The 69,157-nt window shown below is 52.0% G+C and overlaps 2 protein-coding genes and 1 long non-coding RNA gene across 7 annotated transcripts; 1 reads left to right on the top strand and 2 right to left on the bottom strand.

The window, feature by feature from the left end:
• Nucleotides 1-12,320: 12,320 nt before the first annotated feature.
• On the bottom strand, nucleotides 12,321-15,264 carry HES1 (hes family bHLH transcription factor 1). The gene is made up of 4 exons (XM_081863936.1): nucleotides 14,900-15,264; nucleotides 14,680-14,775; nucleotides 13,973-14,060; nucleotides 12,321-13,319 (listed from the first exon to the last, which is right to left on the bottom strand). Exons 1-4 carry the CDS (start codon nucleotides 15,005-15,007, stop codon nucleotides 12,760-12,762), a joined length of 852 nt encoding a protein of 283 aa, XP_081720062.1. The 5' UTR covers nucleotides 15,008-15,264; the 3' UTR covers nucleotides 12,321-12,759.
• Nucleotides 15,265-39,392: 24,128 nt separating this feature from the next.
• Nucleotides 39,393-45,521, top strand: LOC309342338 (uncharacterized protein). Of its 5 annotated transcripts, XM_081862884.1 has the most exons (8): nucleotides 39,393-39,641; nucleotides 39,838-39,916; nucleotides 40,084-40,183; nucleotides 40,278-40,361; nucleotides 40,478-40,582; nucleotides 40,892-40,943; nucleotides 41,124-41,196; nucleotides 42,578-43,271. In XM_081862884.1, the coding sequence occupies exons 3-8, from the start codon at nucleotides 40,088-40,090 to the stop codon at nucleotides 42,609-42,611; spliced, it is 444 nt and encodes a 147-aa protein (XP_081719010.1). In that variant the 5' UTR covers nucleotides 39,393-39,641; nucleotides 39,838-39,916; nucleotides 40,084-40,087; the 3' UTR covers nucleotides 42,612-43,271. The 5 variants fall into 5 exon arrangements, 4 of the variants coding, with proteins under 4 accessions (XP_081719010.1, XP_081719008.1, XP_081719007.1 ...); XM_081862882.1 differs by lacking the exons at nucleotides 39,393-39,641; nucleotides 39,838-39,916 and adding an exon at nucleotides 44,178-45,521 and having other exon boundaries at nucleotides 40,047-40,361; nucleotides 42,578-42,648; XM_081862881.1 differs by lacking the exons at nucleotides 39,393-39,641; nucleotides 39,838-39,916 and having other exon boundaries at nucleotides 40,047-40,361.
• On the bottom strand, nucleotides 41,279-43,386 carry LOC309342449. The gene is made up of 2 exons (XR_014156826.1): nucleotides 43,265-43,386; nucleotides 41,279-42,301 (listed from the first exon to the last, which is right to left on the bottom strand). It is a non-coding gene; the product is annotated as an uncharacterized lncRNA (long non-coding RNA).
• Nucleotides 45,522-69,157: the final 23,636 nt, after the last annotated feature.

The raw sequence follows: 69,157 nt of genomic DNA, 5'->3' as shown, positions 1-69,157 counted from the left end.
GGCTCCTAGAAGATGTCCCCAGGGGAGATGATGGGTCTCAAACCCTCGGTGAGTTAAGGGCTTCCCCTACATGTGAAAACAGGCTCTGGCAGGTGGGGTGGCTGAGTCCAAGGGGGGGTCCAGCAGTCAAGAAGGCGGTTTCTGCCCATGCCGTAGAGGGAAGTGAGGGGCAGGTTGGGCTGGGAACAGAGCCCACCTAGGAGAAGGAAAACTCTGACCCTAAACCTCCATTGCCTTGACTGTAAAACAACAACCTCAAAGTGGTTTTTTAAAAATGGGAAAACAATAAAATTATCAAAAGCTTAAGTACACTCATTTCAAAAAGTTTTTAAAAACCGAATATGAAAACAGATTAAAACTTGCACCAACTTTCTAAACATCTGGGGAGGCTTTTCTAAACAAGAATGCTTTTAGTAGGCACTGAAAAGAATACAGTGAAGCAGGCATCAAGAGGCAGGGAGTTCCAAAGGGTAGGTGCTGCCACACTAAGGGATCAAATGCTTACAAATGCGGAACAGCGCACATGATGTGGTGCCATTTCTGCCATTGAAGCAATGAGAGGGCAATCTCACAGGGAAGCTGGTCCCACCTTGTTAAGGGCCTTATGCTCCTGCCTTGCCTGTGGGCCTCTCTCCCAGGGGAAGCGCAGACTGGGCTGGGCTCTGTCGTCTTTGGTCTGATCCGCATGTAGCCAGAAGCCTCTTCCTCCTTACATTCTCCAAAAGAAACATTCAGCAGGAGAGCAGCAAACCCACTTGAAAATGTGTGCTTGTTGGCATCCCCTCCAACTTTCCGGGTTTTTGTTTACAAAGGGCAAGGAACCTCTGAACATATGCAGAGTACCTTCCCTCCAAGGGGAAGGGACTGTTGGTTTCAAAATACAAGCCTACCTCTAAGAATGTGCAGAGTGCTTCTCTGGTGCTGTAAGAGCATAGGACTGAAGATTCAGGACAGAGAAAAGAAAGTCCTCCTTCATGCAGTAAATAGTTGAACTGTGGAACTCCCTCCCACTAGAGGCAGTCATGGCCACCAACCTAGAAGGCTTTAGGAGTGTATTAGACAAATCTGTGGAGGAGGAGGGGGCGGGGGGGGGGCTGCTAGCCATGGAGGCTCAGCTGTGCCTCCTCCGTGAATCTGTCTAATCCCTGTTTCAAAGCCATCCAAGTTGGAGGCCATCAGGGAAGAGAGTTCCATAGTTTCTCCAGTGGAAGAGAGTTCCATAGTTTAACTTTGTGCTGTGCAATGGGGGCGCCAGGTGAAGAGGAAGCAGCCAGCCTCTCCCTGGGTCTCCATAAGAGGCAGGAGGAGGAGGAGGAGGAAGGAGGAGGGGGAAGGTGGTGAGTTGAGAAATATGGCCTGAGAAACCATCTCTCAGCAGCACCGCCAAAAGGGCCCATTTAATCTCTGCCTGCCTCTCTTTATCAGCTTAAAATATGACCTGCCAACTGGGAAAGCTCCCCGAGATAAGAGCAGTCTGGCAGCCAGCAGGGAGGGAGGGAGGACTCCCAGATAAGGAGATATTTATTGCTTCCAATTTATGAGCAGAGATGGGGAGGAGAGGACCACCCCCCACAGCCCGGCCCACCCTTTTCTGGCCGGCTGCTGTTAGGGGCTCAGCCCCCCCCCCCACTGCTCTGCCCACCAGGGACCCAGTAGGGCAGCCACAAACACAGAGGCCCACACACAAACTCCCCACTTCACCTGAGCGGGAGGAGCAATGAGGGGTCCAGAAAGGCCTGGTCTGATAGGGAAGCCCACTGGGGAGACGGAGGGCTGTGCAAGGCCCCGGTCAGCAAGACCAGTTGGTTTGTGGGGCCCCTCTGGGGCACCAAGGGGTACTGGAGGCACCAGAAGCTGTTGCTCAGAGGAGCTGGGGGACCAATTCCTGTTTCAAAGGTGCCATATTGACCATCATGGAAGATGGGAGACAAGAGGAGACAAGATGGGAGACAAGAGGAAGATCCTAAAACTGCCCATCTAGTCCAACCTTCTCCCAGGGATGAAATGCCGCTCAGAACCTAGGGATCTTGATAGAGTGGCTCTGGACAGGGAGGTTCCATAAGAAGAGGTTCCCTGGCCAGCGGCCCATCTACTCCAGCCTCTTGTTCTCCAGAGTGGCCAACTGGAGGTCCCAATGGGCAGAAGTCTACCAGCAACAAGACCCGAGTGCAAGAGCAGCAAAGCCCTCCCCACTTGGGATGTTATTCCGAGGTCTTGGAAGGCAAACAAAATACACTGATGGACGGAAGAGCAAATGAGGCCATTATCAGCCAACAAAGGACCTTTGAGTTTGTTAGCTGATGGGAAATCCAAGACCTGAAAATTAGGCAATCGTTTCGGGACCTTTAGAGTAAACAGAAGCCTTAAAACACCTTTGATGCTCCTTGACTCTGAGAAGTATCCCAGTTGCGGCCTTCAGGGCCAGTGTAGGGTCTTGAGGCTCCACTGCAGCCAGCCTGCCCTAGTCCCAGGGGGCCCTCTTGTCTTGCCCCACCCAGCCTCAGGATTACTTGCACGGCTGCAGAAGGCATCTGCGATTGCACAGGCTGCTCCATTAATCCATTGGTTAGATTAATCCAGAGATCTTAGAATTATAGAAATGTAGGGCTGGAAGAGACCGCTAAGGGCCATGCAGCCCAACCCCAGGAATCGCAGCTAAAGAACCACCTTCCCTGGGAGTCCCTTCCACTGTTGAACTGGAAGCTCTTCCAGATGTTTAGTTGGACTTGAAGCCATGGGTTCGAGTCCTACCCTTCAGAGCAGGAGAAAACAAGCTTGCTCCCTCTTCCATGTGGCAGCTCTTCAGATATTTGAAGATGGCTGTCCTATCACATCTCAGTGTCCTCTTTGCCAGGCTACACAAACCCATTTCCCTCAACCCTTCCTCATCAGGCTTGGTTTCATGACCCTTGATCCATCTTGGTCCTCCTCCTCTGCACACCTTCCAGCTTGTCAACATCCTTCTTAAATTGTGGTGCCCAGAATTGGACCCAGTATTCCAGGTGTGGTCTGACCAGGGACTCTGGCTTCCCCTGATCTGGACACTCGACTTCTGCTGATGCAGCCTAGGGTAGTATTAGCTAAGATGAGAAGCCTGTGTGTGGCCTTGCAAATATTTTTGGGATCCCAGCTCCCCTCTACAACCATATGTCAGGAGTGCTCTGATGGTGTTTCCTGCTTGGCAGGGGGTTGGTCTCGATGGCCCTTGTGGTCTCTTCCAACTCTATGATTCTATACCCCAGACAACATGGACAATGGTCAGGGATGATGGGAGTTGTAGTCCACAGGCCCCCCATTGATGAGTTAATCCATCAGCAACTTTTCCATTAATGAAAAAGTGCCCAGATTGATTATTCACAGATTGTGTGCCGGTTTTTGGAAAGATCCCCTGCTGTGTGTGACTGCAGGACCACCTGAGAGGCCAGACCTGTTTGTTATTTACAGAGGAGTAGCTGCCACCAGGTCAATGTATTCCCCAGTGCTCAGCAGGAGACCTGCTGCAGAGCTAAGGGGATTCCTTGTGAGTAGAGAAGGAGGCCCCCTGAAGCTCATCACCAGCTGCACTTAACCTTACAAAAAATATGACATGGCTGGACACTTTTGCAAGTGGGTTGGGCAGACTGTGTGTTCAGTACACCGCTTCTTACAGCTTCAAGGAAGTGATGTGAAAGGGAGATGCAGGAAGGTTGCTGTTTTAAAACAACAACAACAACAGCAGCAGCAGCAGCAGCTGACCAGAGGTTATCATAAAGCCTAAAGTAGTTGGCTCCCATCAGTTGATGAGGACAGCATTTATCTGGGCTGATAAAGAGGGGGCGGAACCCCCTCCATCTTTTAACACTGCATTCCAGGTGGGGGTGGGGTGAGGGACAAGGCAGGGTTCAGCCAATGGGAGTGGGGATGAAACCCTGCTTGGCCCAACACACAAGAGATCTGCCATGATCCCTCTCAATTGACCCATTAAGTCAGACAAAAGGCGTGAATTGGAGGGTGCTTTTCTGGGTTTCCTGCTAGACGGAGGAACCTCTCTTTGTATATTTGGAGGAGGAGACAGCGGAGGGAGGGGCCTGTCAAGCTGTGGCTGAGGAGGGTGCCTTGAAAAGCAGCAACAGGGAGCCTGGGCTTGGGTTTGTGGTGCAGGTCCCTGATCCCAAAGAGCTTACAATCTGAAACAGACAATACAAATTGGTTAGTTGGTGGAGAAAGCACTGGGATGGGAGGAGCACATGTCAAAATGCAAGATAAAGGAGGGGGAAAGAGGGGGAAGGAAGAAGAGGCCCACCAAGTCCTGGGTCAGAAGGAGACTGAGCCAGAGGAAACCTGGAAGAGGCAGCACCTGTGAAGAGACTGGGCAGGGGAGGGGTGGAATATGACACATTCAGAGGCATGCTGGGAATTCAGAAGATTCTAGGGTGTCCCTGCTCCCATGTTCCCAGACTTCCCAGAGTGAAAAGTAGTTGCTGCTGCTGGTGTATTTTTTCTGACTGTCCACACATTACAACTGGGTCTCTCTTTTTCTCCATTTCAATCAAAGCTGGTTTGGGGAGGAAATGCACCAAAAAGCAGCGTTCCTGAAGTCACAGCGGGGATAGGTAGATGCCAACAAAAAGATGTGGATTGGGGCTTCCCTCTTGTGTTCCCCAGTCCCAAAGGGGAGTGTCTACACTGCCTGTCTTCTTGTCTCCGCAGCCCCCTTGGGGTGAGCTCTGACCCTGCCTCCCCCCCCCTGAAGACCCCCTTCAGAGAAGCAGCAAACAGAGCGCCTCTGCCTGCCCTGCCTGAGCTCAGGGTAACTTTTGCCCGGCTCTGAGCACCTGGTGCCAGGGGGCTGAGGTGGAGATGGTGCTCAGGAACAGAGAGAAGCTGGCTTATCACAAGTGAGGCCAGTAGTCCACGCAGCCCAGTGTTGTTGGCACTGACTGGTATCAGCTCTGACTGTCTTCTTAGCCTTGGCTCCAAGCAACATCCACACCCACTCCAGTTTGTGGAAACTGCAGGGCAACCCTAATGTGGGAGGAGACTGCTGCTGCAGAGACTGGCCTGCCCTGGAACGGTGGGGTCCCTGCTCCAAACTACAAAACAGACCCTTTACTTGGCCCCAGGAAAGCCATCCTCTCTTAGCCTCCAGAGAGCCAGTGTGGTGTAGTGGTTAAGAGCGGTAGTCTCGTAATCTGGGGAACCGGGTTCGCGTCTCCGCTCCTCCACCTGCAGCTGCTGGGTGACTTGGGCCAGTCACACTTCTCCGAAGTCTCTCAGCCCCACTCACCTCACAGAGTGTTTGTTGTGGGGGAGGAAGGGAAAGGAGAATGTTAGCCGCTTTGAGACTCCTGAAGGGGAGTGATAAAGCGGGATCTCAAATCCAAACTCTTATCCATCTGTGCAATGGGTATGAAAGCTGCTTGCTTCTTGGGACTGTTCTAAGGGCAGACTGCTCAGTCTTCCAGCTGAGGGGCTGAATCAAGACATGTTTTTGCCTGAAGCAGAAGGCAGGGTGCCGTTGCCACAGGAAAGGGCCTCCTGCCCATGTAGCAAACCTCTCCAGGGGACCCTGACCCTGTTTGCATTCAGATGCACCAGCAGGTGGAGAAAAACTCCAACAGCAGGTCCCTTGTGCAGTTACAGGCCTTCTCCCACCGGGTGGCGCTACTGATGAAAAGGTGCCCATTCAGAGTCCTGCAGGCATCTCAGGTGGTTGCCATCCTGGTATACAAACAGCGGGAACTCGATCAGATTTTTCTCTCTGTCCTGCCTCATAAGAACATGAGTAAAGAACATAAGGAGAAGTCTGCTGGATCAGGCCGAAGGGGCCCATCCAGTCCAGCCCCTCTGCTCACAGTGGCTGGCCAGAAGCCCCAAAGGGAAGCTGGCAAGCAGGATTTGAACACAGGAGCAACTCTCCCCTCCTGTGACTTCCAGAAGCACTGCTGCTGTGGTAAGATTTCACTGCCTCCAGCTGTGCAGGCAGGGCAGAGCCAGCCTGGCTAGCAGCCATCCATAGCCCTCTCCTCCTTCATGAATTTGCCCAATCCAACATCTAGGCCACCCCTGCCTCTTGTGGGAGGGAGTTCCATAGGCAAAGACACACAAACCCTGGCACACTTCCTGGAGGGCCAGCCACAGCCTTCTCTTGGTGCATCTCCCGTGCCTGTTCTGAGTCCCCCAGGACTGGGCTGCTTCCACTGCATATTTGAGGCTTTGCTCTCAAACGGAGCCACACGATGCCCCCCTGCAGGAAGGTCTTGTTCCCCTGCCTGCCTCCCCGGAATGCAATGAGTCCCCCAGGCACTCTGCTGCGATGAATGGAGCAGGGGCTGTATGGCTCAGAAGGCGTTTCTGGAGGGCAGCCTCAAGGTCCCTGCTGGAGGACGGGTGCCTTGAAATTGTTGGGAGAGGGCACAAGATCCAACCTTCTAGCCACAGACAGACGTCAACTGAGCCTTGAGCGAGCCAACCTGCTTTCCAAAACCTGCCCCATCTGCAATCTGGATGGTTTTGTCCTTCTAAGGGTTGGGGAGGGTGGAGAGACCCTCGGCTGACTCTTTTCTTGATCTGGAATCCCCCCAACCCGAAATACACCTTGTCCAAATGTTTCCCGACATTGTTTTGGGATGGTGGGTGGGTAGTGATCCTGTTCCCTTGGTGATTTCCCTACAGATTTCGAGACCCAGTTAAACTCCCTTCAGTTTTCAAAAACTGCTCTCCACTGCCACTGGCCCTCATCCACTTGGCTGGTAAACCGGACCTGGGGGTCAACCTGGCCCCCCCAAAAGCCTTCTGTGTAGCTCTCAAGCCTGCTTCTGGAATTCTGAACTCCATTGGACTACAAAAGAATTCATCATCGTGGCTTTCTGTCTCTTCTCTGGCTACCAAAAACTCTGGGATGGCGTGTGGGGCTATGTTTGCAGCATGGATGTGCATTTGTTTCCAGGGGTAAGATTTCGGGGGTCTGGCAGTTTTGCTGAGCTGGGAAAGGATCTGGTGGTGAAGAGATAAAGGCCAGGTAACCTGACTGCCCTCCTCCAAGTTGCTTTGTAGAAACCAGATCCCCCCCCCTCCTCTTCCTCTCCCAGCCAACCTGAACCTCCTTCTGTAAACATCCTGCAGATAAGTCCCTGTGGGGGACTCTGGCAGATTGCCTGCCTGATAAAACGCTGTCTAAATAGGTGGGGAGTCGCAAAGCAGAGAGGGAATTCCTCCGGCCCCTGGGTCGTCTCCAAGCTGGGCAGGCAAAGGGAATTTGGAAGCACTGATGGGGAACAAATTCTCCAGCAAACGGTCCTGGCTTGAGCCTACTTGCAAAAATAATTAATCTCCATCTTCCTCATCTGATTCACCCATCTATTCCCAAATAACATTCTGATCTCAAATTGAGAGCTTCCAGAAGAACAAAAAGAGGAGGCACATCATTAAAGCCACTGCTTCACACTTGGTGATTTATGCAAAAGATGCCGGATTTAGATTGCAGGGGGTAATACACAAAATCTAGGTTTACAAATTGAAGCGTGCAGAAAATTATCTCTTCGCCTAGAAAACGGCTGTCAGAGCCTTTGAGCACACGACGATGGCCACGGTGCAGCTGGGTACAAAGAACCAGCTGGCCAACCCCAGCTGGCCAACCCCAAACCAGCTCTGGGGAGCTCAAGGTCCAAGGCAGGGGATCCCTTCCCTGTGAAGAAGACAGGCGAGGCCAGCAGCACCCTAAAAGCCAGGAAGAACCCCTTTGTCCTTAGACTTGGGAAGCAGAATGCCTTGGGCCAGTCTTGCAAGGTGGAAGCTCTAAGGAAAGCAGAGAGGTGGAAAGAAGTACAGTGGTACCTCTGGTTACATACGCTTCAGGTTACATACGCTTCAGGTTACAGACTCCACTAACCCAGAAATAGTACCTCGGGTTAAGAACTTTGCTTCAGGATGGGAACAGAAATTGAGCAGCGGCAGCAGGAGGCCCCATTAGTTAAAGTGGTACCTCAGGTTAAGAACAGTTTCAGGTTAAGAACGGACCTTCGGAACGAATCAAGTTCTTAACCCGATGTACCACTGCACTTCTCTCAAGGAGGAACAGAAGGCAGGCCAATCCTGCCTGCTTCTGAATCATTAGGAATAACTTTCTGAGAGCTCTTCCACAGTGGGCTGGAGGGACTCTCCATCTCCTGAGGTATTCAACAGAGGCTCTGTCCAGGATTCTTGAGCTGCGATTCCAGCATTGCAGGGGGTTAGCCTAGATGACCCTTGGGGATCCCTTCCAACTCCACACATCAGTGATTTGTTGGAGAACTTTCAAGCAGAGATTGGATGATCACCTGCCATGAATGCTTTAGCTGAGATTCCTGCTTTGCAAGGGGGGGGGGTTGGGCTAGATGACCGGGGGGAGTCTCTTCAGACTCGACCATAGTAGGATTCTGGGGCTCTGGGCAGCGGCTGGGCAGGGGCTCGAGCGCTGTCAGCCGGCTGCCTGCCTGCCTGCCTGCCGGTCAGCCGGCCCGGCATAACTTCGCGTGGCGGGAGGCGCTCGCTCCCTGGCCGCCTGCCCGTCGCTCCTTTCTCACGACCTCGCCCGGGACGGAGTTCAACGCGGAGCACTTAGCAGGCGGCCGGGCGCAGCGACCCACAGAGAGGCTTCCTGGCTCCTCGGCTGCCAGCGCGCACAGCCCAGAACCAAAAGCTGCGCCGGGGCCGCTCCAGCCGGGAGCGCTTAGCCTGAAGGCGGCCGGAGGGAACGGGCAGGTGGGGAGGGGGGCAGCGGGAGCCGGGCGGACCAAGGGGGCGCAGAGTCCCCGGCGGAGTGAAGCCTAGAGGAGGTGGGGGCAGCTGGGGCAGGAGGGGCTCCGGGCGCCCGGATTCTCAGCCAGGTGAGCGGGAAACGTGGGCAGCAGGAGGCGTAGCGTAGTGGTTCGCGTGTCTCACTAGGGCCTGGGAGAGACCTGGGTTCAAATCCTGAGTTGCCCTGAGCCAGTGGTGAGATGGGAGGAAGTCCTCAGCTGCTTCCATCCAGCCTGCTAGGATGGGACACGGCAGGGGGGCGACCTCCAAGCTCAGGCCGGTCCCCTCTTCATAACGCCCGCCACCTCGAATAAAGCGGTTTATTTTAGAGAGCAGGGGTGCAACTGGGCAGCCCAGGGCCTTCCTGCACACGGCCCAGGCCCTGCGTAGCCCCCTGGGTGCTGCTAATGCAGCGGTTTGGCTTCACCCTCGGAGGCAGACTCCATTGTTTCTCGCGGTAGACGGATGCCGGCAACAGGGGCCCAAAACTGTCCAAAAATGCACCCTTGACAGGAGGGGCTCCTTTGCCTGCCTGGGCGCCTGGAGCCTTTCCAAGGAGGGAGGCCCGTGGGCCTGTGCTGACAGGGGCCGGAGCCCCCCTCTCCCCCCGCCGCATTCCTTTCCTCAACACCTGAGCGCAAGGCAGGCAGCCACCTGGTCTCTCCAGCGGGAATTCGGCCGCCTTTGTTGGGGGGGGGGGATTTGCGAGGAATTCTTAGCACGGGCTGAGTTATTAAGGAGGGCGGGGGCGGGGGGGCACTGAAACGCAAGCCTGCCCTTTATCCGGCTCTCCCCCATCTCGCCTGCAAATGGGGCATGACTAAGGGGCGGGGGGAGGGCTGCTGCTGCTCCGAAGGCAAGCGCCCCTCTCCACATGTTTTATCCATTAGGGGGGGGGGGCAAAGGAAACGCCAGGCCTGATCACAACCAGATGTGGCGGGTGTTAAATCATCGCCGCCCGGCCAGGCCCGGGGGCGGAGGAAAGGAGCGTGCAAAATGACTTAGGGGAGGGGCGGCTGCCCCGGCTTTCCTGGGAGGTCCGGAGCTGCATGGAAGTGGGGCGGGCCAAGGGCCGTGGGGCGAAGCACACAGCAGCCCGGCCTTCGCTCAGGAAGCATTGACGGGGGGGGGGGCGTCGAGGATGAATGGGGTGGGGGCAGAGGTACGGCCCCTGCTGGAAAATGTTGCTCTTGGTCCGGGCAAATCCTCTTTTGCTTTCCTGCCCCGCAGGGATGCTCCCCCGCTCAAGCTGTTCTGGGGGGGGGGAGTGTGTGTTGCTTCCCCGCCCCCCCCCAAAGGGAGCATTGCAAGGGGGCCTGGCAGGTGCAAAGAGATCCTCAGTCAGGAGAGCCCTTTTCCTTGCTGGGGGCTGCATTCCCTCGCAGCGAGCCTGTCGGGGCCACACCGGGCGGTGGGTGAAGCCGGAGTCGAAAAGCCACCCCCTCCGTTTTCCCTTTCTGCCTCTGTTTCCCTGCCGGTGGGCTTCCCCTGCTCCCCCTGCTCCCCCACTGCCTCCCCCACCTCCCTTAAGTCGTCAGTCCAGCGACCTCCATCTCTGTTTATTCAAAAATCCGTTGTTGCCTTGGAGGCTTTTAAGCAGAGGTTGGAGGTCAGGGATGAGTGATTCCTGCATCTCAGGGGGTGGGACTAGATGACCCTCGGGATCCCTTCCAACTCTACATTTTTATGATTTGATGGACTCCTGTCTCAGCATCCCAGACAGCAGTCCCTCAAGCCTCTGATCCATGGGGAAGGGGAGGTCACCACCTCCGCAGGCAGGCAGCCTCTGTCCCTGGTCAGAGAGGCCCTGCTCTGAAGGACCTTCAGATGTTCAGCCAGAATCTGCTATTTCCTCTCACTGGGAGTCTGCCCCTCTCAGTGGCCACTAGCCTCACCCCTTTCCTTCTCTGAGAGTCTCCCTCTAGGAGTCCCTCGGGTTTTGGGAGAACAGAGTCATGGCTCCTGTTCAGCTTCTCATCTCCATCATTCCTTGGAGAAAGAACTTTATACCTGATCCCAGACCTGGACACTCTTCACTTGGGCAATGGCCTGACCAGAACAGAAGGGAGAAGGAAATGCTGGACTTCTCTTGATTTTGATACAGCCTAGGAGTGCCTGAGGGACGCGGGTGGCGCTGTGGGTTAAACCACAGAGCCTAGGGCTTGCAGACTCCGGTCGGTGGTTCAAATCCCCTGGACAGGGTGAGCTCCCATTGCTTGGTCCCAGCTCCTGCCAACCTAGCAGTTCAAAAGCACGTCAAAGTGCAAGTAGATCAATAGGTACCACTCTGGCAGGAAGGTAAATGGTGTTTTCGTGCACTGCTCTGGTTCACCAGAAGCGGCTTAAGTCCTGCTGGCCACATGACCCGGAAGCTGCACACCGGCTCCCTCGGCCAATAGTGAGCGTCGCAACCCCAGAGTCGGTCACGACTGGACCTAATTTAGGATTACCATCCATTGAAGTAGGCCTCCCTACTCCTATGATCTTTTGCAGCCAGCTGCAGGTTTTAACCTTGATCTGTTGAAATCCATCTTGCTGCTTTCAGTTCTATGTTCCAACCCTGAGAAGAAAGGTTTTTTTCCCATCTGGGGTTGATCTCCCAGGGTGTCAGCCAAACCTCTCAACTTTGTACCACCTGCAAATTTGAACAGCAGCAGCACAGGGCCAAGACAGAGGCTCCATGGCCCTCCACATGGTGCAGAATCATCAGAGGGGCATGTCAGGGTTGACCCACCAAATGTGCTATGGTCTAGCCAACATTTTGCCAGTGTCTGCCAAGCAGACAGGGCTGGTTCCCCTTTTCACCCAGGAACTTACCAAAGCTACTTAGGAAAGAATCAATATACCCAGCTTCCTGACCTGAAGACTTACAACCGCCCCTAGTTCTAGCTGCAAAAGGCTGGGTCTTGGTGCTTTCACAAACTCCAGGCCCTAGTAAGTGTTTATCTGCAGGCTGAAGTCCATCACTTCCCCATGGCTAGTCCAGGGGCATTGCTGTGCTCCTCCCCACCTTATACAAGGGAGTATGATACATGGAGAGCAGGCCTTAGGATCCACTGTCCACTCTGGAGCAACAAGGGCTTCCCAGGATCCCAGGCAGACTCACAAATCTGCTGTCCGAGACCCTTGGAACCAGAGATGCACAGTCCCTCTGGGACACAGTCCCTTTAGGGCCAAGCAGGGAGCAAAGCCATTTTTGTGCCGCATGGGAAAAATTAGGAAATCTGTGTGTGTACATATGTGAGACACTTCAGAATAGGAGGAAAAGGTCTTTTTTGCACATAGCATTGATAGGCGGCCTTATCATGACCTCCCTCCCCTCTGCTACTGTGTGGATTAAATTCAGGGGTCACTTTTGAAGATAAAAGGGAATTGGCAAGGAACTTATCAGGTTTAGCAGGCCATGTGAGTTGGCCCTTTATGAGCAGCCAGGCAAACAGAGTGAACTCGTGGCCGCCAGGAGTGCCCCAGCTCAGGGTCCTGCACCCTCACCCCCCCCCCAACCACACCGCCTGCTGCACAAAGGACAGAGCTGCACCCACACCAGGCTATTGCAGCACACACAATGCCAAATGTCTTTTTTATTTTTATCAAATAACTTCCAAAAGGAAGGAAAGGCTTTCCTCGTTGTTAAGAACAAACAGGTCTTTGGTGTCACTGAAAATAAAAGGAGTTGGGCAGAAACAAAGCCAGAAAGAGGGTGGGGGGGGGGAGAGGTGGACTTGGAAATGTGGACTCTCTCACAAGTGTGTGCGCACTTGCACAGGCCATGTGAAAAGCCACAGGAAAGAAAAGGGAGAGGAGAGCATTTGCTACGGTACAAATGAAGGCACAATCCAATATGAACAGTAGACAGCTATTTACAGCCAGAGAACCAGAAGGTCACTGGCTCCCTCGGAGGAAGAGAACCCAGAGCCCTGGCCACAGGGGTGGGGCACTCCAAGTCCTGACCCAAAGTCCAGAGGCCGAAGGGTGGGTGGGCCGCCAGCCCCTCGCCTGCTTTCACCAAGGCCTCCACACCGAATCTGCCGAAAGTGATGGGGCGCCAGACGCAGGAGAGACAGAGGCAGCGGGGGGCAACGCCGACCCCATGCCCCCGTCAGCGTAGAGGGGGATGACAGCGTTGCTGTGCGGGGGCCCAAAGGCCGTGCTGGGGATGAGGAAGGCAAACTGCCCGTCGGGTGCTGGCACCAGCTGGAAGCCTCCGTACACCTTGGTGCTTTCCCCGGCCGGGCTGCCCAGCTTGCAAGGCACAACGCTGGCCGTAGGGGGCACCGCACCCGCTGGGATCTGTACCAGGGGCTGCCCGAAAGAGGGGCCGTGCTGGCCCCCGGGGGGCGCAGGGTGGGGTGGCAGCGGCAGTGCAGCGGAGGACGGCTGAGGGGCGGGATAGTTCATGGCGTTGATCTGGCTCATGCAGCTGGCCAGGTGTCCGAGGAGTCGGGTTCGCACCTCAGCGTTCACCCCCTCGCAGGTGGAGAGGAAGCGGGTCACCTCGTTCATGCACTCGTTGAATCCGGCCCGGTATTTACCCAGCACAGTGGGGTCTGTATTCAGTGCGGCTGGAAGAAAGGAAGGAGAGAGGCAACCCTCAGAAAGACAGAGAGACACAGAGCCCAGAGCATTCAGCCTTGGGAAGGAGGGAGAGACAGCCAAGAAAAGTGTCACGGGGCTTAACAGTGACACACACACACAAACTGCAGGGGGTTGGTCTAGATGATGCTTGGGGTCCCTTCGATTTCTAGCATTCAAGGGCATAGATCTCTGCAGCGCAGAAGCACCCTCCATTCAGAGGCTGCCTGCCAAGGTTGCACACAGCTTTAAACAAAGGGAAGCAAGGAGAAGGGGGGGGGGGGGCTCTCGCCTCCTACGGCAGGAGCAGCAGGATGTGTCCCGTTTGCTTCTCATTATCCCGTCCCCATTTCCTCTGCCTGCAAGCTGCCACCCTCTCCCTTCTCTCTCTCTCTCTCCCCCCCACCTCTTTTCCGGAACAGTAACAACTTGGAGTTGTGGCTATAAATAAGACCCAGACCGTGGGAAAGGCCGCCTTCGCCAAGTCAGTAAAACACAGCTTGAATGGCATTCAAAACCGCAGGCGGAAGTCTGGAAGAAATCACCTCTGGAGAGGGAGGGGGAGAGAGGGAGGGGGCAGGGAGGGGGGGACACGCGCTCTCTCTCTCTCGCGCGCGCGCGCACAGCCCGGCCAACCACTCACTCGTCATCTGCGCTCGCTGCAGGTTTCTCAAATGCTTGACTGTCATTTCTAATATGTCCGCTTTCTCCAGCTTGGAGTGCCGGGAGCTCTGCAAGAGAAGGGGTGGGGGGAGAGTGAGCACCAGGGGGCGACACGCTGGGGGGCGGGCGAGGGAGAGAGTCTGGTCACAGGAGGATCTCAAAGGAGGGAAAGAGGGATGAATGTCAGCTGGAAAGCGAAGGAAGACCCTCACCCCGGGTCCCAGAAGGGCATTTTCCCAGAAAAAGGGGGCTGGCAGGTCACCCCCAGGCAAGTCCACAAGGTTATCCGCACTAATTGTGAGGGTGGGATTTATCGTCGGGATGTTAAGATATACTACTTGATAAATTGACAAAGAACATTTAATTAATTGATTGATATTTAATAAATACTAATTAATAATAATAGCAACAAGGACATGAGAAGACTTTGGACCCTGGAAGGCCATGGGGCTCCTGGCTTTTTGAAGTGGGGGGAGGGTACACCTCACAGGGTGATGGTGAGAATGACGTCCCGCAGCCTTCCCGGGCTGGGGGGCGTCCAGCCTCCTTGAATGCACAGCTTGCCTGGGGGTCGCCCGGCCTTCGGGAGCCGGAGATGGGGGCCCGCGCTCCAAGACCCTTTCCCGCGAGGGCCGATGCCCCCCCCCCCCGCCGCCCGGGAGGTTCCAAGTTTCTCCGGCCACTCACGTCCTTCTTGAGCGCGTCCAGGATGAGCGTCTTGAGCTGCCCGAGGCTCTCGTTGATCCGCGCGCGCCGCCGCTTCTCCATGATGGGCTTGGACGACTGCAAGAGACAAGCGCCCGTCAGACCCGCAGGAAGGAGGGAGGGAGGGAGGGAGGGAGGGAGGGAGAGAGAGGCGGGGAGGGGAGCGGAGAAGAGCGGCCCCCCACGCCCCGCCGGCTGTTACCTTCCGGTGGTCCGAGGCCGTGCGGGGCTTGTCGGGCGTGGCGTGGACGCTGGCCGGGGTGGCGGCCACGGGCGACGAGGAACTCTTCTCCATCAGGTCGGCGGGCATCCTGGCCCCCAGAGAGGCTTGGCGGGGCAAGCTGCTAACGCCGTCGCGAACCCCTCGAGTCGTGGGAAAAAGCGTCCGCGGCCGTCGAGGGTGCCAGGCGAGCGGCTCTCCGGGTGGTGGCGAGTCCAAAGGAGCCGGAGCTGCGGGGCTGGAGGCGCGTCTGCTTCCCAAGCCGCCCTGGCAACCGGGACGCGCACGGCCAGGCAGGCGGGCGGGCGCGCGCGGTGGAGCAGCCCGGAGGGACGGGGCGGGTCACAGGCGGCGGCTGCCTGGCGCGCGCTCTCCGTCTGCTGCTGCTGCTGCTGCCTCCCTGCGCGGCGCAATCCCGGCCGCCTCCCCGCCCGGCGGCGCCTATTTATAGGCTGCGCTGCACGCGAACGGCTCGTGTGAAACTTCCCAAACTTTCTTTCCCACAGTGACTTTCAGCCAATGGGAGCCGGAGGCACGCGGCCCCGCTCGTGGACGGCGCGCACCTATTGGCCGCCCGGCGCAACGCCCGGCGGCCAATGGCGCGCGCCCGGACACCCCCCCCCTCCCCGCCACCGCCACCCCGCGCACCAGGGACCGCCCTGTCAATCACCAGCCGCTAGCTTGGCTTTAACCCTTGCCGCGCCGCGCGCCCGGACACCCGACGGGTTCGGGGCTCCGCCTCGCAGCCGGGCCTCGGGGGCTCGCTCTCCGGAGGGGGAAGCTTGCCCCCCCCCCGAGAGCACCCTGTGCGGCAGTTAAATGGGGATCCGCTAAGGATCCCCGGCCGCCCACCGACGGGGCCGGAGAGGGTCGCTGGCGGGTGGAGGAACCCCCTTAGCTGATGTCCTGCTCACGTGAAGACGGGGGCTTTCCTCGACCCCGTCCCCAATGCAGGATGCGGCCGTTTGGGGAGGAGGAGGAGCACTCGCCCGTCCCTGCACCTCTCGAAGATGCTGTCGAGCCAGAGCGCAGCCGCCTCTTTGAGGCGGGATCCCGACCGCGAGGAGAGAAATGTAGGGCGCGGGGTCGCCTGAGCACAACGGCCGCTCCTCGCGAGTAAAGGGCAGCGGGGCCTTCGCCAGCGGCAGCTCCGAGCCCAGCACGTGCCAGGAAGTTTTATTGCGGCCGCCGCCCTCTCCTCCTCCTGGCCCCCCTCCGGGGACTTGAGCGGCGGGCGGTGTGCGCTCCTTGGCGCGCGGCTTGGACGGAGCCGTCGGGGAGGGAAGCCGGGCGGGCGGCCCGCAGCAGCAGCTGCCGCCGACGCCCCAGAGCCTGGGAAAACCCAGCCTTCGGGGAGCGGGGGCAGGAATGCGGCCTCAAGGCAGGCGGGGGGGGGGGGCTCCTCCTCAGCCCCACCCCTGAAGAATGCTGCCCGGCCCCTGGCCGAGGCGAAGACCCTCGTTCTGGTTCGGCAAACGGGGAAGGGGGCACATCTGGGTATCTCCATCTCCCAAAATGTTCGAGGTGCCCGCCTGGCTCAGCGCCCCCCCTTGCGGGGTTGTGGGGGGATCTGAAGATTCGCGGACCCCTTTTCAGGTGAGGGGCGAACTTAATTGCTTCCAACTTCCTCGCCCCTCCAAAACCCCCCCCAAAATTAGGGGGGCATTATTTTCTTGGTTTTAATGTTAGACGGAACTGAACTGGGAGGCTGTGCAGAGCAGTCTGCAGATGGGGACGGGGCTCTGGAGGCCAAGTCTGGGGAGCGAGGGTTTCCCCCTCTTGCGGGGGCTGCAACTCTCTTTTTTGGGGGGGCGACGCCTCCCACGGACCCTTCTGGTGACCCAGAGTAGCGGCGGGTGCGGGGAGGCGAGGGCGGACCCTGGGGCAGAGACCAGCGGTTCTCCTCGAGGTCACGCTCCGGGGGTGGAAATGTATCTTGCTTAGAAATGGATATATTATGATTTTTATTTTTAATTCATACCACTGTTACTGACAAGCTCCCTCTGTGAAAACGTCTCAGGGAATCTGCACACTTAGACGGGACCTCAGTAACTATTAAGTATTGCCTCAAAGTTACCTTGGCAGTATAAGAGGCTTGCAATGCAAAGCAGGGCATCAGTATCTAGAAGAGTGAGCGGATCTGTGTACATAATGAAAAATTTGGAAGAAGACTGTAACCGTGACAAACTTTCTCCATTTCCATGGAGGGAGGAGCTCCTTTTCTTCTTGGCTAATTCCTTTTTTCTCGCTATGTATGAACTTCACCAGCTCTTCAAACTTTCATTCGATTTGCATGTTTTGGAAAACAAGAGCAAAAAGTCCCGAATTCTTCTTGCTGCTGTTCATTTCTTACCTGCCAGGGATGTTTACAGCCATTTAAAGTTCAGTATCAAAAGAGGTTGCAGCAGGGGCCCCCACCCTTTTCCGAAGGGGGGGACACTTTGAATTGTGAGAGAGTGAGGGGGGGCAGTCCAAAAATGGTTGCCAGGGGTGGGGTGGGGGAGGGGTGGCACAACACAGAAAGAGGGAGAGAACCACCATGGGGAAACTTCCCCCAAAATGGCATTGCCATAGGGAGAAAAGGTTTAACCTGTGGAATTTCTGCCTAGAAAATGAAACAGTAACGGGGAAAGTACATTAAAAGGGAGAGGGGAAACAGCAGCTCTTCAGGACCCCAGAGAGCCCTTTAAAAAATTGTTTAGCAGTTTCCATTTTTCGATTGACACGTCATACTTTACCATCATGCATGATTTCTGTGTAGACTTCCCAACCTGACCTTCCCTGGCATTCTCAACATTGCTGCATATCAGTTTATTAGCCCACCCTGGGCTAATAAATAATATTTCCTGTATTTAACTGCTGTTCATAGGAATACCCCTGCTAGTAAATCGATTTTAGTGTAATATTTTTTAAAATATTCCCCCAAACTATCCTATTCACCCTTTGTCTTTTACCCCATTCTGATTCCTTACTTTGGCTGTCATATTTGCAAGTTCTGTGAATTCTGACAATTTGTGCAGCCATTGGTTGAGGTTTCTCTTTCTTTCCAATTTATGCTATTGTGGCCACTGCTGTTGCATAAAGAGATAAGTTGTGTACCTTCATAGGGATCTCATCACCAATAGTCACTAATAGAAAGGCTTCAGGTTTTTTTTGAAATGTGATCTGAAGAATGCTTTTGAGCTCATCATCATAATAACATAATAATAATTTATTATTTATACGCCGCTCATCTGGCTGAGTTTCCCCAGCCACTCTGGGTGGCTCCCAATCGAGTGTTAAAAATAATACAGCATTAAATATTAAAAACTTCCCTAAACAGGGCCGTCTTCAGATGTCTTTTAAAGATAAGATAGCTGCTTATTTCCTTCACATCTGAAGGGAGGGCACCACTACCAAGAAGGCCCTCTGCCTAGTTCCCTGTAACCTCACTTCTTGCAATGATGGAACCGCCAGAAGGCCCTCGGTGCCGGACCTCAGTGTCTGGGCTGAACGATGGGGGAGGAGACGCTCCTTCAGGTATACTGGACCAAGGCCGTTTAGGGCTTTCAAGGTCAGCACCAACACTTTGAATTGTGCTCGGCAGCATACTGGGAGCCAATGTAGGTCTTTCAAGAATGGTGTTATGTGGTCTCGGCAGCCGTTCCCAGTCACCAGTCTGGTTGCCACATTCTGGATTAATTGCAGTTTCCGAGTCACCTTCAAAGGGAGCCCCACGTAGAGAGCGTTGCAGTAGTCCAAGCGGGAGATAACTAGGCCACCTCCCAGTATTTGGGGGCATGTTTGCACTGCCATCAGAGTCCTTTAGTCTGGTGTCCAAGCAGCTCAGCCAACAATCACAGCCCTCCCTTCACTCATAGGCTGGGAAGCACTTGGCAGGCTCCTGTCACAGAAACCACCTAGAGGCTGCCTGCAGGTTTTGCTTCATGTTGTTGTTGTAGCCTGGCTTTCCCCCGGACTGGAACTCAGAGCCACTTTACACATCAAACAGAAAAAGCTAAAATCATGGAAAAGATAATCATTCAAAAGTTATTAAACACAAATAGAATTAAAACAATGTATTAAAAAGATCTATTAGAAAGACCCATAAAGAAAGCCGAAGAACTGATGCTTTTGAATTCTGGTGCTGGAGGAGACTCTTGAGAGTCCCATGGACTGCAAGAAGATCAAACCGATCCATCCTTAAGGAAATCAGCCCTGAGTGCTCACTGGAAGGACAGATCCTGAAGCTGAGGCTCCAAGACTTTGGCCACCTCATGAGAAGAGGAGACTCCCTGGAAAAGACCCTGATGTTGGGAAAGATGGAGGGCACAAGGAGAAGGGGACGACAGAGGACGAGATGGTTGGACAGTGTTCTCTGAGCTACCAGCATGAGTTTGACCAAACTGCGAGAGGCAGTGGAAGACAGGAGTGCCTGGCGTGCTCTGGTCCAGGGGGTCACGAAGAGGCGGACATGACTAAACGACTAAACAACACATTAGAAAGACAGATAATAGCAACAATACAAATACCACAGCGCCAGCCCTTTCCTCAAAACACAGTCAGTTCCCATCTGCCAGTAAGGAGGCAGCCCATCTAGCTTCCCTAGGCAGGGAGTTCCAAAGTTCTCTGGGAGGACTAGAGGCCTTTTTTTTAATGAAAGCTCAGTGTCTGGGGTTGGGGAAGAGGTTGGGCTGGGGGCAGCCGTGGCAGCAGGCTCCTCTTCATGGGGGTCTCTCTGTGGCTGCCCAAGAGGGAGGCTTTGAGAGAGGGGATTTATTTAGAGAGCAGGTTTCAGAGCTCCAGCAGGAGCCCCCAGCAAAAGGGTTGCCCTTTGGCTCGATGAGGAGGGCTTTCTCTTGCAGGGGATGAAATACCCACAAGGCAGGCAGACCCCCCCCCACAGAGAGAGACAGAGCTGCATCTCCCAGGATTTGGGGGGCATTTAGAACTTCAGGGTTGGCCAGAGATGACATGCAATTCCTTTGCTCCAAGACAGCTAAAATAAGAGCCACAATGAAGGGCTGGGCAAAGGGGGCAGCTTGGCAGCCTGGGGCACTCTTAAGGGTGCTGTGCCCTTTCTCTGGGGGTGTTTTCCCCCTTGTGTTTTTACTTGTTCTTATTTTTATCCATAAGCCACCTTGAGGAGTCGTCAGGGGGAAAGGCGGGTATAAAAACTGTGATTATATAATCATGATAACAATAATTTGGCTCCATTTCTGGAAGGGTTTCCCAGGCACCCTGAAATTGGGGTGGGGGTGGGGTGTCTCCGGAGCCTGTTTCCCTGCTTCCTCCCCCCACATTGGGGGGGGGGGACCCTTCCTGGACAGAATTGGCTGCCTGATGGTAGAAGCCAAAGGGAGCTTTGGAATCTCACCTACAAGTTGGAGGGGGGGCGGTAATCCTCTTGCTTCCTTCCCATGAAATTGGCTTGACAGTCTTGAGAATTTGGGGGGGGGGAGACAGTGGGCTGCCTCATTACTGCACAGCATAGCAGCATTGATGCAAGGAGCATCTCTGCCGCCTTTTTCACACACACACACACACACACACACACATATCTTTGGCTGCAAGAGGCCACTCTCACTGCTCTGTAATGATGGCTCCATTCAGAGACATAAATTGCTTTCTTTCATATTCATTCCCTGACACAGAAGCCAACTCTAGGGTGGGGGGGGGGTTGGGGGGGCTGGCACCCACACAGTCAAGGAGAAAAGCCTGCAGGATCTTGAGGTGTTTAGCAATATCATTAAAACACCACCACAACCCTCAAATCCAACGGAAGGGTCCGGATATTCTAATGGTTTTGAGCAGCTGCTGAACAAGGCCAGGGGTCCATATCTGGGAAGGGCTTCCCCTGATGTTTAGAGACCAGGCCTTTGAACTGCCTGCCCAGAAGCTGGCTCGGAAAGGGCCCTAACTCAGGAGCCAAAGGCTGCAGGTTCAATCATATAATCAGAGAGGAGGAAGGGACTCCAAGCGGTCATCTAGCCCAACCCCCGCAATGCAGGAATCCTGACAGCTGTTCCCTGGCAGTGACTCCAGGCAGGGCTGAAAGCTGGAGAGCTGCTGCTGCCAGCCAGTGTTGAGGGAGATGGACTGGCCCAGGATCTGGCAGGCTCCTCTGTGCCTCATCCTTGGGAACAGGCACGGCATGTCCTCTCTGGCCAGCTGCCACCCAGAGCCTGCCTGCGGCACTCTGGATCACCTCCCTGGGGGTCCTGTTAGGGGCTGGGGGTGGGGCAAGGACACGGGGGCAGCTCCTCGCTGCTCCTCTGCTTTGCAGCTGCCAAGGTGGCCCTTCAAAGCTTCAGGGGCCAAGCCTGCCTCAGTTGTTGGGCGAGGAAGAGGCTCCGGGCTGGGCCTTGCCAGGCTCTCTCTGCTCTGCCTGCTACCTGGCTCCAGCCCTGGCATTTTGGGGAGGGAGGCAGTGGGGGAGTGGAGTGTTTTGCCGGAGGCCTAGGAGGTGTCTCACCCCCCCTTTCCCTTCTCTCTCTCTCTCTCCCCCCCCTCGCTTGACTGACTTTCTCACACTTGGATTCCCACAGTCTGCTCTGCCGGCTTTAGGCTGACTCACTCGCCTGCCAAGGACTGCGCTGCTCTCATCAAAAGCGCTCTCTCTCTCTCTCTCTCTCTCTCTCTCTCTCTCTCTCTCTCTCTCTCTCTCTCTCTCTCTCTCTCCTTTGCTGCAAGTACACACAGCAGCAGCAGCGGCGGCGGCACAAGTCCACCACCCGCTTCCTCCTCCTCCTCCTCCTCCTCCTCCTCCTCCTCCTTCCCCACCTGATCTGCACCTGGCTGGGGCCAGTCCCACACATATCACCTGATCTCGCCTTTTCATAGACCGTGAGAAAAATAAAGTCCAGGAAAGAAGAGACATGTTTGCAGAGCTCCCAGAGCCAGAGAGTTCCCATCCCCACACCTCCTGAGACGCAACACACACACACACACACACACACACACACACACACACACAGACAGGCAGCCAAAGTGGGAACCTGGCGCGCGGGGGGTGCTGCTGCTGCTGCTCCTTTTGGCTTTGTTCAATGGCTCTCCCAGTCTTTTCCCCAGCTGGTTATTGAATGGGATGCTCCCCGGGGGCTGGATCCGGCCCAATCGCCTTCTCAGTCCGGCCCATGGACGGTCTGGGAATCAGCATGTTTTTACATGAGTAGAATGTGTGCTTTTATTTAAAATTCATCTCTGGGTTATTTGTGGGGCACAGGAATTCGTTCATATTTTTTCTTCAAAATCTAGTCCGGCCCCCCACAAGGTCTGAGGGACAGTGGACCGGCCCACGGCTGAAAAAGTTTGCTGACCCCTGGCAGAGACCTTCCCCACCCACAAAGGAGTAACAAAAATGGCCTGATCATTGAATCACAGAATTGTAGACAGGTTATACGGGGCGCAAGGGGATTCAGTCTCTTCAATATTTTGAGGCAGGGTGAAGAATCCCCACCCAATATTGAGGGGGCCGCCATTCCCCGCCACACCTGGGCAAGGGCCAGTAGGGCGGCTTGGAGGGTGATTTCTGCTCTCTTTGACCCCCCCCCATCACCAGGGGGCCCGGACAGGCGTGGCCCAATGGGGAGGGGGCATCAGGGGTGTGACCTCATGCAGGTGAGACAGCACTCCCCCATGTGGGGCCCTGCTTGGCGTGCCTGATTGTAAGGGACCCCGGGGGTCATCCAGTCCAACCTGGGCAATGCAGGAATCTCAGCTCAAGCGTCCATGACAGGTGGCCACCCAAGCTCTGCTTAAAAACCTCCAAGGAAGGAGAGCCCACAACCTCCTGAGGGTTTTAAAGGTTATCCCTTTAAAATACCCAGAAGTTATCACTGGGAAAACATGAAGACCCCTCCCCACTTCCTGGATCTTGAGCGTTTGCAGGGAACCCACTCCTGGGGAGGAGCCTGGCAAGGGCCTTGCGTGAGGTGGAAGTGGGGGCGAAGAGGTTTGCTTTCCTCTTTTTGCAAACTTATTCCCAGGCTGACCCTTGTTGCTGCCATGTGGCGTAACAGTTAGAGTGCAGGACTACAACTTGGGAGAGACGAGGGTTTGAATCCCCATTCAGCAATGAAGTGGACCAGTCGCTGCCTCTCAGCCTGTTGTTGCTGTTTAGTCGTTTAGTCGTTTCCGCTTCTTCATGACCCCCTGGACCAGAGCACGCCAGGCACTCCTGTCTTCCACTGCCTCCCGCAGTTTGGTCAAACTCATGCTGGTCTCTTCGAGAACACTGTCCCACCATCTCGTCCTCTGTCGTCCCCTTCTCCTTGTGCCCTCCATCTTTCCCAACATCAGGGTCTTTTCCAGGGAGTCTTCTCTTCTCGTGAGGTGGCCAAAGTCTTGGAGACTCAGCTTCAGGATCTGTCCTTCCAGTGAGCACTCAGGGCTGATTTCTTTCAGAATGGAGAGGTTTGATCTTCTTGCAGTCCATGGGACTCTCAAGAGTCTCCTCCAGCACCAGAATTCAAAAGCACCAGTTCTTCGGCAATCAGCCTTCTTTATGGTCCAGCTCTCACTTCCACACATAACCACTGGGAAAACTATGGCTTGAACTATACATGGACAAAAACAACAGGCCTCTCAGCCAAATCTACCTCAAAGGGTTGCTGTGTGGACAGAATGGGGAGGAGGAGACCCATATGCCATATATGAACTCCTTGAAGAAAAGGCAGGATATATAGGTGCAACAATTCATCACCATCATCAGCTTCTCATGAACCACATACTCCAGAACCTGCCTCCAGAAACCCCAGATGTCTGCTACCTCACAAAGGGTCTCAGGGTCTGCCCAGTCAGCATCATACCTTAAGTAGGTGCCTGGGGAAAGGGAAGAGGGATTGGGGGTCCCTGATCTCTTGCTCCTGTGGGTTACACCACGCCAGGGCTGCCAGGGTCATGAGCTGATCACGACCTGGAAGCCCCCCTTTCTCGGAGGAGCCTCCCCAGGCAGCTTGCAGAGCTTGCCAAGTTCTCTTCTGGGGAGCCAGATGACCCTGCCAAGTCTTCAGGGCGGAGAGGCACAAATCTGTCACAAGGACTGTGATTGCTTTATTTGTTTATGGAGGGCGTAAGGTAACTGCTCCGAGATCGAGAAGCTGATAAAAGGCTGCCTGGGTGGTTGCAAGGGGTTTAAGGGTGGATGTGGTGCTGGAGAAGCCTAGCCCAGTGGGACATCCATCTGGGTTTCACAGAGAAGACCTCTGAGCCGGCAGGAATCACATGCCACCCGCCACTCGAAAACAACAGCAAGACTGACAGATTGGTAATGGCATCAGCGTTTGACTGCTGCAGCCTCCTCCTCCATCAGAAGAACTACCCTGAGCTTCAGGTATTCTACTTGGGGTTGGGAGCGGGGCAAAAACGGTAAGCGGTGTGGAAGAAAATAAAATGCAGGAAAATACACACACCTGCAGGAAAATACCTGCATTTTTCGGAAACTACAGAAGACATTCGCTGGGCGAATAGGTCCCTATCAGGGGTGTCCATTCTGTATTATTATTATTATTATTATTATTATTATTATTATTATTAAAAATCCTGTTCTGATTTCACGTGGAGCATTGTAGAATGATCCATTTGATTCACTAAACGTCAGTTTTGGGCCACTGTGAGCAGGGGATTCTTGGCTGCTGCTTCAGGGCTTCTCCTTCTGTTCTTAAGGTCTTCTGTCTGGCCAGCCTTCCAAAAGAAACAGGGACCTCCATCCAGGAGCTGTTTTGGAGACTGTGGCTCAGCCTTGCAACACACAGAAAACAGCACCCTGAATGTGTGCAGAGTGCTCTTTCACCCGGCTGAGCAACCCCTGGCAGCTGCTAGTGAATGCTTCTAGCCCAGAGATGGAAGGAAGGAGAAGTACCAACAAAAGAAGAATAGCAGACGAAACTGATGGAGTATGAAGAGATGGCGAAATTGATGGGGAAGATCCGAAACCAGGAAGATCAAGTATTTTCTAAAGACTGGCGCAAATTTGTAATTTATTTAAAAGACCACTGTAAACAGTTAAAATCATTGGCAGGGATGTAATGACACTTGTAATGTGGAACTAATTTTGGTAATTGTGGATATACAACAGTAAATTTAATCTTAAATATGGAACCCATGGAGGGAGGGAAGGGGGTCTGAAGGTTCAAAAGAACCTTGTACTTTAATGTTTGAAATGGTTAAGTTAAAATGTATAAAATTGTGAAAAAACCATTAAAAATATATTTTTTAGAAAAAGTTTTCAGGGCAGAGATGGGCTGGCCAGTCACATCCCACACTTCTAAGAAGAGATCCAGTCCCAGGCTCAGTTCTTCCTGCTGCATCCTCCTCCTCCTCCTCCTTCCTCCAGCTCAGCCCCCCCCCACCTCCCACTTACTTAAAATCATTCTCCATTCAAGAGTGAACATGCTTTTGCACGGCTGCCTAGAGAGAGCCTCTGTGTTCTTCCTTTAAGCCCGAGGGAGTCAAGAGGCCAGGAGGGTTTTGTTTTTCTTCCCTTGTATCCTTGGGAAAGGGTTTCTTGGCTAAGTCCTTTTCATCATCAGGCAGGATCAGAGAACTGCAGAAGCCTTGAGTTGGAAGGGATCCTGAGGGTCATCTAGTCCAACCCCCTGAAATGTAGGAATCACTGCTAAAGAAACCCTGACAATTGGTCATCCATCTCTTTTTGGGCGGGGGGAAGCTCCAGTGAATCCTGTGGGTCCTTCTGCACCCACCTCCTCCTCCTTACCTTCTTTGGATTCACAGCAATCAGGTCTGCAATGTAGAATAGCCCCTGAGCATGTGCAGAGAGTGTTTGTGTGCCAGAACCAGCCTCCAGAAAGGCCTAAGCATTGCTGAGCTGGGCAGACCCAAGTCTGCTTCCTGGAGTCAACCCTTGGCATGATGGTGGGGTCCCAGCTGGGTGACTGCCCCCTGCCCTGGCCAGTGAGATAAAAAGGATGAGAAACTCAATCTGTGCTTCCGCAAGTGGGCAGTAGGATTCCCTGGAGGCTGCTAAGGGGCGAGGGGGTGGCAGGGGGACACCAGAGGTGTAAAGGGCTCTCGGTGTTTGAAAAGCCGCTATCACCAGATCAAGCTCATCGGTGTTACTGAATTAAGTAAACTAAACAGTTTTGATTTCGTCCTGAATAAATGTGCAATTCATTGCTGCTGTTTGGAATCTTATTGTGCTATTTTGTTGGGTCACACAAACCATTATTCTGAATAATGCTTTTTATACGGTAGGGGGTACGGGGAATGAAGAAGAAGAAGAGTTTGGATTTGATATCCCGCCTTTCACTCCCTTCAGGAGTCTCAAAGCGGCTCCAGTGGCGTAGCGTGGGTTGTCAGCACCCGGGGCAAGGCAAGTAATTTGCGCCCCCTAACCCGTGGATTTGCGCCCCCTAACCCGTGGATTTGCCCTAACCCCAGTTGTTGCGCCCGGTGTGGCCGGCCCCCCCTGCACCCCCCACGCTACGCCACTGAGCGGCTCACAATCTCCTTTCCCTTCCTCCCCCACAACAAACACTCTGTGAGGTGAGTGGGGCTGAGAGACTTCAGAGAAGTGGGACTGGCCCAAGGTCACCCAGCAGCTGCAGGTGGAGGAGTGGAGACGCAAACCCAGTTCCCCAGATTACGAGACTACCGCTCTTAACCACTACACCACACTGAAGGAACCAAAAGGTAAAGGACCCCTGGATGGTTAAGTCCAGTCAAAGGCTACTATGGGGTTGCTTCACTCATCTCTCTTTCAGGCCGAGGGAGCCAGCGTTTGTCCGCCGATAGTTTTCTGGGTCATGTGGCCAGCAGGACTAAACTGCTTCTGGCACAACGGGACACTGTGGTGGAAACCAGAGCAGCGCACGGAAACGCCGTTTACCTTCCCGCCACAGCGGTGCCTATTTATCTACTTACACTGGTGTGCTTTTGAACTGCTAGGTTGGCAGGAGCTGGGACAGAGCAACAGGAGCTCAGAAAGTGCTTGGGAGCCACTGCACTAAACCAACAGCAAGCCCTGGGTGGAGGAGGAGAGGGCTATCCATGGTTCCTTGCAAGATGGCTCTGTTCTGCCCTCCACAGTCAGAAGCAGCAATGCTGGGAACTGCAGGAGGGGAGAGATGCTCTTGTGTTCGGATCCTGCTCGTGGGTTTCCCACATGCAGCTGTCCAACCACTGTGAGAACAGGATGGTGGACTAGATCCAGTAGGCTCTTTCTATGGGTGCCAGCTGCCCAGCTCTCTGGAGCCAGCCCCCTCCTGAATGTTCTACATAATAATAATAATAATAATAAACTTTTATTGTCACTACACCACCTGTGTGCGGTGAAATTAAATGAGCCCCCCCCCCCCATACACTCAGTCTTGTTCGTGCTCTGTGTGCTTTGCTGGAAGTCAATTGCACCACTATTATTTTTCCCCATCCAGCAGCCCAACGGCCCACGGATAAAAACTGTTCTTTAACCTGTTGGTGCGGCTGACTGTACTTCTGTATCTCCTGCCTGAAGGTAGGAGATTAAAGAGGTGCTGGTGGACTTGTAAAAGGGTAAAAGAGTTTTGGGAAATGATCCATAATGAATTGAAAAAAGGGTTTAAAGGGACTCCCCCCCCCCCAAACCCAGAGTCCTTTCTGTTGGGGATCATTCTACTGAAATTCCCAGCTGTCAAAAAAAGGTTATTTATGTGTGCCACTACTGCGGCCTGTGTTCTGTTAGCCCCAAAATGGAAAACAAGTGAGGTCCCAACCACAGAAGAATGGCAACTTAAGTTGATGGAATACGCGCAGCTTGCAGACTTAAAATATAGAATAAGAGAACAAGAAGAACATATGTTTTTTTTTGTTAGAGAGGTTTGGAAAACGCTTATTGAATATATGGGAAATAATTGTGTACAGCTGAAAACGTTGGCAGTATTAAGATAAATCCAACAGTGTAAATAAGTTTTGATGGATGCAGCAATGGAATACTGAATGGTTTAGTCTTTGTAAAATATGCAGGGATTTATGATATGCAAAATGAACCATGGAAAAAGAAGAAGTCATTGATATTTTAAGGATGTTTAAATGAGTATTCTAAATTGTAAAACAGAAAATTAAATAAAAATTATATATATATATTAAAAAGAACCACCCCCCTCCTCAAAAAAGCCCTGTTTGCCCTGAGCTGCAGGAGCCCCTTTGCCCAGACCAGCTGCTCCTCCTCTGCTGTCCCACAACAACCTGGCGCTCTCTCTCTCTCTCTGGCCACTATCTTTATGGGAGGCTGTTAAAGCCAAGCCCCACAACAGCGCTGAGTGCCAAGACAAAGCCTTTTGGAGAGGAGAGTATGTGGGAACAAGGCAGGCCCTGCAGTCCCAGGCAATTCCGGGGCCATCAAAGCATCAGCCTCTTTTCATAAAGTTAATAAGTCAGGCTTCAGGTGCTCCGGGAACCAAAGTCACGGGCACCTCCTTGGCACCACCTCCCCGCGCCTGGCACAAGCCGCCCTGCCGGGAAAGAGCCTCTCCGGCTTCAGTGGGCAAAACGGGGGCTGCTTTGGGGGCCAGATTTCAGTGGCAAATGAACCCTAGATCATCTCCAGGGGTTGTTTCCCCAAGGGAAGGAGGCAGCAGCAGCAGCAGGGAAGTAATGCTATGAGTTACCATGACTTTTTTGACCAGTATTAATTGTTTTGGTGAATTTGCTGTCTCTGTTTGCTTTCTAAGCTGTTGTGTTTGATACTATAGCGACTGCAGTGTTTGATGCATTTTCATGCTGTTGTGGTTATTCCGAGCTGCTTTGAGCTGGGCATTTGTTCCTGCGAAAGTTGCTGGGAAAGTGGGATACAAATATTGAGTCAACTCAACACGATCGGAAGCCACAGCAGCACAGAAACAGAGAACTGTTGAGTTGAAAGCACAGCTATCAGATGACAGACCGCCATCCAGCCTCTGTTGAAAAACTTCCAGTGAAGGAAGAGTCCGCCACTGACAGCCACTAGCCAGGTTGGAGGCAGTGATGCTTCTGAATGCAAGTTACTGGAAACCCAGGAGGAGAGAGTTGCTATTGTGTCGAATCCTGCTTGCAGACTCCCTTTTAAGGCATCTGGCCAGCTGCTGTAAGAACAGGGTGCTGGGCCAGATGGGCCATGGGCCTCATCCAGGAGAGGCTCTGCCTATGTTCTGAAAAGCGCCAGAGAAACCATGAAGGGGAGCAGGAGAAGGAGAAGAATGCAATTGTGTATGATTCGACACCTGGCCACGTTTTTGAGAACTGAATGCAAAACTTTGAATTTTGAGGCTTGGAGTTACTTTGCATATTTCTTAATATTTGTCACCCATGACCTGTAATGATCCTAAATCCATCAATATTTGTCCTTTACCAAGTCAAACCCTTTGGTGCATCTAGCTGAGTAATCTCCTCACCAACTGGCAGCACCTGTCCAAGGTTTCAGGCTGCAGGCATTCCCAGCTCTACCCAGGGATTGAACCTGACACTGTCTGCATGCAAAACGTGCTCAGCGACTGAGCCAAGATCCCTCCCCTTCTCAAGCTATGACCAGTTTAACGCCCCTTTTTAGGTGAAAACAGAATATTGGATTGCATGGGCCTTGGTTTGATCCATCAAAGCAATACGCTTGCTCTCAATTGATTTAAATGTCCATAATGTCCATTTACTTGTACATTATCTGTAATGATCCTAAATCCATCAATATTCATAATATTACACACACAAACACAATCAGAATGTAACCATTGTGCTTTCTTCTGCCCCCAAAGGCCATTTTCATGAGATCTGTTTCCTTCATCCTTCAGTAACACAGGGAGAAGGAGGTCTGGGCTCATGCCTATGGAAGAGCAGAAAGCTGTATCTGGAAGGCAAAGAGCAGGGCTTGGCAAGTTGACCTCGCCTGGGCCTGTTCACTCCAGCAGAGATTCCTCCGTGGGCTGGATGGTGCACCCGCCCGCGATTTCCAGTGTCTGTGTTTGCACAGACCCAATTTTTGGTGCCGCAAAAGCGAGTCCCTGCGCCATGCTGTGCTGGTTTAGCGCAGCACACAGGGACTCGCCAAGCAGGCGGCTCGATTTGGGGGTGGCTCCTGGGCTGGTTAGGGATGCGGGTGGCACTGTGGGTTAAACCACAGAACCTAGGACTTGCTGATCAGAAGGTCGGTGGTTCGAATCCCCACAATGGGGTGAGCTCCTGTTGCTCTGTCCCTGCTCCTGCCAACCTAGCAGTTCGAAAGCACGTCAAAGTGCAAGTAGATAAATAGGCACCTCTCCGACAGGAAGGTAAATGGCGTTTCCGTGCGCTGCTCTGGTTCGCCAGAAGCGGCTTAGTCCTGCTGGCCACATGACCCAGAAGCTGTGCACCGGCTCCCTTGGCCAATAAAGCGAGATGAGCGCCGCAACCCCAGAGTCGGCCACGACTGGACCTAAGGGGTTGAGAGGTTCATTGCACCGTTTGATGGAGGAAAGAACTTGTCAGCCCCCTGCTCTGGGTTGCCCATTGGTCCATTTGGGGCCAGCTTGAAGAGGAAAGGCCGTAACTCAGGGACATCTCTGGGCAGGACTGGTAGATGCCTCCCTGCCTGAGACCTTGGAGAGCCACAGCTGCCAGTCAGAGCAGGCAATATGCACTAGATGGGCCGAGGGCTTGACTCAGCCCAAGGCAGCTTCCCTGGTCCCCATGGCCCTTGCAGCCAGCCCTGGGCTTTCACCCCAGCTTCCTACAGCCGTTGCACATTCCCCACCCCCAACTGGAGACTCTCTGGGGCAGAGCTCCTGATTTGTCCCGGGCAAACAGACCAGGGTCGGGGCCACCGCTGCCGCCGGGGAAGGGCTCTCTGACCTGCTCCTGTTCTCTGCATTAATGATTAACACAAGACGGAGCAAGGAGCACAGGGAGCGTTTGATGTGGTCTGTCTGGGTTTGTACAAGAGCATCAAGAGTCCCGGGGAGGAACTTGAAAAGCGCAAATATTTGTGCATGGATAAAAACTCCAGGGAAGGAGGCTGAGGGGGATGAAGTTGTGTGAGGGGAGCTGTGGGGTGGGGAAGGGGGGCCACAGAGGAAGAGGAACCTCACCTGTGGCCTTTGCCTGCTCCTCCCGGGCGCAGACCACACAGGCCAGGCAAGCAAGTCTCTTGTGGGGCTCAGTTCCAGCCCCCCAGGAGAGAATTGGGACAAATGTCTTCCCAGCCTTGAGGCTTTCTCATCTCCTCATGCAGCACAGGGTTAAGCATCTTTGCTTGTGAGCACCGTGCCTGGCCAATTAAATGTTCTGATGTATTAAGAGTGCCTGCCCAAAGCACAATCCTTTGATTTTTATTTTTTTAAGAGAGAAGCAGGTGTGGCTTTGGTTAATCGTACGGCTATAGTTACTAGGCAATGTCAAAAGGTAGCTCTTAAAATCACAGAATCAAATAATTATAGACTTGGAAGGGACCCTACAAGGTCCTCCAGACAACCCCCCCCTGCAGTGCAGGACTCACAGGCAAAGTATCCCTGACAGACAGCCATCTGAGCTCTTTAAAAACCGCCAAGAAGGGGAGCCCAGCACCGTCGGCTGTGTTTAACTTTGAGGGCTTATAAGGGAGGGGCTTTTGACCAGTCTTCCCCAACCATGTGCCCTCCAGCTGTTTAGGATGTCCTTCTTCCTCTTTGGCAATCCCTCATAGCCCAGTAAGATTGTCTTCCATGAACATGGTTTTAACAATGAGTCCGTAAGTGACTGTGGAGGCCAATTCTGAATCCACACGTCCTTCCACAGTGGGGACATTGGTTTCTGGGTGGGAGTTGATCACGGTGAGGGTTTGCCAAGCGTGCCTTCCTCTTAGAGCGTTTCTCCCTTGAGTCCTGAGTTCGAATGTTTTCAAAGCCCATGACACCTTTGGTAAAGGCTGTTCTCCAACTGGAGCGCTTGCAGGCCAGAGTTTCCCAATTGCTCGTGTTTATACTACAATTTTTAAAGATTTGCCTTGAGACAGTCTTTAAACCTCTTTTGTTGACCACCAGCATTACACTTTCCATTTTTAAGTTCCAAATAGAGTAGCTGCTTTGGAAGACGATCATCAGGCATCTGCACAACATAATCAGTCCAATGAAGTTGATGTTGAAGAATCAATGCTTCAACACTGGTGATCTTTGCTTCTTCCACTACACTGATATTAAAAACAAAACAAATTCCTTCCAGTAGCACCTTAAAGACCAACCAAGCACACGAAAGCTCATACCAAGAACTGACTTAGTTGGTCTTTAAGGTGCTACTGGAAGGAATTTGTTTTGTTTTGACTATGACAGACCAACACGGCTACCTATCTGTAACTACACTGATATTAGTTTGCCTGTCTTCCCAAGTGATGTGTCAAATTTTTCAGAGACCCCGTTGATGGAATCTTTCAAGGAGTTGGAGATGGCATTTATAAGTGGTCCACGTTTCACAAGCATATAGTAAGGTTGGTGGTACAATAGCTTTGTAAACAAGCATTTCGGTTTCCCTGCAAATGTCCCTCAAACACTCTGCACTTCAACCAGGAGAAAGCTGCCCTCGTGGAGTTCAGGCGATGCTAGATTTTGGCATCAATGTTAGCCCTTGTGTAAAGATAACTGCCCAGGTAGGAGAAGTGATTGACATTACACCATTGAGTTGGATTTGTGGCACTGCAGATGTCCAAACACCTGGAGGGAATCAGTTCCGGGGAGGCCTCCTGCTTTAGGCCAGGAGGAGTTGAGAACCTCAGGCGCAGGAGCTGAATGCGGCCCTCCACGTCTCTGTGCCTGGCCCTTAGAGCCTCTGCAGCTACACCTGCTCTTGCCACCCAGCACCATCCCCTACTAGCCCTGACCGACACCCTCCTTGTGTGTGTGAGGCTGCCTGGCTGGGAGGCGCCCTTGAACCCCCCGAGAGCCTCTTGCTTCTTGGAGGAGGAGGAGGAGGAGAGGGAAGGAGTTTGGCGTAAAAGGAGGAGGCTGCTCATCGGAAGGTCAGCTCTGTTCCTGTTCCTCCACCCAATTCTGCCTCTGGCTCCACCCACCACTGGCACAGGACCCAAAAAGGTCACCCAGAAGAGAATGTGGCCCCGACACTGTAAAAACCGTCCCCACACACTTCAGAAATCTCTCTGCGAACTTCCCCTCTCCAGTCCATCACAGACACAGCCCTGGGTGGAGGGAAGCATCCTGCCTCATGGAGGGGGTCCCCGGATGGGGAGGGTGGGCTTCAGGCAGAGACTGCTTTATGGGCTGCCAGTGTGTGAGGGATGCTTTAGCCGAGATTCCTGCATTGCAGGGGGTTGGACTGGATGACCCCAGGGGTCCCTCCCAAGCACACCGCTGCTTCTTTTAATGCAGGGAGGGAAGGAGAGAGAAGGGGCTTCTTCCCTTGCAGGCATCTCTCTCCCCTCCTCCTTCTCCCTCCTCCATCATCATCCATGTTTCCCAGGAGACTTAAGAAGGGGCGGCTGGGGCTCAGCCAGGAGGGCAGCACTTAGCCTCCTGACAGACATGGTGGCCTCTGAGCCAAACAGGATTAGCCCTTCCTTCCTGGAGGAAAAACGGATTCCCAGGGTCATTTTCTCTCTCTCCCCCCCCCCTCCAGCAGTGCCAGCCTCCTTTCTGCCGGAATCGCATTCCTGACCACTCTGTGTGTGTGTGTGTGTGTGTGTGTGTGTGTGTGTGTGTGTGTGATGGGGCCACTTCCGTTTTCAGTGCGCTTGCTCGAGTCCCACTGGGAGCTCCCAAGTGTTGCACGGACAAAGCTGGGGAATCTTCTGGACCCCCCTTTGCATTGAGCGCAAGAACCCAAAGGTGGGAGAAGAGGCTGCAGGATCAGGCCCAAGGCCCACCTGGTTTACCATACTGTTCTTGGAAGGGCTGGCCAACAAGGATGGCTTTAAAAGAGGAGTAAGAGGCAAGTTCATGGAGGAGGGGGCTTCCGAGGGCTCTGCCTCCATGGTCGGAATCATAGAATTGCAGAGGTGGAAGGGACCCTGAGGATCATCCAGTCTGACCCCCTGCAATGCAGGAATATGCAGCTGTCCCCTACAGGGACCGAACCTGCAACCTGAGGGATCTTAGCACCACGCTCTCATGAACTGAGCAGCGCAACTGAATAATATCCATTGCTGGAAACTGCAGGAGGGGAGAGTGCTGTTTTTGCGCTCGAATCCTGCCTGCGGGTTTCTCAGAATGGCCCCAGCTGCGTGGCCCCCATGAGAACAGGGAGCCGGGCCCCTTTGGCCTCATCCAGGGGGCTCCTCTTGGTGGAGTTGAGAGAGAATGGCTTTTCCCTACCCTGGAGATTTACGCGACTGCATCCAGGAGGCCAAGGCGGCTGCGTCTTGCTGCAGGCACTGCTCCCAATGCCCCCCCCCCCGCTTGCCGTTGGGGGAGCCCCCTCTCCTGCGACCAACTCCTGGCTCTCAAAGTGCCAAGTGTGAAGGATGAAAGGAGGCCCAAGGAGGCGTCTCCCCCCCTCGCCGCCCCCTTACCTGGTGCTGCCGAGAATGACCTCAGGCCTGGAGCTGTTCTCAGGGTGTCGGTTTGCAAGGCCTGTCAGCGGGTCTTTTCATCTCGACCTTCCCTGAACCACATGGGCTCATTATTGTGTTCCAGTTTCTGACACTCCGGAACGGGGCCAGTCTGGCAGGCTCTGCTGTGCCAGGCATTTGAAGAGGGTGCCCTGCTCCACGCCCCCCGGCTGAGTTGCCAGGCGCTCCAGCAGGGTACAAGTCTCCAGAATGATGGCAGGCTGGATTAAATAGCAATAATAATAATAATAATAATAATAATAATAATAATAATTATTATTATTGGTGCTCTCTGGCTGACCTGGTTTGTCAGAGACATAAGGCAGCACGGTTAGCCTGTGGAACTTGCGGCTGCAGGACGCAGTGATGGCCACTGACTTGGAGAGCCTCAAAGTTAGAGAAGCCACAAAGGATGGCTACTAGGCATAACGGCTGTGCCCACCTCTGAATGCCAATTGCTGGGAACCACCAGGGGGAAGAGTGGCGGGGGGCACTGTGCTCATGATTTACTGCTTGGGGGCATCCCAAGAGAGACTTCTGTTTGGCCACTGTGAGAATAATTCATAAAATTGTGCCTGGCGTGAGGAAGTGGATTGAGAAAAGTTTTTCTCCCTCTTTCACAATGCACCAACTTTTGTCCCCCTCTTTCGAGGCACAGGCCCACTCTTAACGCTTCATGGCGGTCTGTGTGTGTGTGTTTTGTGGTCCCTCCCACCAGCTTTCCCCAGGAAAACCTGCTCTCTGCAGCTGAATCAGAGCAAATGTCCATTTGTGCTTTTGACAGATGGACGTTTGCTCCAAATGAGCTTTAAAGAGCAGGTTTCACTGGAGCAGCTCTGGAAAGGTAAAAGGTAAAGGGTAAAGGGACCCCTGACCATTAGGTCCAGTCGTGGCCAACTCTGGGGTTGCGGCGCTCATCTCACTTTACTGGCCAAGGGAGCCGGCGTACAGCTTCCGGGTCATGTGGCCAGCATGACTAAGCCACTTCTGGCGAACCAGAGCAGCACACGGAAATGCCATTTACCTTCCCGCCGGAGTGGTACCTATTTATCTTCTTGCACTTTGATGTGCTTTCGAACTGCTAGGTTGGCAGGAGCTGGGACAGAGCAATGGGAGCTCACCCCGTCGCGGGGATTCGAACTGCCGGCCTTCTGATTGGAAAGTCCTAGGCTCTGGGGTTTAACCCACAGCACCACCTGTGTCCCTCTGGAAAGGTAAGTGTGGCTAAATCCCAAATGAACATGTGCCAATCAGAGAGCAGGAAGGGGCACCTTGGAATTAGGGGTCCTTGGAGCAGGTCCCGCCCTCAGAGGGGCGCAAATGGGAGCTGATGGACTCTCCTTCCTTGGAGGTTGGGTGGGCCATGTGCCAGGGACTTTTTAGCTGTGATTCTTACGCTGTCGGGGGCTTGGACTAGATGACTCTTGGGGTCCCTGCCAACTCTACAGTTCTGTGAATTGTTTTCACCGGGGCTTTCCCAGGGCCGGTGAAAGTGGGGGGTCCTTCCCGGCTCCCCAGAGCCAAGACTGGGCCTGGGGGGTGCACTTTCCCCCGCCCCCCGCCCATGTGGGGCTGGAGCCTCTTTCATGGAGTTATGCCAAGAATGTTTTCCGGGGAAGCGGAGAAGGCAGGGGAGGGGGGAACTTAATCCTCTCCAAGGGCTGCGGAAAACAGACATGCAAATGGGGGCTTGCCAGCTCTTCAAGCGCCGGCTTTCTTCGGGAATTACCGCCCGCCGAGCCCGGTAACGCTGACAGGCCGAGCCGCGGGGCTTGGCAGCAGCGCAGCCGGCAGAGTGTGGGAAAGGGCGGCCGCCACGCGCCGGGCAAGGCGAGACTCGACGGGGAGGACACCGCCAGCAGCGCCGCCGCCCCCCCCGAAACCCGCTCCGGGCAGGTAATTCACAGAGAGTGGACAGAAGGAAGCTTGGAAGGGCTTCAGCCGCCCATAATAATAATAATAATAATAATAATAATAATAATAGTAATAATATAATGATTTAAATTGACAGGTGGTGTTTCTCTAGGTGAGGGGGTGGCGACTGTAATAACAAAAAAATCAACTTTATACCAACCGCTGTTTTGCAATGATATATATTGCAAATAAGGAAGATCAAAAGGAGAATGTTCTTTGGGACTCTCTTCCTCCTCCCGTTCTTGCTCCTCTTCCTGGCAAAAGGGCTGCTGAGACCCACTCTCTCTTGGGTGCCGGTGGGCGCTGTGACCTTGATGCTGCTGTGGCAAGTTCCTTTACTTAGCAGAGTGCATTCCCCTTTACACAGGAGGGGACCCCAGAGGCCATCTAGTCCAACCCCCTGCAAAGGATATATAGGATCAAGGTTGGAGGTGCAGTAGCAGGAGGCTGGGCCAGATGACCCTGAGCTACCTTCCAACTCCGCAGTTCAAGAATGATCTAAGCCAGTGGTTTTCGTCAAGGGTGCTGTGGCCCCCTAGCTGCCTTGAATGATGCTCAGAGGTGGCGTGGGCAACACTGGCCTCTGTCCCTCTTTCCTTCCTTCCTTCCTCTGATGCACTCTGGGTTCGAATTCCCACTCAGCCATGAAGCTCACTGGGTGCCTTTGGAGTCAACCTCACCTACCTCGCAAGGTCGTTGTGAGGAGGAAATGGGGAGGAGCAAAACCATGTAAGCCACCTTGAGATCACTGGAAGATCAAGGTGGTATATCGATATAAGGTAAGGTAACGTGGGTGGTGCTGTGGTCTAAACCACTGAGCCTCTTGGGCTTGCCGCTCAGAAGGTCGGCAGGTCAAATCCCCACGACGGAGTGAGCTCCCCTTGCTCTGTCCCAGCTCCTGCCCACCTAGAAGTTCAAAAGCATGCCAGTGCAAGTAGATAAATAGGTACTGCTCTGGCAGGAAGGTAAACGGTGTTTCTCTGTGTTCCGTTGCACCAGAAGTGGTTTAGTCCTGCCGGCCACATGACCCGGAAAGCTGTTTGTGGACAAACGCTGGCTCCCTCGGCCCGAAAGCGAGATGAGTGCCACAACCCCAGAGTTGCCTTTGACTGGACTTAACCACCCAGGGGTTCTTTACTTTTTACCTTTATCTTTGTTATAAGAAAAAAAACTGCTCCTTTTCCCTTGTGGGGTATCCAAGAGCCCATCTAGAGTCCTTAAGTGGCTTCCCTGTAGGTAGGAGAAAATAACAGAGGCCAAGCAGAGAATATTGAGAAGCAAAGCGGCTAGTAAGCCTGATCTTTATTGAACTGTTGCAACAGTTTCCCCACTCACCACATGCAGGAGGGAGGAGAAACCCTGAACAATGGTGCACAGGCCCTTATATAGACTTTTGAAATTGCCCATCCTGTGGCCCAAGACCACCCCCAAAAGCATCGTCACAGAAGGAGGCGGTTGGTCTCCAGTAGAAATCCTGCCTGCCAGGATACCTGATAATGGTCACTGGTTGCATTACCTGGGCAGCCTGGCCATTTTTTTGTGATGGTCAGTATTTTAGTTTCCTGAATGCAGGTTGCAGGCTCACCCCATTCATACACAAATACACCCTTCAGACAGGATTTGTAAGCACAAAGACAATGGGGAGGCTGCCATTTGCCTCCCTTACTGCAGAGGAATATTTGAGGTCATTGGGAGAATCAGAAGGGCTTCAGGATTGTTCTCCTGTGCTATTTCAGACACGTGGTTTATATTTACTCATGTATGTTTTTGCCTTGTACATTTATGACCATATATTTTATAGATTTGCGACCTTAGAATTCTTATAGCACCTTTTATATAAATATACTAAATTAAACTGGAAAAGACCCTGATGTTGGGAAAGATGGAGGGCACAAGGAGAAGGGGATGACAGAGGATGAGATGGTGGGACAGTGTTCTTGAAGCCACAAACATGAGTCTGACCAAACTGCGAGAGGCGGCGGAAGACAGGAGTGCCTGGCGTGCTCTGGTCCAGGGGGTCATGAAGAGTCAGACACGACTAAACGACAACAACTAAATTAAAAACCTATGGCTTTCTTGCAGCAGGAGGGAAGAATTCTGCTTTCCCTCCCATTCAGGATTTCTGCCCTTGCATTGTTATATATTAAACAGGGACTTTTCCAGATTGTCTCTTAACGAAAGGAATCGATGGTCGGTCTGGTGCAGAAGTTAGCCTGCTCCTCTTCAGCTACATAACTGAAGAGGAATATTCCTAGGAAGCTGCCATGGACAGAGTCAGTCCGGTGACCCATTGACCTCAGCATCGCCTGCACTGACCGGCAGCAGCTCTCCAGGGTTCAGAGAGGGGGGCATTGCCAGCCCCCCCAGAGATGCCGCCCAGGATGGAAATTCTGAATGCAAAGTTGATGGTCCAGTCCTGTGCTGTGGAGACCCCTAGCCTGCCTGGGAGGATGTGGGGCTGGTCTCCCTTTGGGAATGGGGCTGCAGGAAGGAGGAGGTGAAAGGAAGATGCAGCCCAGCTGCTGCAGGCGGAACAGCAGGGGCCTCCGAGTTCTCAGAGAGGAGCCTCCTCTCTCTGGAGGGGCCAGGTGGGCCCAGGTCCAGGTGTGTGTGGGGTGTGTGTGTGTGTGCTTAAGGCGCCTGTTCAGACACTGCAACAGGGTGGCCCCCCAGCAAGGCCCGGAGCACCCCGTGGTGCCAGGTGAGCAAGTGCCCCTCCTTTTTGGGACAGAGGAGGGCAGGGATGGGCATGGGGGACAGCTAGTCAAAAGATGCAAAGAGCCAGATGGCTGGATCCGACCCAAGGTCCATCTGGGCCAGCGCCTGGAAACCCCACCTCCCCCAGCGGCCAACCCGTTTTGTGGACTCTGATGGGGGAAGCAGGGGGCTGGGCTGGGGGGCATGGCTGGGGGGGGGCAGTTGTCAGCGGGAGGGGCACCTTTCCTGGGGAGCCACATGCTGGGGGAAGGAGGCCAGGGTTGGCCCCCAAGGCCTGGGGTGTCCCACCCGTCTAGTAGGACTTGGAATCCCGGAGAAAACACTTGGGAAAGCCTTGCCAGGGGCTCAGGGACGAACTCCCCTCTTCCCGCGTCCTTCTCTTTGCAGTTGGAGAAAACAAGAGCAGGGACTGGATCCCTCAGACCTGCTCCCCGCTGCCCGGGCTCTTTGCCCCCACTCTGCACTCTCGGATGCAGAGAAGCCCTCTCCTCACGAGGAACTGACAGCCTGACTTTTGCATTTCAGCTGCTGGGGGATGAACAGCGCTACCTCCTGGGGGTCATCTAGAGCTGCCAGGCAGCTGAGCTCAGGGGGCTCTGAACTCTGAAGTACTCCAAGCAGTAGCTGGCCCAAGCCATTCTGGTGAGTGATGGGTGGTGTGAGGGACCCCCATGGGGAGGGAGGGGCTTTGGGGAAGGGGTTGTGGATTCCCCCGGAGAGGAGGCAGCTGCCAGCTTAGGGCATGGGGCTGCCATTCCCCAGGAAAGCCAAGCCTGGCCTTGCGGGTCGGAGCCATCCTCTGGAGACCCCCGGAAAGAGCTCCTCTGTTCTCTTCCAGGACATCTTGGGGCCCTTGGAGCACTGGGGGATTGCCGCTTGACCCTTGACCTGGACTTGGAGGCCCTCCTCCCACTGAGGTGAGTGGGGTCCTTGGGATGGACGGGGTTGGGGGGGGGGCAGAACTCCAGGGGGAGCTCTGGGTGGGGAAGAGCAGGTAGGAGGGAGAAGGGGCAAGGGAGACGGAGAAGGGGCAAGGGAGACGGGGAGGGGGCAGCGTCTAACCCTCTCCCCTTCATCTCTGCAGCATCATGAGGCCAAAGTATAATGGGGAGATGCTCGGCGCCATCCTTCATGGGACCCTGGAGGCTGTTCTTGGGGGCCCCCAAAAGGAGGAGGACAGAGAGGTATGTCCTTGATCCGGACTTCCCTTCTTCTTCTTCTTCCTCAAACACATGCAGAATCTATCCCAGCACTCAACTTTTCTCTCTTTTCCCGCAGGAACTGAAGAGGCGCTTCCGGCTCCTGTTGGGGAGTCTCCTGATGGAAGCCCCCAGTTCTAGCACCCTTCTCCAGTTGCTCAGAGTAAATTTCCCGGTGGCTCTTGTGTGCTCCCCCCAACTTGCTTGGGGCTTGGGGCTCGGGCCCTTGAGCCTGCCCTGCTGCTCTGGCCCCAACTGAGACGCTCTTCCCCCCCGCAGGACCTCCGAGGATACACCCTTGGTGAAACTGGGGAGGCTCAAACACTAGCGGCCGGCAGCATATCTCTGCTTCTGGCCATGCCACGGAGATTCCCCCAACTCCGAGTAAGGCCCTCGCCTTCTTCTCTTCATTTCTTTGGTTGCTTCCATCCCCGCAAGAGCACATCCCCCAGTGACCTTTATCGCAGATGATGTGCTGTGTGTCCCTGGGAGCCAGGATGAGGCCAGAGGCTTTTCCTGCCCCCTTTCCTCCTGCTGCTGCCCTTCCACCTCTGCCCAGGAGGCTGCAGGGCCCAGGGAGGCCTCTGGGAAAAGGGATTGGGCCCAAGGCAGAGGGAGGCCTGTCCTTCCATTCTCTTGCATGCATTCAGGGTGGATTTCGTAGTATCATCTGACCCGGATTTTTCTTTGCAGATGACAGTAATCCAGCCAGACCTGGCCTGCTTCCGGAGGAGACCCAAAGAAGGTAAGCCCCACACCTTGGAGACGGAGAACTCCCTTGTCCCTTGTTTGCTTGAAGGTCCGTTCTTCCCAGGTTTTCTTGCTGGGATCCTGCAGGACCTGCTCCCTGCCTGGCAGGCCTTTCCCACCTGGCCTGGGAGAGCAGCGCCTGGACTGGCTCTCATTTTCATTCTCTTCCATCCAGATGACATCATCATCGAAGACATATATTCAGTGCAGACCTCGGGCTCCGCTGGACACCAGAGAGAGGCCACTGGGTAAGGAGGAAGGTGGTTTTTCTCCATTTGGTCTCATTCGGTTGGTTTTCATACCTATCTCTGGGTTCTTTTCATCTTTGGGGGGGGGCGGGACTGATGGGGCCAAGGGTCCAGAGGAGGGGAGATGTATAGGATCACCAAATTATTGTCCACTTGTGAAGACTTCTGAATCTGCAGCTCCTGGAACTCAAAGTGGAAATCTAGAGCCCGGTCAGAGGAATGAGAACCGATTGGTGAAAAGAGGAAAAAGAACTGGAGTCCTCCAAGCAGTAGATGGCCCAAGCCATTCTGGTGAGTGAGGATCCAAGAGGATGGAGAGCAGCCCTCTTTGACTGATGAAACTCCCTTGTTAGAAGGAGAAGAGGAAGTGTAGAGATGCAAAGATCCACAGGATGGTCCTGAGAAGATCCCCTCGTTGGAAGGAGAAGAAATCTCTTGGGCTAAAGGAGGGCTGTACAAATATAAACAACAACGAGGAGAGCAGAAATGCAAGGAGACCCTGGATGGCACTGAGAAGACAGCTCTGCGACTGTTGGGAGAATATGAAAGGGAGGAAGAACGGCAAAATTCCAGGTATATGGACGCTATCCCTAAAATATTGCTGAAGGAACCTGCTGGCTCTATTTGGATATCCCAGTTGGCCATAGAGGCACCCATCCAGAGTGGCTTTCGTTGTATCATCTGACCTGGATTTTTCTTTCCTCTGCAGAAGACAGTAGTTCAGCCGGAGCTGGTCTGCTTCTGGCCAAGTCCAAAAGAAGGTGAGCCCCACACCTTGGGGACAGCGAACTCACTTGTCCCTTGTTTGCTTTATGGTCTGTACCCAAGACTCACCTCTCAGGTCTTCTTGCTGGGAGTCCTGCAGGACCTGCTCCCTGCCTGGCAGGCCTTTCCCACCTGGTGTTCCTGAAGAGGATCAGCACAGAGAGGTCTGTCCTCTGTCTGGACTTGTCTTTGCAAGGCTCTTGCAGAATTCCAGTCAGGACTCAACCTCTCTTCTCTCTTCTTTTTCCACAGGAACTGAAGCGGCACTTCCAGCGCCTGCTGGGGGGTCTCCACTTTGGACATGGGCAGCGCAATCGTCCACACAACTTTCCAGGCCATCCTAGAAGAAAAGAATAAGGAGGACAGGGAGGTATGAACTTAGTCTTGACTTCTCTTGACTTTTCTTGTCCCAGGTCATTGAGAGTTGCCAGGAAGTTGCGCCGAGAGGCTTCAGGGCCATTCAGACCTCCGAGCCTCTGGCTGCAGATGCCATTCTGGTTGTGTGAGGGACCCCCACAGGGAGGTGGGTGGGTGGGAGGGTCAGGGATGGGCAAGCCAAGCTTGGAGTTTGGGGTTGGGGCCATCATCCTGACTTTTCTCCTCCGTTCTCTTCCAGGACCTCCGTGATGATTTTAACAAGTGCCCCCTAATCCTTGACTTGGCCCTGGAGGCCCTTTTCCAACGGAGGTGAGTTGTGTCTTTTGAATGGACGTGGTTGTGGTGGAGAGAAGCTCAGGGTGGGAAGAGCAGGCAGGAGGGGCAAGGTGGACTCAGAGGAGGCAGCGTCTAAGTCTCTCCCCTCCATCTCTCCAGCTTCATGAGGCCAAACATCTCCTCCGACCTCTGCAGTGCAATAGTCCCCAGGACGTTTGAGGTACTCCTGGAGGAAGGAAAGGAGGTGGACAGGAAGATTTGTCATTAATTTAAACTTCTCTTGACATGGCTCTTTCTTCTTCCTCACACATTTCCACAATTGCACTCAAGACTCAAAATCTCTTCTCTCTTTCCCTCCTTGCCCTCCGTGGACCTGCTGCCTTGAACATGGGCGTCTGCCACAGGAACTGAAATGGCACTTCCACCATCTGCTTTGACAGAGACCCCCAATGCTTCGCACCTCCTCCTCCTCTTGCTTAATGTAAGTGTCCTGACAGCATTGGAGATGATAAAGGAGTGCCAGGGACTCTGTGGGGGGGGGGCAATGGAGGGCCGCTTTGGCCCAGACTGGCCCCTGACTCGGAGATGCTCTTTCCTCCCGCAGGACCTCCAATGTTACACCCTAAAGGAAAGTGGGGAGCGAAAAAACCTGGCATCTAGCACCATCTCTTCACTGCTGGCCTTTGCCTGAAGGTTCCCCCATCTCAGAGCAAGTAGCTCTCCTTCGTGGATTCAGTCCTTTGAACACTTCCATCTCCCCAAGAGGCTCCCAAGGCTACTCATCCTCTGCAGTTGATAATGGACCTAACTGAAAAAAACGGCTTACTCTTCTGGTGACATCTGAGAATTCTAGACTGTTGGAATGTTCAGGGTGGCAGGAGAGGATATATTGTTTATTAGTATCCTTAGCAGAGTGAATTCCCCTTTTGTTGTTGTTTAGTCGTTTAGTCGTGTCCAACTCTTCATGACCCCGTGGACCAGAGCAGTTTGGTCAAACTCATGTTCATAGCTTTGAGAACACTGTCCCACCATTTCATCCTCTGTCGTCCCCTACTCCTTGTGCCCTCCATCTTTCCCAACATCAGGGTCTTTTCCAGGCAGTCTTCTCTTCTCTTCTCTTCTCTTCTCTTCTCTTCTCTTCTCTTCTCTTCTCTTCTCTTCTCATGAGGTGGCCAAAGTATTGGAGCCTCAGCTTCAGGATCTGTCCTTCCAGTGAGCACTCAGGGCTGATTTCCTTCAGACTGGAGAGGTTTGATCTTCTTGCAGTCCATGGGACTCTCCAGAGTCTCCTCCAGCACCAGAATTCAAAAGCATCCATTCTTTGGCGATCAGCCTTCTTTATGGTCCAGCTCTCACTTCCATACATCACTACTGGGAAAACCATAGCTTTTACTATATGGGCCTTTGTTGGCAAAGTGATGTCTCTGCTTTTTAAGATGGTGTCTAGGTTTGTCATTGTTTTTCTCTCAAGAAGCAGACTGCTGTCACCATCTGCAGTGATCATGGAGCCCAAGAAAGTAAAATCTCTCACTGCCTCCATTTCTTCCCCTTCTATTTGCCAGGAGTAGATGGGACCAGTGGCCATGATCTTCATTTTTTTGATGTTGAGGCATTCCCCTTTACACAGCAGAAAACTAGCTGTGAGTTTTTTAAGACAATATGCAATTCCATCTGGCTTGTACAGATTGAAATGTGTTGTAATATTTTTCTGGTAAGACTGCTTGAATCCCTCCTAAAAGAATAAAGACACCACAGTTTTATTCATAAGCAATAAAAAGAAAGTTTACTCACAACCAGGCAGAGCAGAGTGTGGTCCCTGAAGGCAGGCTTAAGGCTGAAAGTTGCAAACGTATAAAAACAGGTTTACCCCATAAGGGAGATTTACCTAGTGACTGCAGGCTAGCAGTTTGGGAATTTCGCAGGACGAAAGGAAGATGGAAAAGAGGGAGAGGGGCAGCATGCCTTGTCCTTTGACCAGGTCCGGAAAGGTCACGCCCATCCACTAATCACAGGAACAGGAAGTTTCGACTGGCTGGACCGAACATTCCCTTGCATGTCCACTCTAGCAAAACAAGGAATGTTGTATTTGACTGCTTCCAGTGGGTTACATCCCACAGCTGCCCCCCTCCCAAGGGATCCCTCTACTGTTCACAAGCCCCCTTAGAGAATCCCTCCCCTACCTTTTCCTTTGTGCCACGGATGGAAGACAAAGGCTCCCTCCCCAAGGAATGTGGAGCCTGCAACCCAAAAGGGGGGGGGGGAGCCCTGTTTCTGGTGCTGAGCAAAAGGGGGTGAGTCAGGCCAGGCCCAGGGGAGGCTGATCTGTCGGGGCAGATGGGGCACACCCCCCCAAGCTCAGGCTGCCCTCGGCCAGCTCCTACTTGCCTGACCTCTTGCTTGTGCCCAGTCTGGGGGCGGCTCTGACTCTCCTGTCATGAGCTGGTTGGACACAGGAATGGGGGGGGGGCAGCTGGGGAACCATCAAGGGAAGAAGGCTCACAGCCTGGGAAGCAATGGTGGGACAACGATCAGTAGTCAGAGGGAGAAGAGGGAAAGGACTGGGAAGAGGAGGTGTCGGAAGCTGAAGAGGGAACAGGGCTTAGTGAGCAGGGAGAGGCTGTGGCAGAGAGCAGTGCAGACTCAGAGGCTGAAGCAGGGGAGGAGGGAGGCAGAGAGGAGGGAAGCAGTGAAGAGTCAATGGTGTCTTCCCCCTTGTGCTGGTCCCGTGGGTTACCCGAGAGGCGAGGTCCAAGGTCAAAGATGCAACGTGGAGGCAGTCGGTAGTAGCTGAAGCTGGGTGCAGGGCAGGGAGTCGGGTGAAGTCAGGAACAGGCTTGCAAGCAGGTAGCCAGGGCAGGTCAGGAGCTCAGGCAGAAAAGCAGGACAGGGTTCAGGCAGGAACTAGCAACCAACAATGTTGCTCCCGCAACCTGGGACTGGGCCGGCCGGCTTTTATCTGCCACGAGGCATACGGCGGCCACGATCCTCAGGTGACTCGCCTCTCCTGGCCTGGAGGCGAGCACTCCTCCTGTGAGAACTTAGTTCCCTCCGCCTCTCTGCCCTGAGCCTCTGCAGCTCAGGAGAGGCTGGAGGGTTACCGGACCCAGAGGCAACCTCAGCTTCCTCTGACGGGGCTGAGAGTGGAGCACCTGCAGGCAATGGGTCCTCCATCACCTCTGGAGCCAGAGCAGGCTCAGCTGATGCCTGCACCTGAGGACTCAGCACAGGTGAGGACCCTTCAGGCTCATGCCCTAGCCCCGGCTCAGCTGGTTCTGGAGGCGGGGAATCCTGTGCAGGCTGGGATCCCTCAGGTTCAGCATCTGAGTCCGAATCCCAGGCCATCGCACCTCTCCTGCTGCGGCAAGCTCCCTCCCACTGGGTCTCCAAGAACCAGAAAAGGAATGAAATGGGAGGAGCGAAGGCAGACTGGATGTAGGCGGAGTGTCCTGAATGCACCAGCTCCCAGGGTAGATTTACAGGCAGCTGGAAAAAGCAGGCAGTAAGAGAGGGTTAAACGCAAGACTGGATGAGCATAGCTGAGAGTCGGCTCCCCAACCCTTAGGAATGCCAACTGATAACAGCTCTGATGGCAGCCAGCCAGCAGTTTGTCAGCCAACCAGTGAAGTTCCAACTACAGAGACTGAAATCAGTCATAGCCCAGAGTGCGGGAACGACCACGGAAGTTCATTGTCCGGAAATGAGGAAGGGGAGGGAGCTGACCCCTTAGTCCAAGGTCTAGGAGTATAGGGGGTCTTCAAGACAGAACATGTCACAAGAGAGGACTGGGCTGCTTTTGGCTCCACTGGAAGAAGCCTCCTTGGTAGGGACATCTTTGATTTATGGACGGACGGCTGTGCTTGCTGCTCCAGTCGAACTCTGTTTGTTTTTTACAATAAATCTCCTTTCCAATTAACCACGCTCGTTTGTTATCAACACTCCCTGACACGCAGGCCTCCGATTGCTTGGCAAAAGCACTGGAGAGGAGGGGAGTTAGATGGCTGAACGTTCGGCCTCAGCAGCTGTCAGTCTCGGCTATTGTCAGAAGGATTCCAATTCATGGTCGCTTCCACCGCACACCTGAATACCCCTCTCTCCCCTCAGAAAGAGCGTGGCTGATTTGGGAAGGGGAGGAGATGATGGGGGGTGGCTCACCCCAGGACATAAAAGAAGCCTCTGGCAAAGGGAAGACTTGAAGCAAGATAGATGTCCCACATGGAGGCCCAGCAAACACTGCAAAATGGAACATGGGGCTTTTACTAGGATGGGGAACAGGATTCTCTCCTCCTCCTCCTCCTCCTCCTCCTCTTCTTCCTCCTCCTCCTCTTCCTCCTCCTCTTCTTCTTCTTCCTCCTCCTCTTCTTCCTCCTCCTCCTCCTCTTCCTCTTCTTCTTCTTCTTCCTCCTCTCCTTTTTCTTCTTCTTCTTCCTCCTCCTCTTCCTCTTCTTCTTCTTCTTCCTCCTCTTCCTCCTCTCCTTTTTCTTCTTCTTCTTCCTCCTCCTCTTCCTCTTCCTCCATCCTCCTCTTCCTCCTCCTCCTCCTCTTCCTCTTCCTCCATCCTCCATCCTCCTCCTCCTCCTTCTTCTTCCTCCTCTTCCTCCTCCTCCTCCTCCTCCTTCTTCCTCCTCCTCCTCCTCCTCTTCCTCTTCCTCCATCCTCTTCTTCCTCCTCCTCCTCTTCCTCTTCCTCCATCCTCCTCTTCCTCCTCCTTCTTCTTCTTCCTCCTCCTCCTCAAGGGCCTAGAATCCCAGGAGCAGAGCATGGGCGGGCGAGTGAGGGGGCTGACAGACCAGTCCTGGCCTCCCCATGGCCTCCTCCTTCCCTTTTCACCCTTTTCTCCCTCTCTTTCCTTCCAGGTCCCCTCTAGGAGGCCTGCCAGGAGAGGGAACATCAGCCCCATGGAGAGGCAAATGGAATCTAGCAGCGCCCCAAGCGACTCGCCCCCCTCCGCTGCCTGCCAGCCCCACATTATTAATGAATTGCCTGTTTATTTGTGACCTGCTCTGGTGACCCATGAATCGATGGATGAGCCTCCGGGGAACTTGGGGTCACGCGCTGCCTTCAGCCAGGCCAGGGGGTGGAGACTCCCGGGAGACAAAACAGCCCTTGGATGCTTGCTGCAGGTCTCTGGCTAAGGAAGGCCCAAATCCCGGATGGAGTTTGGCACATGGCAGCCTGGAGCATATTATTATTATTATTATTACTATTATCCAAGATGGCTTTGTTCTGCAATGCTTCTGAATCTCAGTTGCTGGAAACCCTAGGAGGAGAGCATTGCTTCCATGCTCGGATCTTGTTCGTTGGTTTCCCACTGGGGCATCTGGTCGGCCACTGGGAGAAGAGGCAGCTGGACTAGATGAGCCCCTGTGGCCTGATCCAGTGGCCTCTTCCCATGTTCTTCAGCAGCACTTTTTGGGCGCAGAGCCTGTGTCGGCTGAAGCGCAGCCCAGTGGAGCTCGCTCCCAGACACACTTCCTTCCTATATTTGGGAAGATGTGACGGCCTGCAGCTGCGCTCAGGAGACGGCTTGGTGGGCAGCGGCCGAGGCAGACGGCCACCCCCTCGCCCCCGGCACGCTCCCTTTCCGGCCCAACGTGCCCCGAGTGCTTCGGAGGGTGCCGAGGAGAAGCGTGGCATTTGCAACCCTGGAGCAGCTGCCTGCCTTGCACCAGGTCCCCCATGCGGCAGCGGCAGGAGCGGGTGCCCACCTGGCCCACTTTCTGTCCCTGGCGTCTCCTTTGGTATTTACCAAGCTGCCTTGGCAGGGCCCCCTCACCCTTCAGGGCACAGAGAAAGCTATAAGCCTTCCCTTCCCGCCTATCGGGTTTCTGCCCCACTGACAGAGGCAGCACATTCATTCATGGGTGGGGGAAGAGGAGCTCCCCTCCTGCCTCTCCCCGCACCCATGAAAACCCCCCAGGGGGCAGGGCAGAAGAAGGAAGGGACTCTCGCTTCCATCCTCTGAGAGCCTCCAGCCAAAATGGGAGGCAAGAGGCAGGAAGCCTGGAGAGGAGCAGAGGAGGTTTTTGCCTTATTCTGAGTGGGGGCCCTGGGCCCCCCACCTCAGGGCTGCCTAGGGTTTTGTGGGTTCCATAAACTCCCCCACCTAGAAAAAGCATTATTCAGGACAGTGGTTTGCATGACCCACCGATTCAGAATGGTAACAATAATTGCACATTTATTAAAAATCCATAGAATTGCAGAATTGGGTCCTGTAGCCTGACAGCCCTGCAGTGCAGGTAGAAGACTACTTAGTTTAATTAATTCCACAAAATGGAATTGATCCAGCAATGCAGCTTTTCAAAGTCTGATAGTCATTTACACCTCCAGCAACCCCCTGCTGCCCCCTTGCCTTGTACTGCCCCCCCCAAAGGAATCCCCCCTCCAGAAGAAGCGCCACTCCCTTTGGAATCCACTGGCCTAGACTTGGGGTTTCAGGAAGGAGAGATTGCCAGTCTTATCTGGAGACGCTGCCAGGGATACTGGGATGGCTCCATCAGCAGAACAAGAGACACAATCTCAAGGTTGTGGGTTAGAGACCTGTGTTGGGCAAAAGAGTCCTGCATTGCAGGGGGTTGGTCTAGATGAGCCTCAGGGTCTCTTCCAACTCTCCAGATTCAGCCTGGAGCCTTCTGCATGCAGTGGCATAGCATGGGTTGCCAGCGCCCGGGGCCGTGCGGAGGTGAGTGGGGTGGAGGGAAACAGACATGAGTGCGCATGAGCATTCAACTGCCTAATGGCGTCTGGGTCACCCAGGAGATTGCAGCCACTGAGATAAGAAAAGACAAGTCATTCCATTGTCTGGAGAGGTCGCTTCCTGGTACGCATGGAGAAGTCGTTTTCAATGGTGCCCGGCGACAGAAACATGCAGCCCTGGGTCCTGACATTTTTGTGCCCCGGAGAATCTTGTGCCTGGGGCAACCACCCCTGAGGCCCACCCTACGCTATGCCACTGTCCGCCTGCAGTGCGGGTGCTCTGCTCACAGAGCCCCAACCCTGGACTGGTTTCCCTTTTGCACCGGGTCACTGGGGTGGGGCAGCTGCATTGCTGCATAATCCAGGGGGCAGTGGGGGGCTTCCTTGAAAGCTCTTCCTCCATGCTTTCTGGATGTGGGAAGGAAGTGAAGATGCCAGGGAGAAGGACCCTGGCATGGAAAGGCCCTTTGCCCGGTGCTTAGGTGTGTGTTGGCTGCAAACTCCCTGAGGATGGAGGAGCCGCCTCTTCTGCTGCAGCCATCAGGGCCCAAGAGGCTTTGTTTTTTGAACAGTCACAGTGACAAATGTCCGGGGGGGGGGGGGACTGAGGCATGCATTTGCATACAATTTGCATTTGCTAAAGTATATGCATAGATCCAGGTGTAGGTTTCAAATGTCACGGAAGGCCAAGCAGCTCTTTCCCTATCCAATTATCCACAGGTAATTCTTTTTTTAAAAAGAAATCATATTGGTTCCTCTTCCATTTGTTTGACCCCGACTAATGAACTGAGCTCCTGCTCAAAAGCAATTCAATTCCCCTTCTGTGCCCCTAATTCATTACGCCCCACCCCAAAATTCATGTCTAGATCAAGTCAAATTAATTTCATTTCTCCAGATTTAATTCTCCCAGCACCTACCTACCTACCTTCCTTCCTTCCTTCCTTCCTTCCTTCCTTCCTTCCTTCCTTCCTTCCTTCCTTCCTTCCTTCCTCCCTCCCTCCCTCCCTCCCTCCCTCCCTCCCTCCTTCCTTCCTTCCTTCCTTCCTTCCTTCCTTCCTTCCTTCCTTCCAGCAGCACTTGGGAGAAGATTTGTCCCCCATTCCTCACCCCCCCACCCCAGGATGGTTCACACATGCTGAGATTCCTGCATTGCAGGGGTTGGACTAGATGACTCTGGGGTTCCCTTCCACCTCTACACTTCTAGGATTCCATGCTCCCTCCGTGGAGCAGAGGCCCTGACTGTGCAAGCTGCCGGGGTCTCCAAAGGCTCGAGTCCCCGTCCTGTGGGGCTGGCCCCCTAGAAACTGACACCCTGCCTGGGGAATGCCTTGCCCTCAGCTGCTAATCCCATCTGCGTTGACGCTGCCCAGGGTATCGTCTTGCTGCTGATCCCTGCTTACCGAGCAAATTGCTGAGATGGCCACGGCCGCCCTGAGCCCCCGACGGCCCGTCTCGGGTTCGAGGCACCTGCTGTCTCAAGGCGGCCAAGGAACTTGTCCCAGGAGCCGCCCGGCACGCTTGCCCGAAGCCAGCGGGGAGGTCAGCAAGCAGCTGGCAGGTCCCATTCAGGGAAGGAGCTCAGCTCCAAAGCTCGGCTTCCCAGCTGAGCGGCTGCTGGCGCCCAGCACCCTGAGCAGCCTGGACAGGATGGGTGCCGGCCGCTCCCAAGGGCTCTCTGGAAGTCAGGCCTGCAGATGCTTCCGCCAGTGGGGAGGCTGGTAGACGCCCAGTGAAGATGAATGCTGGAAGGTGGAGGAGAGAGAAAAGAAAGGACTTCTTCACAAGGCACAGAGGTTTATTATTATTATTATTTAAATATTTTTTAGGTAAAGGCAAAGGGACCCCTGACCATAAGGTCCAGTCGTGACCAACTCTGGGGTTGCGGCGCTCATCTCACTTTACTGGCCGAGGGAGCCGGCGTACAGCTTCTGGGTCATGTGGCCAGCATGACGAAGCCACTTCTGGCGAACCAGAGCAGCGCACGGAAACGCCGTTTACCTTCCCGCCGGAGTGGTACCTATTTATCTATTTGCACTTTGACGTGCTTTCGAACTGCTAGGTTGGCAGGAGTTGGGACCGAGCAACGGAAGCTCACCCCGTCACAGGGATTTGAACCACCGACCTTCTGATCGGCAAGTCCTAGGCTCTGTGGTTTAACCCACAGTGCCACCCTCGTCCCAATTTTATTTTTTACCAACCACCAAAGCACAGTGAAACCCCACAGGCGGCTGATACACTGGGTATACAATATTCAATAATATACATATTCAATAATATTCAATAATAACATATTTAAATCAACCATATGTACACTTCTTTATACCCTAACACTCCTCCCTCCACAGGTTTATTTAACTTTTAACATTTTAATTGCCCCAAATTGTTCAAACCTACCCAAATAATTCAGTATCTTCTCAAACCAATCCTCCTCTTTCTCACTGACCTTAAACCCTTTCATTCTATGTATCTTCACAGTTAGGTATTCTAAAATTATAATATTGTTCAGTTTTCCGCTCCATTGGTTCACCCGTAGCTCTTCTGCATTTTTCCAATTACTCACTATAACCTGTCTGGCTGCAATTACCATCAATTTTACCCATTTGCATTCCTCTTTTGTTTTTAACTCAGTACTACTCAGGGTAATAAGAACCTCTAGGATAATCCAGGAACAGGGGTTGAAGCTGGTACAAAATGTTATTATACACCGGTAAGGCTATATCATATTACAAAATCTGTAAGAATTGCTGGAGGAAATGTGGAGTGATGGGAACATATAGTCATATGTGGTGGGATTGTCCGTTAGTTAATGAATTTTGGAAACAGATTGGTGTAGAAATATTTGGAATTGTGGGAAGGAATGTGGAAATAACTAAACACAAGGCACAGAGTTAAACTGTGGAACTCCCTGCCACAGGAGGCAGGGATGGCCACCAACTGGGACGGTTTTAAAAGAGGATTAGGTGCATTTGTAGAGGAGGAGAGCGCTATTGATAGCTCCCAGCCAGGATGTCTGGGCTCTGCCCTCCTTCATGAGGCAGCAAGTCTTCTGAAGAAAGAGGAAGGGAGAGTTGCTCTTGTGCTCAGATTCTGTTTGTGGGTTGGCCCCTGTGAGAAAAGGAGGCTAGACTAGACGGGCCATTGGCCTCATCAAGAAGGAATCTACTTATGTCTTTATCTTGTGAACTGCCCTGACATCTTCAGATGAAGGCCAGTATATAAATTTAATAAATAATAATAACAATCAGGCCTTTTTTTAGCTGGAACCCGCTGGAATACAGTTATAAGAGACCAAGAGGGGAGTTCATGGTGAGTTCTGGCACCTCTTTTTGTAGAAAAATAGCAATAATAATACATCTTGATTTTATTATGTGAACCTCCCTGAGACTCCCAGGTATAGGGCAATATATAAATTCTAATTCTAATTCTAATTCTAATTATTATTATTATTATTATTATTATTATTTTATGTTCAAAGTGCTTTAGCACCAGGGGCAGAAAATCCAGAGGAAAACCACCCTGACACACATCAAGGAAATTTAATATGTTATATAAAATATAAAATAAGAATTGCCACATTAAAAATCCCCAAAGTATTCGATTTAAGGCAGAGACTCCAATCTTTGTTCAGCTTGCGGAGTAGATCCCCGCAGAGAGCTCAGCTGCAAGCGAAGAAGTCCCTTGGGGTGGGCTGGCTCCGGACACCCCAAAGGGCTTACAGTCCAGATTCCAGTAATAAAAGTCAGTGTGCCAATAAAATAAAATAAAATAAAATAATAAAATAAATAAAATAAAATAAAATAAAATAAAATAAAATAAAATAAAATAAAATAAAATAAAATAAAATAAAATAAAATAAAATAAAATAAAATAAAATAAAATAAAATAAAATAGCCAGTGTGGTTTAGTGGTTAGAGTTCTGGAATAGGACCTGGGAGACCTGGGTTCAAATCCCTCACTTGGCTGTGGAGCCCACTGGGCGACCTTGGTCACCGCCTCTCAGCCTAACCTACCTCTCAGGGTTGTTGTGGGAATAAAATTGGTAGGAGAAGCACGCAGGCCACCTTAAGCTCCTTGGAGGAAAAGTGGGGTGTACCGTGTGCACGTAATCAATCAATGTGAAAAGCACACCACGAGGGAGACCCCCCCCCTGCTCCCGCCTCCCAGAGCCTGGCCTTCCTGGGCTCTTTCTAAATTCCCAGGCATGCCTCCTCCACCCCCTTTCCCCCCTGCTCTCATTCATAGAATCCTAGAATCCTAGAGCTGGAAGGCTCATCCAGTCCAGCCCCTTGCAAGGGCAGGGCCTCCTGCCTGGTGGCCCCAGGTGCTCCATGAATGGTGAACAAGGGTCCAGGCGTGGGCTGGTCTCCCAAATCTGGGCAGGAGGACTCCCCACAGCAAGCAAGCAAGCAGGAATACAGCCACGAGCGAGACGATTTCAGAGCACTCTGGACTGAAATGAGTCATGAGTGTTAATCATCCCATGGCAGCGTTGACTGGAATCCTCCTTTAACTGTCCAGGAAAGGAGCTCCCTTTGGCGGATTGGGGGACGGGGACGGGGGACTATTTAGGAGAAAGAAGGAAAGAGAGTCAGCCAAATACCTCCAGGCAGTTCTGCAGTCAGCTCTGAGCATTTGGGAATCGTAGAACAGTAGAGTTCTATGCAGGAGTCACAGCTATTCCCAGTATAGAAACGGCCGCTCCCACGACATGCAGCTTTCCAAACTGGCTGTTGTGGGTGCGCTTAAGGAAGGAGGGGGGGCAGCCGAAGAGCCAGAGCTCCGGGACCGTCAAGCAGGACTGCCTGGGGCTGAGTGTGCGCATTTCGACACAGGTGTGTGACGGATTTCGGGAAGAGCCTTGGCTCACATTGCAAACCCAAAAGGGGAGAATGGTGGAGAAAAGGGATTTGCTCCCAGGTTCCCCAACCTGGGCATCTGGTTGGCTCGTGTGAGAACAGGATTCTGGAGGAGATGGGCCATGGGCCTGATCCGGCAGATGGTCTTTTGATGCTCTGGGGCCTGCGGCTTCTTCCACTGAGATAAGAGGCTGGTGGGTTTTGCCTGACTCCACCTTTGTCCTATCTCCCTGTCTTTATGGCGCTGCCCTGTCTGCCTCCCCCACTTCCCAGTCCATTAACATTCCCCATGGACCAGGTAAGTGGGGCTTCCTCCCTTATCAGGGCCCAGATGAAGGCGAGGGAGCAGCAGGGTCGCATCCTGGCTCCCGTTCATGGGCAGACTCCAGTGGCACAAAGCATTGCCCTGTGGCATTGATGGGTGCTCAGCCACACCTCGGACCTTTCTCGTAAAGGCCTTCTGGCCTAGCAGCTTGGGTAAACGTGCACTACTAACTGTGCCTAATGCACCTAGTTAACCTTTGGAACTCACTCCCACAGGAGACAGGTATGACCACTGACTCAGAGGGCTTTAAAAGGCTATTGATGGCTACTAGTCACAATGGCTATGGTCCACCTGCATGGTCAGAGACAGCAATGCCTCTGAATATCGGTTTCTGGGAGGGGGCTCTGGTGCTCAAATATTGCTTGCCGGTTTCCCTTGGGGACACCTGGTTGGTCACAGGGAGAACAAGAGGCTGAGCTAGGTGGCCATGGGCCTGATCCAGGAGATGCTCTTCTTAAAAGAGTAGCGATGAGCAGAGAGGACCAAGCCATTTGCCCATCCCGCTTCTCTCTCTCTCTCTCTCTCTCTCTCTCTCTCTCTCTCTCTCTCTCAAAGGAACCCCCACATTCCCCCAAACCCCCACAAGATGCCAGCTGCCAAATCTATTATTCCCTTTGTCAAAGCCCTCTCTACCCAACGTGGCCGTGGGACTTTTCGGAGCAGAGATGGAGGCCCTTGTTGATGTTCCCTAGGAAAGCATCAATGGACCCCTTCCTACAGGGAGGAGCCCTCTATCAGCCGCTTCCATCAGCAGGATGCAGACCCAGAGCAAAGACCCCCCTTCTCCCCCCCTCCCCGTGGAAGTGATAAGGTACAAAGTCAGCCATGGAGTTGGGCCGAGAGATAAGCAGGTGGCAGCGGCTGGGCCTCTTTGCAGATCTGGCTGCTGAAAACAGAGATATCCCTTGCAATGACTCCCTGGAAGCAATGTGGATTTGATATCCCTGCTCAGGAACAGCCTCTCTCCTCCGTGTCCCCACTCTGTGTCTGAAACAGAGCCTGATCTGCGGGATATTTATCGGCTGGGGCTGCCTGGATGGATCCAGCAGCTTTGCACAAAGAGTGGGAATACTTTGCTGAGACCAGGAACACAAAACAGGGACCATTCAGTCCAAGGAGAAGCAGGGCTGCATTTCTTCAGGGCACCACAGGGGAAACAGAGTGTTTGGGTGAAGATGCAGAGCAGGGGTAGGCAACCTAAGGCCCGGGGGCTGGAGGCGGCCCAGTCGCCTTCTCAGTCCAGCCCACGGAAGGTCCAGGAATCAGCGTGTTTTTACATGAGTAGAATGTGTCCTTTTATTTAAAATGCATCTCTGGGTTATTTGTGGGGCGTAGGGATTTCTTCAAAAAAATTTTTTACATAATATAGTCCGGCCCCCCACAAGGTCTGTGGGACAGTGGACTGGCCCATGGATGAAAAAGGTTGCTGACCCCTGGCGCAGAGTGCCTTTCCATTGCTACAGGGGAATAATAATATTTTTGTTATGTATACCCTGCCCATCTAGCTGGCTTTACCCAGCCACTCTGTAGTAACTATGATGAGCCCCAAGATGCTCAGAAGCCTGGCCTCCAGGTGGACAGTCCTTGTCCAGGGACTCTCCTTTCAGAAGCCCAGAACTGAACTGGTCTCTCAGTTGGACTGGTCTGAAATGAAAGTTCATTTTGGAGGAGGAGGGGGAGGAGGAGGAAGGTAGATGCAGGACAGTTCAGAGTCCCACAAAGATGGAGCTATGAAGACCTATTAGCTTCCTGCGTTCTGTGGTTTACCTCTCAGATGTCACCTGGCTGCTTCAGTGTCACCCCAACAGCATCCTTCTTCATGCAGTTAAACTGTGGAACTCCCTTCTGCAGGAGGAAGAGATGGCCACCAAGGATGAGACAAATTCATGGAGGAGGAGAGGGCTGTCAGCGGCCACTAGCCATGATGGCTCTGCTCTGCCTTCAAGGTCAGAGGTAGCAACGCTTCTGAATGCCAGTTGCTGGAAACCACAGGAGGGGAAAGTGTTGCTCTTGTGTTCGAATCCTGCTTGCTGGTTCCACACAGGCAGCTGCTGGGCCACTGGCTCTCTGGCTGGAAATCACTGAGGGAGCCGCTCCGACTGCACCATGTCGCCAAAGGACGATAAGAAGGAGGAGGATGCAGCCAAGTCAGCCAAGAAGGACCAGGACCCTGTCAACAAGTCCAGTGGCAAAGACTAGAGGATGAAGTGGTCCAAAGGGAAAGTAAGAGGCAAGTTGAACGACCTTGTTCTGTTTGACAAAGCTACTTAGGGCAAGCTGTGCAAGGAGGCGCCAAACGACAAACTCATCACGCCAGCTGTGGTCTCTGGAAGGCTGGAGACCTGAGGCTCCTTGGCTAGAGCCAGGCCGCAGGAGCTTCTCAGCAAAGGCCTGGTCAAACTGTGTCCAAGCACAGACCAAGGGATGTGTGTGCACCAGCTGCTCGGAAGGAGGCATGAAAGGTTCTCTGGTGGTTTTTAGACTCTGTACATCACAAAAATAGAATAATTTGAACTCCTGGAAGAAAACAACTGTTGTGCCCCTGTGAGAAGAGGATGTTGCCCTGACTAGATGGGCCCCTGGCTTGACCCAGCAGGCTCGTCCTGTGTTCTTAAATGTGTGCCCTTGCTGCCCTCAGAACTGGTCCTGACGGAATCCTCTGCTTTAGCCCCCTTTGCCATTGAAAAGATGCCCCTTGTGTTTTGATGTGGCTCAGCTCTGCCCCCTGGAGGGTCTGGCATTCTTCCCTCCTGATGTGACTCTTGAATAGACAGCGATTCACTGCATTGTCTCCAAATACACAACTTCCAGTTTAGCCCTGCTAAACAAGGGCTCAGCTGATCTGAACCGGGCATAACTTTTGTAATGTAAATTCAGGATTATTAGGGTGGTGGAAATAGCTCTTTAGTAGTTTTTGGGTTGGCCTCAGAGACTACATGACGACATTTTCCATTGGGAGGAACACCAAAGCATCTTGGCTTTTCCCGGCCTCAGGTGCCCAAGAATGCAGAGTAAGTTATATAGAGAGTGTCCCCCAAGCTCTTCCAGGGAGCGCCATAGGTGAGTAGGGATTTGAACCCGGATCTCCCAGATCCTAGTTTGATGCTCTAACCACTACACCACACTGGCTCTCTTCTTATGTTCTTGGTTGGTGCTTCTCATCCATACAGCATCCATATGGTGACATCATCACCACAATGCCAGGCTTTGCTCTCTTTTGTTCTACATTAAATCTGGATTCCTTCTTAGAGCAGAAAAACTGCTACTCAGAAATCACCCACGATTTGGGTGGCTGTCTGTCAGAGATACTTTTGCTGTGATTCCCGCATCTCAGTGGGTTGCCCTTGTTGGCCCTGGGAGACCCTTCTAACTCTACAATTCTAGGATTCTCTGATTCATAATATATATGGCATGCCACCGTTGCTGGCATGGAAGCTGCGAAGCACATTCTTATTCCATTTGGTGGGTGAGCGGTTTGTTGTGTTTGTGGTGACGCTTCTGTGGGTGACCTCCGTTGTCACTCTCCTGCTGCCATTCCCTCCTCAGCCCAGCCCAGCCGGTTTCATTGCCAAAGGAGAGCAGCTCTTCCTCTTAGCACCAAGGGCAGCCCTGTGGGAGGCTCACTGGAATTTCAACAGCTCCGCTCCAAGGAGTCACTCTTTCCAGATCTCGATACAGGTTGGGGATTAATTACCTTGGAGACTGTAACCGCAGTACATACGCCAGGATTATTATTGTTTTTAAATGCTTTTGTGACAGAGATCTTGCACAAGACCTCTTTATCAGGACGTCAGCAGAGCTAAATGTCAGTCTTGTGCAAGACCTGGGTGTGAATGCTTTATAGAAGCCACATGGAAATCATAGAATGGCAGAGTTGGAAGGGATCCTTGAGAGTCATTTAGTTCAACCTCCTACAATGCCAGAATCACAGCTCAAGATCCCTGACAGATGGCCCTCTAACCTCTGTTTAAAAACCTCCTAGGAAGGAGAGTCCACCACCTTCCAAGCGAGTCCATTCCACTGTCAAACAGAAAGTTATTCCTGATGTTTAATCAGAATCTCCTTTCTTGTAACTTGAAGCCATTGGATCGGGTCTTCTCCTCCAGAGCAGGAGGGAAAAAAGCTTGTTCCCTCTTCCATGTGACAGCCCTTGAGATATTGGGAGATGGTTCTCCCATCTCCTCTCAGTCTCCTCTTTTCCAGGCTCAACATCCCCAGCTCCTTCAACCATTCCTCATAAGGCTTAGTTTCCATCTTGGTTGCCCTCCTTTGCCCACCTTCCAGCTTGTCAACATCCTTCTTAAATTGTGGTACCCAGAACAGTATTCCAGGTGTGGTCTGACCAAGGCAGAAGAGAGTGGGACGTCCCTTGATCTGGACACTCGACTTCTGTTAATGAGGTCTAGAATTGTTGTGGTTGTTTAGTCGTTTAGTCGTGTCCGCCTATTTGTGACCCCCTGGACCAGAGCACGCCAGGCACTCCTGTCTTCCACTGCCTCCCACAGTTTGGTCAAACTAATGCTGGTAGCTTCGAGAACACTGTCCCACCATCTCTGTCATCCCCTTCTCCTTGTGCCCTCCATCTTTCCCAGCATCAGGGTCTTTTCCAGGGAGTCTTCTCTTCTCATGAGGTGGCCAAAGTCTTGGAGCCTCAGCTTCAGGATCTGTCCTTCCAGTGAGCACTCAGGGCTGATTTCCTTCAGAATGGAGAGGTTTGATCTTCTTGCAGTCCATGGGACTCTCAAGAGTCTCCTCCAGCACCAGAATTCAAAAGCATCCATTCTTCGGCGATCAGCCTTCTTTGTGGTCCAGCTCTCACTTCCATACATCACTACTGGGAAAACCATAGCTTTAACAATACGGACCTTTGTTGGCAAGGTGATGTCTCTGCTTTTTAAGATGGTGTCTAGGTTTGCCATCGCCTTTCTCCCAAGGAGCAGGTGTCTTTTAATTTCGTGGCTGCTGTCACCATCTGCAGTGATCATGGAGCCCAAGAAAGTAAAATCTCTCACTGCCTCCATTTCTTCCCCTTCTATTTGCCAGGAGATGATGGGCCCAGTGGCCATGATCTTCGTTTTTTTGATGTTGAGCTTCAGACCATATTTTGCGTCATATGATTCACTGGAGATCTTTAAAAAGAACACGGATGGTCACCTGTCAGGGCTGCTCTAGTTGCGATTCCTGTGTTGCAGGGGGGTGGGTCCCTTCTGGCCCTACAGTTCTGGAATTCTATGACTCTTTCTCCCCCTCCAACCATGACCATCCAGCTGCCCCTGCCCTGGCTTCTTCTCCTGGCCCTTGTGCAGCAGGCAGAGGCCCAACAGCCCTCCGCTGACTCCTGGGCACTAGTCCAGCTGCCGGGCTGAATCTCTCCTCCTTGGCCGGCTTCCCTCTGGCCTTGAGGGCCGGGCGGAGATGGGCATGGAGCCAGGCAGGCTGTGGCTGCCACGGCCGGCCTGCTGCTGTCACTCTCCCAGCTCCGGATCCCGCCCAGATCTTAATCACTGTGGGAACAACGGACTGAGCGCCCGGCTCAGCACCGGCCCGGCTAGCAGACGATGTTTATTTTCATAAGGATTTATCGCAGCGCTCCATCAAGGCCTGCCAAGAAAGGCTGCTGGAGGAGCGTGGCCTGTGGCCTGGGGGGGCAGAGAGCAAGAGGAAGAGCAAACCCTGATGGGTCCCAGGAAGGGAGAAGGGGAGTCAAGGCCTGACTCCCAAAAGGAGGTGGAGCGCCCCCCCAAGAAGAAAGGTTGGGACATTTTAGTTTAGTGAAAGAGGCGAGGGAGAGGGGAATCTTCCAACACTCAACTCCAATGGATGTCCACAGCGTCTAGTGTTAGGAGAGAGGGATAAAGACTTCTCCCTTTTTGAAATACAGTGGTGCCCCGCAAGACGAACGCCTCGCAAGACGGAAAACCCGCTAGACGAAAGGGTTTTCCGTTTTGGAGGTGCTTCGCAAAATGAATTTCCTATGGGCTTGCTTCGCAAGACAAAAATGTCTTGCGAGTTCCTGTGGGTTTTTTCCGCTTTTTCCGCCCTTTTCCTAAGCCCTAAGCCGCTTATCAGCTGATCCACTGATAAGCTGCTTATCAGCTGATCCGCTAAAAGCCGCTAAACCGCTAATAGCGCTAATCCGCTAAGCTGTCAATGGGCTTGCTTCGCAAGACGAAAAAACCGCTATACGAAGAGCCTCACGGAACGGATTAATTTCGTCTTGCGAGGCACCACTGTAATCCTTTTTGTTGTTTTTCAATTATACAACATAAAACAGTACAAAATCCAAATATTGAGATGACTCTAAATCTCCTGACATCCCCCATCCCCTTCCAGGGGTCCTTTTAATTCTATTTTCAGCCGCACATCAGTGCTTCTCCAATTTTCCATCTTCCTAAGTTATCTATACGTTCCATTACCTTACAAGTGTGTTTAAAATCCTGCTAATGTTTTGACCTCTTTACGATGATTTTGCATATACATTATAAACATTTCCTATTCTTTTTTTTTTAAAAAAATGCCTTCTTGATGCCTGAGCTTCCCAGTTAATTTTGCCATTTCAGCATAGTCCCATCGACTTGATTAGCCATTCTTCTCTGGTCGGGGCTGTCTCTTCCTTCCAAAAACTTCTCCCTTTCACAGGAACACCAGAAGAGCACCTGCAGGATCAGGCCCATGGCCCATCTAATCTAGCAGACTGTTCCAAAGTGGCCAGCCAGATGTCCCAAGGGGAAACCAGCAAGCAGGATTCAAACTCAAGAGGGAGTCTCCCCTCCCGTGGCTTCAGGCAGCTGGTACCCAGAAGCATTGCTGCCTTCCTTGCTAGGCTAGGACCCACTGATGTCCCTCTCTTTCTCCTCCATGAATTTGTCCCATCCTCTTTCAAAGCCCTCCAAATTGGTGGCCATCCCTGACTCCTGTGGCAGGGAGTTCCAAAGTTTAACCCTGCACTGCCTGAGAAAGTATTGAATCTTCCAACAATCAGCTTCCTTTGATGTTCCCCCAGTTTCAGTGTTATGCAAGCGGGAGAAAAATGTTCCTCCATCCACTTTCCCCATGCCAGGCAGAATTTTATAAACTCCTCTCACACTGCCTCATACTTGCGTTTCCTCTAAACTTGTTGTTGTTGTTGTTTAGGCGTTTAGTCGTGTCCGCCTCTTCGTGACCCCCTGGACCAGAGCACGCCAGGCACTCCTGTCTTCCACTGCCTCCCGCAGTTTGGTCAAACTCATGCTGGTAGCTTCCAGAACACTGTCCCTCCATCTCGTCCTCTGTCCTCCCCTTCTCCTTGCGCCCTCCATCTTTCCCAACATCAGGTTCTTTTCCAGGGAGTCTTCTCTTCTCATGAGGTGGCCAAAGTATTGGAGCCTCAGCTTCAGGATCTGTCCTTCCAGTGAGCACTCAGGGCTGATTTCCTTCAGAATGGAGAGGTTGGATCTTCTTGCAGTCCATGGGACTCAAGAGTCACCTCCAGCACCAGAATTCAAAAGCATCCATTCTTTGGCGATCAGCCTTCTTTATGGTCCAGCTCTCACTTCCATACATCACTACTGGGGAAACGAGAGCTTGAACTATACAAACCATTGTTGGTTCCTCTAAACTAGTAAGTCCCAAATGCTGCCCTCTTTCTTCCTATGGGTCGGTCCATCCCCTTTTCTCAGTGCTCACCTGCTCAAGGGCCTCCTCCCCTCTCCAGCTTTCCCTGGCAAAGCCCAGAGAGCCAGAAAGTTTCATGAACAATGGAGGCCATTGTTGAAAGGAGACCTTCTTCCACACCTTCTCTTCTTGCCTGGGACAATTTCTGCCCAGGCCCTTTTGTCCCAGGATGACTGCAAAAGAAGGTAGTGCTATTATTGCTGTTTTAAAAAAGGGCAAAGCCAGAACAATACAAAGCTCAGGCCAGGTGTGCAAACTGCTCCCAGGCTGCCAGTTTGCAAAGGAGGGACCAGTTTTGTGTTTATTCTCATTATTCCTGGTGAGAACATCAGAAACATTTGAAAAACTCCAGAGCTGTTCCACCAGGCCTTTGGTCAGGGCGCAGCCTGACTCCCTCCTTTGGCAATCTTTACAAAACTTTAGTTTATGGTTGCCATCAATTTTGATTTTAATTAATTTTTATAATGCTTTTATAATGTTGCACTGTTTTAGTGTTGTTAGCCGCCCTGAGCCTGGCTTCAGCTGGGGAGGGCGGGATATAAATAAAATTAATTTTTATTATTATTATTAAATGAGTGTATCATGATAGAGCCTCGATTTATAAGCCTGCAAGGAAGCAGCGTCTGCCACTTTCTAAGTGAGCCCATTCCTTTTTTTTTTTTAAATGATATTTATTTAAATTTCCAATAACAACATATAAATACAAACAACAACCATAGAAAAAAGAAAAAAAACATACACAAAAACATACACAAACAAAGGACAACAAATATAATTTCAAACCTTATTTTCTCAACCTATTTTCCCCGACTTCCTCATACCTCCCCGTTCTGTATTCTAATTTCATTATCCAATCAGCAAATCCATTCCCTTATTTCCCAAAGTTTTTTACTAATTCCATTCCTTTCTTTAATCAACAACTCTGAAAACCACCTTATTTTTGAACCCATGTCATTCTAGCCTTCATTAATTTTATAGTATTTATTAAGATAGCCTTTGAATTTCTTCCAATCTTCTTCCACTGTCTCTTTCTCCTGGTCTCGGATTCTGCCCGTCATCTCTGCGAGTCCCATGTAGTCTGTCATCTTCATCTGCCATTCTTCCAGAGTGGGTAGATCTGGTGTCTTCCAATACTTTGCAATAAGAATCCTTGCTGCTGTTGTGGCATACAAAAACAAAGTTCTGTTCTGTGAGCCCATTCCACCATCAAGCAGCTCCATCTGTCAGAAGGTTCTTCTTGATGTCTAGTCAGAATCCTCTTCCTAGTCGATTGAGCTGTTGGTCCAGGTCCTGCGCGCTGGAAGGAAGCAGGAAGGAAGCTTGTTCCGTCTTCCGCATGATGGCCCTCCAGGAACTGGGAGACCAGGATTCAAATCCCCACTCAGCCTAACCTCCCTCGCAGGATTGCTGTGAGCCTAAAATGCGGAGGGGAGAACCATGTACTGTTGAATGGTTTCTTTAAGTTTTAGGTTTCATGATTGTTTCACAAGATGTGTATGTCTTTAAGGGCCAGAGCAAATAACAAGACCTAGTTTTAAAACTGTGAAGCAGGATAGCAGGTGCTGTTAAGTTATGTTAATTAAGCTGTTGGGTATACAGTGGTACCTCAGTATGCGAACAGGATCCGTTCTGGAGCCCCATTCGCATCCTAAACAGAACATAAGATGCTTCTGCGCTTCTGCACATGCAATGTTTCACTGCTTCCGCGTGACGTCATTTTGACCATCTGCGCATGCGTGAGCGGCAAAACCCGGAAGTAACATGCTCCGTTACTTCCAGGTCACCGCGGAGCACAACCCGAAAATACTTAACCTGAAGCGTATTTATCCCGAGGTATGACTGTAGTATGACTGTAGTAAAAAGTAGAGACATCACCTTGCCAACCAAGGTCCGTATAGTTCAAGCTCTGGTTTTCCCAGTAGTGATGTATGGAAGTGAGAGCTGGACCATCAAGAAGGCTGATCGCCGAAGAATTGATGCTTCTGAATTCTGGTGCTGGAGGAGACTCTGGAGAGTCCCATGGACTGCAAGAAGATCCAACCTATTCATTCTGAAGGAAATCAGCCCTGAGTGCTCACTGGAAGGACAGATCCTGAAGCTGAGGCTCCAAGACTTTGGCCACCTCCTGAGAAGAGAAGACTCCCTGGAAAAGACCCTAATGTTGGGAAAGATGGAGGGCACAAGGAGAAGGGGACGACAGAGGACGAGATGGTGGGACAGTGTTCTTGAAGCTACCAGCATGAGTTTGACCAAACTGCAGGAGGCAGTGGAAGACAGGAGGGTCTGGCCTGCTCTGGTCCAGGGGGTCACGAAGAGGCGGACACGACTAAACGACTAAACAACAACAACAACATGACTGTAGTATATAAAGAGCAGCATGTAGCTCTCTCATTACCTTGGTGGATGGGTCACTCTTATTATTATAATGTGATTTAGTGTAAAATGAGTTTTTGTTTTTGTTATTTGTTATTAAACCAAGCAAAAGTTACGTTTCTCGAATGTGTGGTCTCCCCAGCATGCCTTCTGCAGCCCAACTAATCTGCGAAATAACCAACATGTACACCATGTTCAGCTTTTTGGAGGAAAAGGTGTTATACAAGTGTGTGGGTGTGTAAAAGCAGCAAAGCCAAGTTCAGGAGCAGAGTCCCCACCCCACGCAGCAGTGCCAGCCAAGCAGCTTGGGTCCCCAAACCCAGCTCTGAAGTGGGGTGTGGGGTGGGAGACATTGTGGGAAACATGCACCGTGGACAAGAAGCCCAGGGACTCCCCAGAATAGCTCTTTGCCCTTTCTCCCCAAATATGCAGCTCTGCCCCCCCCCCGCCTACATTCCTCCTTCCAGGAAATATTTCTTGGGCAGGGGGAGCAAGCTCCTCTCACTCTCTCCCTTATCGATCCAACCGAGTGCGTTCCTGCCCCGAAATCTGGAAGCACATTAAAGAGCACAACAATTTGCTGAAGCAGTGGCAGCTGTCTGCCTTCCAGTGCGCTGCCTGAGCCACAGAGAACATTCTTCTGCCTTTGGCGTGTCAGAATTTATGGGGCCCTTGGCAAGGCATCAGAAGCACATTCAGCCACTTACAGTAAAATCAAAGGGGGACGGAACAATGAATATGAAGTCAGGTTAAAGCACCTCATTACAGGAACAAATTGTTCATCTGACATCCAAATAATGGAATTTATGCGCAGGCAGGTTGGAGCCAAACCACCTCACGGCGCGTCTCTCTTGTCTACTCAGGAGTGGGGCCAGAGGAAGATGATGGGATTGTGGCCGTTCCCAGTTTGGATGTGATGGCATCTCTGGGGGAGAAAAAGGATGCAAATAAGGAAAGAAACAGGAAGCTTTCCCTCTGGATTCCACGGGGCTTACTTCTGAGTAAATGCCTGAGGATTCGAGTAGAGCTGCCTCTCTTTTGGGTTTTTGTGACCTCTGTGCCTGCTTATAGGGGCTCCTGGCAAATTTTGAGCCTTGGAGGAAGGATCTGGTCCTTCGAAGCTGCCTTGGGTTTCCCCCCAGTCCTACCCACACCAGAGTCACCCGCCTGCCTGAGAAGGTCACTCCCAAGCCTTGCATTCCTTTGAGAACATAAGAACTTGAGTAGAGATCTCTGGATCTCGTCCAGCCTCCTGTTCTCACTGTGGTCAACCAAGATGGGAAACCCCCAAGCGGAATCCCAGAGGGCTCCCTCCCCGCCTGTGTTTTCCAGAGACTGACATTCACAAGCATCTGCTGCTTCCAGACCCTGGCCGCCTCCAGCTTGTGAACATCTTCTTCAACTGTGGTGCCCAGAACTTGACACAGTAGTCCAGGTGTGGCCTGACCAAGGCAGAAGAGAGCGGGGCTCTGACTTCCCTCGACCAGGGCACTCAACCTCTACAGAGGGAGGAGTCTAAAGGGAAACAACAGTCGTTTTCTATCCTTTTTTTTAGGTAACCACCATGGCGTTAAAAATTTACAGTTGGAATGTTAATGGGATGAACAATAGGGGAAAGAGGAATAAAATTGAACATATCCTAAAGAAGGAAGGCCTAGATATTATTTGCCTGCAGGAGACGCATATAGCGAGGAAGCATAAAAGGGTTTTGACTAACCAAAGACTGGGGAATGAATTTGTATCGTCAGATCGGAGTAAAAAAAGGGGAGTGGTCATCTATATCAATAAACAAATCGAAGCGAAACAATTATTTAAAGATGAAGAAGGAAGGATATCAGCAGTACAAATTAATTGGCAGGGAGAAAAGGTAATAATAGTGGGGATATATGCGCCGAATGTTAATAAGTCAGAGTTTTTTAGGAGGTTAGAAGGAAAGTTGTTTGATTACGCTGATCAGAAAATTATACTACTGGGAGACATGAACGGTGTGGTGTCGCTAGAGTTGGACAGGCTAAGGGACACGAAAGGTATAGAAGGAAAGCTACCTAGAACCTTTTTCTCTTTGGTCCAAAACTGTAATCTAGTGGATATTTGGAGATTCAAATACCCCTTGGAAAAACAACACACTTACCATTCAGAACCCAATGATTCATTTTCAAGATTAGACCAGATATGGATCTCGGCAGAATTAATCCCAAGAGCTGTAAGGGTGGGGATCCAGGCCAAAACAATTTCTGACCACAACCCAATAAAAATGGAACTGAAAGGGTTGGAAAGAAGATTAAACAGATGGAAAATGAAAGATTATTTATTGGACGACCAAGAGATAATAGAGAAAGCTCAAAACAGGTTAAAAGAATACTTCGAAGACAATTTAGGTAAGGGTACAAAATCAAAGGTGGTGTGGGATGCAGGCAAGGCGGTGATGCGGGGCTTCTTTATCCAACATAATGCAATTAAGAATAAAAAGAGAGAAAAAGGGAAAAAAGAAATTTTACAACAATTATTGGAGAATGAACAGAAATTAACTAAAAATCCCAAAAATAAGAAAATAAAAGAGAACATCAAAGTCCTACAATCCCAGTACGCGATGTTGATAAACAGAGAGATAGAATGGAAAGTTAAAAAATTAAGACAAAGGAACTTCGAATATGCTAATAAATCAGGGAAGCTACTAGCTTGGCAATTAAAAAAAAGGAAGGAGCAGAATACAATAAACAAAATCGAGGTGGAAGGAGAAGTGATAAGTAAGCCCAAAGAAATAAGGAAGGCCTTTCTGGACTTCTACAGAGGTCTCTTCAAAAACACAGAAAGGAATAACATGAGAAAAATAGAGAGATATTTAAAAGGTAAGAACATTAATAAGATTTCCACAGTAGAAAAAGAGAAGCTGAACGCTCTAATCGAGATAGAAGAAATCAAAGTAATAATTAAGAATTTAAAAAATGGGAAAGCCCCAGGCCCAGATGGGCTTACTGGTAGATATTATAAGGAGATGGAACCAGTCCTGCTGACTCCACTGCAAGAAGTAATGAATAACATCCTCAAAGAAAGAGAAATACCAGAGACGTGGAAGGAGGCATTGATCACACTAATTCCTAAACAAGACTCAGACTTACAGCAGATCAAAAACTATAGACTGATTTCCTTGTTAAATATAGACTATAAGATTTTTGCAGGAATCCTAGCAAAGAGGTTAAAAGACACCCTGGTAGAAAGTATACACAAAGACCAAGCCGGCTTTTTGCCGGGTAGGCAAATGAAAGACAACATAAGAAACATAATAAACATCATAGAATACTTAACAGACAGGTGTGATAAACAAGGTTTGTTGTTATTCGTGGACGCTGAGAAAGCGTTTGATAATATAATCTGGGATTTCCTGCTGAAACAATTGGAACATATGGAAGTGGGCACTGAATTTTACAACGGGATAAAAGCAATCTATACAGATCAAAGGGCAAGACTCATAATAAACAACGTAGAGACTGCAGAAATAACAGTAACAAAAGGAACGAGACAGGGATGCCCACTGTCCCCACTACTGTTTGTAATGGTGTTAGAGGTCCTACTTAACTCTATAAGAGATAATAAAGGAATAAAAGGAGTAAGGGTCGGTCTGAATGAATATAAAATCAAAGCTTTCGCAGATGATCTGGTTGTAACAATGGAAGACCCAATAGATTCAATAAAAGAGGTACTTGAAGAATTTGACCAATTCGGAAAAGTAGCGGGCTTCAAATTAAATAAAAGGAAAACAAAAATGATAGTTAAGAATATGTATAAGGACAAAGTTGAAGAACTACAAAGAGAAACGGAATTAGAGCTGACCAAGAAGGTGGAATATCTAGGAGTATGGGTAACGCCAAAAAATATAGATTTATTTAAAAATAATTATGAAACAGTATGGAAAGGAATTAAGAAAGATATAGAAACGTGGGGCAGGCTCAAATTGTCGTTTTGGGGTAGAATAGCTACAATTAAAATGTCCGTACTTCCAAGATTATTATTTCTCTTTCAAAATATCCCCGTGATCAAAGGCACAAGGATATTTAAAGTCTGGCATAGGGAGATCTCAAAATTTATCTGGCAGGGGAAGAAGCCCGGAATAAAGTTTAAATTGTTGACGGATGTGAAGGAAAGGGGAGGCTTCACCCTGCCAGATTTGAAATTATATTATGAGGCATCATGCCTATGCTGGGTAAAGACATGGATCAATCTGGAGGACAGAGAAGTGCTGGACTTAGAGGGTCACGATAATCGATTCGGATGGCACGCCTACTTGTGGCATGGACGGAGGAGAACGCACAAGGAATTTGGAAATCACATATTCAGGGGCCCACTGATTGAGGTATGGGAAAGGTATAAAGACGTGCTAGAACCTAGAACACCCCACTGGCTGTCACCATTAGAAGTTATGTCCGTTAAAAAGACTAACATGAGGGCCAACTGGGCCACATATGAACAACTGTTAATGAAGGAGGAAGGAAAGTGGAAAATGAGACCGTACGAGCAGGTCAAGGACCAAGTCTACGATTGGTTACATTACTTCCAGACAAACGATATGTTCAGGAAAGATTTCAAAGATAAAGGATATGCTGATAAAAACTCCAGATTCCAAATCGAGATCCTGAAAAATAAT

Source organism: Podarcis erhardii (genome assembly GCF_964252035.2).
Source record: "Podarcis erhardii genome assembly, chromosome: 5".
NCBI classification, from domain to species: domain Eukaryota; kingdom Metazoa; phylum Chordata; class Lepidosauria; order Squamata; family Lacertidae; genus Podarcis; species Podarcis erhardii.
The sequence above is the reverse complement of the archived record's forward strand: the minus strand, read 5'-3'. Positions and strand labels throughout refer to the sequence as shown.

Bases quoted from the DNA above. Each gene is read 5' to 3' on its own strand.
- HES1 (XM_081863936.1), bottom strand. From the start codon at position 15,007: ATGCCCGCCGACCTGATGGAGAAGAGTTCCTCGTCGCCCGTGGCCGCC. The intron at 14,776-14,899 runs GTAACAGCCGGC...TGTCTCTTGCAG, and splicing joins CGGCCTCGGACCACCGGAAG to TCGTCCAAGCCCATCATGGA. The intron at 13,320-13,972 runs GTGAGTGGTTGG...CCTTTCTTCCAG, and splicing joins GCAGCGAGCGCAGATGACGA to CCGCACTGAATACAGACCCC.
- LOC309342338 (XM_081862882.1), top strand. From the start codon at position 40,104: ATGGGGAGATGCTCGGCGCCATCCTTCATGGGACCCTGGAGGCTGTTC. The intron at 40,362-40,477 runs GTAAATTTCCCG...TCCCCCCCGCAG, and splicing joins CCCTTCTCCAGTTGCTCAGA to GACCTCCGAGGATACACCCT. The intron at 40,944-41,123 runs GTAAGCCCCACA...TCTTCCATCCAG, and splicing joins CCGGAGGAGACCCAAAGAAG to ATGACATCATCATCGAAGAC.